The 72,089-nt window shown below is 45.9% G+C and overlaps 2 protein-coding genes across 5 annotated transcripts in view; one reads left to right on the top strand and one right to left on the bottom strand.

Moving 5' to 3' along the window:
• LOC114799927 (E3 ubiquitin-protein ligase znrf3) overlaps positions 1 to 30,513 on the bottom strand; it is a 48,000-nt gene extending 17,487 nt beyond the window's left edge. For 2 of the 4 annotated variants that reach the window (XM_028996903.1, XM_028996904.1), the window contains exons 1-2: positions 29,958 to 30,513; positions 3,382 to 3,504 (exon numbers count right to left, since the gene is read on the bottom strand). In XM_028996903.1, the coding sequence (XP_028852736.1) occupies positions 3,382 to 3,504; positions 29,958 to 30,191 (357 nt within the window). In that variant the 5' untranslated portion in view covers positions 30,192 to 30,513. Of the gene's footprint in view, positions 1 to 3,381; positions 3,505 to 5,802; positions 6,210 to 24,772; positions 26,281 to 29,957 lie in introns of those variants that run through there. The other 2 variants (XM_028996906.1, XM_028996905.1) reach the window with 2 other exon arrangements.
• Positions 30,514 to 51,998: 21,485 nt separating this feature from the next.
• Positions 51,999 to 54,241, top strand: xbp1 (X-box binding protein 1). The gene is given in 6 exon segments (XM_028996321.1): positions 51,999 to 52,353; positions 52,612 to 52,708; positions 52,789 to 52,905; positions 53,022 to 53,102; positions 53,105 to 53,188; positions 53,269 to 54,241. Coding segments are annotated over 6 exon segments (1,134 nt in total). The 5' UTR covers positions 51,999 to 52,120; the 3' UTR covers positions 53,791 to 54,241.
• The last annotated feature ends 17,848 nt before the right edge of the window (positions 54,242 to 72,089 follow it).

Below are 72,089 nucleotides of genomic sequence, written 5' to 3'. Positions count from 1 at the left end.
GGCATGGGCATGATGGTGGTGGTCTTGAGACGCGTTAGAACAACTGCGGTGCTCAGTGAGATTTTGAAGATGTCGGTAAGAACATCTACCAGCTGGTCTGCACATTCTCTGACCATTTCAGAGGTATGTTGTAGGGGTGGTAGTAGCCTAGTGGGTAACACACTCGCCTATGAACCAGAAGACCCGGGATCGAATCCCATTTACTACCCTTGTGTCCCTGAGCAAGACACTTAACCCTGAGTTGCTCCTAGGGGGGACTGTCCCTGCAACTACTGATTGTAAGTCGCTCTGGATAAGGGCGTCTGATAAATGCTGTAAATGTAAATGTAATGTTGTCTGGTCCAGCAGCCTTTCATGAGTTCACTCTGAGGACAGTTTTCCTCATGTCTGCTCAGTTTTCCTCGTGTCATGTCTCCTACAGTCCTGTTGTTCTGTGTGTCGAATCTCGTGTAGAAGTTATTTAGCGCATCCGATACGGAGGCATCACTGTCACAGGCAGAGGTTGTGGTCCAAACCTGTCCAACCAACCCTCCCCCCCAACTCCTCATTTTAATTAAGATGGGGCTGAAATCACAAGCTGCCCTCCCAGCCCCCCCCCCCCCTCTTTTACAAAACAAAGCCCCTCACACAGACAAGGCAGGTGGGTGGAGGGGTCCACCAGCCAGAGCCACTACAGCAGACCCCATCAAAGGGGACCAACAGATCGCCGCATCAAAGCGCAGTTTAATCTCTCTGGCTTTTCATTAATCTCATCCGCACTGGATAAACAGCAGATGATGGGGTGAAAAGAAAACTGAATAAATAAATTAGGACAGTCGGGAGGTAAAGAGGGACTAAGGTCAGAACAAACGTGCCAGCAGGATCTCATCCTGGGTGCACCGTTCATCTCTCAGAAAGACTCAGCGTTCAGAAAACAAATTGTTTATAGTCACACACACACAAATTAAGATACATTTAAGTCAAAGGCCAGTTTGAAGCTGCATGATGTGAGATGACAGGTTCTCTCACAGTTTCTTTACTCCAGGGACGTTTTCTTTGCTGCTGTTGCCTCTGGCATTTTAGGCAGATTATCAATAAACAATGCAAAGTCGTCCCCCCCCCCACAACCTCAAAACCAATGTCTACATGTCAGTAACCTGTTGCATTAACAATGCAGAGTCTGATGAGATTCTGTGAGCACAAAGTGAGCACAAAGCAATGATGAACTGTGGGACTTGGCTGGGAGATTTATATGAATGCAAGTGTTGTGTTGGAAACCTTCAACAGCACTGACAAAAAAGGAAGGAAGTAAACAGGAAAAAACAGCCCAGCCCCACATTATATGATTACTTTATGACAAATGAACTAAAGTTGAGTTCTTCATGAGAACACACCTTGCTTTGGAAGCTGAATTTGTTCTCGTGAAGACGAGCACAACAGAGTCTTCAACAAACTGCTAGAAAACCAGACAACCCAGAACCTACTTTGGTCTTATCTAGAACCTGTATACTGCACATAGCAAACCTCAGTTTGAACGGAACCAATCTGAAGAACCAAAAACTCCATCTCCAAAGTAGAGGCCCTATGGAGGCAGATGGCGCTCTCAGGCTAAAAAGGGCCGTTTACTTCACAATAGCTTCCCAAAACCCCATGCTGTACCTCTTCACAACACCCTGAACAAGCCATGCCCACCGCTCACCCCCCAACCACCCACAGCCAACCAGCTTGTGCCAGCCTGAGCTGGAGGGAGGGTGGCGTACCCGCAACCTGACGTGGCCCCTCTGCTCCAGCCCCATGTCTGATGTAATGTGTGAGGCTCAGTGTGTTGCCGAGATGAAAGCTTCGGCGCGTTTGTCTGCCTCCCCGTGTCAGAAGGACTGGCGCAGCCCTTGGAATAGGGGATATCACGCTGGCAGGGCAGCGTAGATGACAAGGCCACCAAGACCATGCCAAGGGACTGAATGTTCAACTAATGCAATTTCCCCCCACCTACCCAGCAAATTTTTTAAAATCTGTATTGCATTTCTTTTTTTGTCTTTTTGTCAGTAGGTACTCTACAGTGGGTCAGTAGTCCCAACCGCTCCAGCTCTCCAGGAATTGTGGCGGAAGCAGAGGAAAGAACTGTGGACACGTGTGTGTCACAGCAAGGCCATGGTGAATTAGAATGACCCCCGTGATCTCGCCCAAAACAAACACAAAAAAAAAAGCACCTCGCCCATTGTGTTGGTCCTCGGAGACTGCGCGAAAGGAACAGAAAGAAAAACGACACTTCCTTGTTTGTTTTTTCTATGGTTGCAGTTGGAAAATATGAGCAAGGAGGCGAAAGAAGAGCTGGGAACTCTTTGGGGAATAGTCCATTCATTCAGGTGTTTGAGTTGTTCCTCCTTCCCCAGCAATGAACCAAATCCAAATCCAAACCAAAAGTCACCTGCCTTTAGGGAAGCAGAAACCGGATGAATTTGAAATCCGCTGGCCATTGACCTCCATGACCTTCATTCGTTTCACAAGATATTGTCATTTCCTGACCTGGAGATCAATATCAAGCATCAATTCTTAAAATCACATTTTGAAAGACAAGATTCTCTTGTGATCAATCATACCGAACCAACCCTGGACCAACAGACTGAGAAGAAGAGACACAAAAGATGTGGTGTTATAAAAGGGGTGATGCCAGGACAGGGCTGGCAGGGGTACATTGGGTACAAGTGGCACACATGGCGGGGAAAGAGCCCCCCAGCTGTGCCAGTCCCAAGCCCCGGCCTGTAAAAAAGCAACAATGGGCTTTCCCCTCTAATTATAGCACTGGCCTCCTAAAAGGAGAACGCTGCCATAACAAGACAATAGTTACTAATCTATATCACTTTCAAACACAGCTTCTTATCAGGAATGGAGTGAACAGGGGATATAAGAAGGAAAGATATGCAGGTCACATAGGAACGACAACCTTTGCGGTCTCATTTGGACGTGGCATTAGGTCAGCTTTCCATCTCCAGAGGCTCTAAGCACACGAGACAATAGACAAGGGAGAGTGCTACATAAATTATGAATGGCCGCCCTCTTTCTGTCACGAGACGCGCTCAGGATAAATGAGCTGGTAGCACTGGAAGTCTCAGAGGACACACGAGCAGATTCCATTAAAGAGAACTCTTCATTTACAACAGCGTCCCTGGTCCATAAGTGTCTCGAAACAAACAACGGGGCAGTAAGCTAGGGATCATAGATGCAAGCGACCTGCTTTGTTACCTTGGCAACAAAAGAAGGTGCATCAATTATAAAGATTTAATGAATCTTAAGCTCTCTGTGCTGTTAGAGATCCACAATCTCCATTAGTAAAAGTCCAGGATGCCTAGTTTTGTACCAAGACTGTGGAACATGGAGGATAATTATTCAGTTCCTTCTTACCTTTCCGAGGACGGTCAGGCAGCTGGGGTCCAGTTCTGGCTGCTCCAGCTTGACAACACCCACCCAGCCATACTCGTATAGGTCCTCTTCATCGTTGTTGTTACACAGGCCCAATGGGTGCATCTGTCAAATAAACAGTAAAGAGACATAAGTTCATTGTTACAGCCCACAAAAACCTACTGTCCATCAGATGTCCAACCTTCAAACACAAAGGTGGTTCTAAAACATGGGCAGAGGTCAACATTGACCAATTATTTGTAGGAGGTAGCTGGATCAAAATTCCGGAACTGGCCCAATTACCCTTAACAGGACTTCCCAGCCCCAACAGTCCTTGCGTGCCCTGGAAAAAACGGTCAACGTCTGCAGAGTCGATTAGCCACAAGGACAGCAGACATGACACAGACTTGACTACTTAGGAGGTGGCAGACCTGTAATTAGGGTTAATACACATGCTCAATTTCAAAGCCTGTCTCTTTACTTCTTCCCATAATCCATAGATGATGCATGAAAAAGCCTCGGGTCCACTGCAACCTGATCTTTGGATGTGGCATTTTTTGACGTAAAAAAGGGGTCCCTTGCTTTAAAGATAGAGATCAGGCATTATTTATATATATTATAACTTCCTGTGTAGGGAATGGAAGGATGTTGATTCTCAGCGTATGAAACCTGCTGGGCACCAGTACAATACATTAGATATACAGTCTTTTAGAACCTCTCACAATCAAATCTTTCCATACTAAACTGGCCATTCAAAACTAAACACTCCACCTATTTGCATGAAGGGTTTCTAAAGTGACCTCATTGCTTTTATCCCATTAACCCTGTGACCAAACAATCTTCTTCCCCCAACCCCCAACACACCAGATTTGTGGCGCCAGTTCTTCTTTATTGGCCTTAGGGCCCTGTATCAACCTCAGATACCCTATTCATTGCCAGCCCAGGGCTCATCCTGTTAAGGTTACAGACATTGGCCTCTGTGCACAAGACAAGGGATTGAACTACAATGCAGCCAACTGACTTGAGGCGGTGGTGGATGTTAATTTTCAGAATGTACTAGAAGGAGCACAAAAATAACCATCTTTGTGACTGATTTCACAGGTTTGCTACAAATCAACCAAACAAACAGGAACATTGAAGCCTTAATAAACCGTGTTATTGATTATGTGTAAATGTATTAATTTCACTTGAAGGAAAATATTGCTCTTCGACAGCAATCCTACAGGCCATACAAATGTGAAAGTGAAGAAAGTGAAGTGAATGTCACATTGTGATACACAGAACAGCGTACGGTGCACACAACAAAATGTGTCCTATGCTTTTAACCAATCACCCTAGTTGAGCAGTATGCAGTAATGACAGGCGACCTGAGAGCAGTGAGTGGGAACAGTGCTTTACTCAGTGGCACATCGGTGGCACCTTGGAAGAACAGGATTTGAACCGGCAACCTTTTAATTATGGGGCCGCTTCCTTACCCGCTAGGCCACCACTACCCACTGTGATGTGGTGACAAAGCTCTGTATATCCTTAAATTCAGATCTTTACAGTTTAGCTCTTCAAAGGATTATCCATTAGGGAGACATGGCCTCTTTTGGAAACCTGGACACTGCGTCCAGCCGGGGTTTTAGAGCTGCCTCACTATTTGTTATGTCATGGGCATCGTACACGCCTAATCATCCCCTCTGCTTGCACTAGCCAAAGCATCGCCAACAAACATATCTGGTTATATGGTCTATTATCCATAAAGCGGAAGAAAAACATTGAAATATCTCAAGTTTGGGCTTAAAGTGTGACATGCATCATTTCAGTAATATGCTGATACGAACTTCCAATCCAACTCAGCAATGACACTCAGCATCTCCATGCTGCACATAGCGAAGGAGGCAAACTTCAGTCTTCCAACAATGCCAGCAGACACTCCACACACGGAATTTGCTTTAGAATTTTTCTGATGACTGTGACAAACTTTGAGCAATAGTTATGATCATGTGAATGAGAGAATGATACATTCACACCAACAGACTCATAACTGATGTAAAAAGAACTTCTTAATTATGATTTATGTTCATTTCAACATCTGCAAAGTCACCACATTAAAATGGATGACCATATGAACATTTCTAATTATAATGCAACGTACACAGATGTCATGACCCAGCCATAAAGTGTCAACGATCCCACTTTCTGCAGAAATATGAAAGCATCTATAACTTCCACAATCCTCTGGTGATAAACTGGATAAACATGGCCATTGTGCTCAGCGAACAGAAGAACACAGTGTCGGGCAGTATGAACTAGCTGACCGAATCAGTGCACACAGAGGGCTTGGCCATCATCGTTCCCCGGTGGGCCCCACGGGTGAATCTGCCGTTCCGCTTACACTACGCCTGCAGCCACTAGGGGTGTTCCAACTGCTGCCCTTACCTTGCTGCTCCTTTCCCAGTCAGCCTCAGGAGGATGGACTCTTCCTTTTGGGATCTCCTTACACATCTCCTTACACAGGCAATGCACTCAATGAAAAATCATGGCATCCCAGTTGTCAATCACCCTTCAATTCCCTGACTGTCAGTGCCACCATTCATCATAGAACCAAGCAGGCAAAACAAAAAAAAACAAAAATTGTCCCAACCCGTAAACTTGATAGCTGAATTATTATTATTATTTTTTTAAATAAAATCCCCGCCCCTCTAACTGAAAAAGACTGAACCCACAGGGGCCCGTAATGGGATCAAAACAGCCCAGTTTCTAGAGCCCTCCCACTCCAAAGGGGAATCAGAATGCGAGTCACACCATCCCAGCCATTCTGCTTTGTCAGTGGCACAATTCACAGCTCCTTTGATCATCCAACAACAACTACTTCAGTATCCCCCACCCAGAGCCTGCCCCCCACCCTGGTTACAGACCAGGCCCTCCCACAGACTCTCATTCAAACCCAGTACCACCTCCGCCCCACATTAATTTAAAAAAACTCCAGTCGCTCCCAAAAGTTTTTGTCTGTGGCACAGCATGGCACACAGGCCCAGTATATAAAAGACGTAGTCATACAAAAAGGGGACTATTGGAAGAGACAGGACCCCTAGACCCCCACCAAAATGCTTCTCTTCAGGGCCGGCGCTGTTTCCCGAAGACTTCACCAAACCTCCGTAAACTCTATTGTGAATTGATCTGACACGTGCAGACACCTTACAACAAACTAGGAAGACCCTCTTCGATCAATTTTCCATCTCCAGGGAGCAGGTTGGAGACAGAGCGGGGAAATGCACCCGAGACACCGCAGCCGCGACATCAGCCTCTGGAGCAACATGAAACAGCGCACTGCCATTTGAATTTGTGCAACACCAAAAAAAAAAAAAAAAAAAAAAAAAAAAAAAAACTGCACAGGAAAACAGAAAAGCCCCAGTTCTTTTTTTCAAAGCGCTTTTTGAAAGCCCCCCCCCCCGAAACCCCACCCCTTCCTCCTTCTCTGGGGGCTTTCAGCCCCCTCTTCCTCTGAAAAGAAGTGGGCCTATCTGTGATGGAAATGCGGAGATGCGGAGTTGCACACGCCAGCATCGTTTTAAACAGAACCCGAGAATCTGTCTCAGCCCATCCTGGGACCAGAAGATATGAAGCAGAACCTGTAGGCGGAAAAGTTGGCCCCTGGCGTGGTACAGACTCCGCTGTGGCACAGGTCCAGCCATGGAGGGCACAGAAAAGATACGACAAGAATGGCATCTAGGTCAACGGGGGGATCGCTTTCAGTGACAACAATCGAGGTACTCCTGTATGCCGTAGGGCAACACTCCGCCGTCACAAACTCCATAATGCTCAGAACGGTGTCCAGATTCATTACGCACATGCTGGACCCTCATTCATTCATCTAACACCTTTATTTGACTGTTAAAGAATTGTCCAAAATATAGCGTCATACAAAAGCATGATGTTTCTTAAAAACACAAGCATACGCGCAACACACACCTACCCATCCTACTCGTCCCCGACCCAGTGCCTCTGTCACCCACCCCCTGATGAGGGAGTGCAGAGGATTTCCTGGAATAACAAACTGGCCTGCCAAGAGAGGTGGGGGGAATATCTGATCAAAGCCGCCAGCCGGCCCCCCTGGGCCCTCGGCCACTTACAGAACTTGGGCCCCAGCCGCAACTCTCGGGGCAGCTTTTCAAACAAGGCCGAGAGCCTTTCAAACAAGCCCGAGTGCTGCACGCTCTCCACACCAGCTGCGCCGGGGGCCTCCTACCAAACATCCTGCGCTCCCATTCGCGCAGGACCCGGCCAGGTCACAGCCGGCCGAGGCTTCGAGTAAGGGGATGAATAGTCCTGAAGAACGAGGACCGTTTATACTGCAGGACGCATGACTCTCACGCCGCAATGTTGCCACTGTAACATCAAACTCATACATAAACAGTCATACAGCGTGGTTATTTTTTGCACCCGTGTAAAGCGCGCAGACCATTTCAAGCCATGCTCAGCGCATCGCATTAATAAAAGTACGACTTTAGCTCCTATAATGCAGAATCACAAAATCAATAAGAAAAAATAAGATTATTTAGTGACAAACATAGCCTCACACATGTTGTTAAGCATTCAACTTTACGTTTATACATAGTGGGAAGAACTTAATAATATGTTGACCTGGATTTCATGTAGTGAAATAAAACATTGTATTGCAACGTCATGTATTAATATTGTAGTGCATACACATTTTTCAACCTTAAAGTACTGAGAAGCAGATGCCTATAACAACCATTAGAGGAGGTTCTGTGGACAGAGACACATGCTGGTGAAATAGTTGGTACCAAAGTAGTGTGAAACAACACTTTACACAAAAATGCAAATTGACATCAACCAGGGTACTTGACATTGTCACAATATCTTCAGACATTTCATAACTTGGAAATTTCATTCATGTCATGTATACAAGTCTGAATGAAACATACAGGAACATAAAAACAGACAAACAGATTGAAAAATCGACACCATACAGGGTTTTTTTTTTTTTTTTATGGAGATTGGTGCCTCCATTATTCATGAGGCACATACACGTATACACACACGTAAACTCAGAAATCAACGTAGGAGCATTTGAAAATGACAAATGCGGTCCACCACCGTCGCCTTACCCCAGCCCCCCTAGCCCCTCCAGCTGCCACATACTTCCTGGAATACCTCATCGCCCACAATAACATGCCCTCACATAGTGTGGAGAACTTGATCAACTACACACGTTACGCTGTGCCAGTGTCCTTTTGCCGTTTGAACTCCCACCCACAAGCCAAACAGGAAGAATGCCGAGCCCCCCGCCTCCCTCATGGGCCTACATGACGGCATATTTCGGATGGTTTGTGTACAAAGAAGCCGACGCGCCGTTAGGGGCCAACTGCGATGGACAGAGGGATACACTTTCACTCGGACTGATTTCTCCGAGCTTCAGAAAACCTCTAATTGCTGGGTAGGTTAAACGGCGGAGACTGTTTTGAGGGCGGAACGACACTCTTCTCAACAGACCTATCAAATGTGAGAAAAAAAAAAAGAGATGGAAAGAAGAGACGAAGTGAAGGAGAGGAGCCGGCAGTACTGCCTGGCCAAGTCTCTCCTTCGTTTCCCAAGCACTAGAAATAACTTCAAAGAGGATGGTAGCCTTGAAGAGAGAAGAGATAGAGTTACAGTGGAGCAGCTGGGAGAGCCTTGCAGGTGGGGCCAACCCGGACGGTGTAATATTATCTCATAAAAGGATCCCAGGGCTTTTTCAGTACACAAGACTTCCTCTCCTTTGTTCGCCGTCACAAAAAAGATGGAACTACAGTTGCAAACGCTGTCCTGAAGCCAAGAACGTCCAAACAAAGCTTCCCCGTTCCCATTTACTCCACAGCGGTTTGAGAGGGTCCAGAGTACGGCAATTAAAAGCAAAAAAATTCAATAAAAGCCAAACAATAAAAGTGTTACAGTGTACGTCAAAACGAAAAAGTCGGGAGGCATCAATGGACAGAAGACGTGACTCATCGCACAGCTAAAAAATAAAAAAATTCATAAGGGAAGTAAACATTAGAAAGTTGTTTATGTGCAGCCAGCTCTTTTGTGAGATTTCAAGGACGGGATCAAAAGACTCTTGGCAGTTGCTGTGTGTGTGTGTGTGTGTGTGAGAGAGAGAAGGCTGATACATGGATGGCAAGGAGACCACCCCCACCCCACGACTACCATGAAATAATCTCTGCACGCTGTCCCCACAGCAACGGCGCAAGCAAACAAGTGTTGCAATTTCAGAATTAGAGCAGAGCGCTCTTAGCAGACACCTAATATCATGTAAATATTCAAATATGCGAGGCAGAGCCCGGCGGCTGACAGCTTTAAAGCCTGCGAGGCTGCAGGAAGGCGACTCTATTAGCTGCCTGGGCAGAGGGACTGAAGCCATTCGCACGCCCCGGTCCAGCTCTTCATCGCCTACGGGAAGGAGAGATGACTGCAGAGCAGGGGAATCTAAAAACTCAACATTGAGACTCTCGCTTCTTAAAATAATGCAAAGGCAAAACCTGATCAAAAGGGATAAATGCAAAGGGCCAGCTTGATCAAAAAAGGCAAGAGTGTGCAAGCAGTCCTTTTTTTTTTTTTTCTGTTAAAGTGAACCACGTCAAAAGATAACATTGCAAAGAAAAAGAGGCTTCATGGCGACCGCATGTCCCCCGGTGTAAAAGACACAAGTGAACATCGGTTGTTAAAAGGTGATGATTTATCCCAAAGGCAGCCCAAAGACGCGTGCACAAAATCTCCAGAACCGCTCTTGAAGTTCAGGGAGGCGGCTAAATCCATACCCAGGAGGACTGCAGTCATCAACACCTAGGCAGAGCGAAGGCTTTGAAGTCCCTCTCCGGCTTTGAAGGCCCCGGCTGCGAGGAATGCGCCCCCTCGCCTCTTGGAAAGCCCCCAGAGTTGTGGAATGCACCGCAAGCTGCTGCCCGGCCCGTTGGAATGTGATTAGAACTCGGGCCCACACCAGGGCTCCCGGCGCTGAGCCACAACGGACATGGTGGAGTCCGAGTCGCAGATAGACGGATGCCCGGATCAAAGAAGGAGTAACGGAAAGACGCATGCATGCATGAGGACCAAGCAGTAAAACTGGTTTGTCATAAACAGCCACCACGGGGTCTGTGGATTAAAAGTATTAGCCTCAAATCTCTAATGGTCTCATATGACGACTAAAAACAGCTAAGCGCCTCTTTAAGCAACTCAACCAGCACTGTTTAAAAAAAACACTAAAGGACCCCAAGGCTGCATTATCTCAGTCTTTCGAAACGACATAGTTGAAGTGATGACTGGTGTCACTATGGCAACGTTAGAACTGAGGGCTCGGATGCAAGCCAAGGTTCCCTTCAAGAGATCAATTAAAAGCTGCCAATACCCATCCCCAAACCTCACACTGATCCTTAGGTGCAAATAACAGAAAACCCACCGAAGGAACTTGTCCTTCCAGCGACTCCCGGAGCATCCAGTGGGAGCCTGCTGGTGATTTGTCGGACTGTGCGGGTAAAAGCTAAGGATGTCTGCTCTAATCCTCTCTTTAAAGGTCATCTCCATACAGCACAGGCATGTCCACAGCCTCAGCGAAATGACCTTTTCCCCCAGCAACTGCACAAACAGCAGGCCACATGAGTTACATGCATGAACACCATGCCCTGATATGGAGACTGGGTGGGCACGGACCAGCACACCAGAAGGACACTCGGTGGTCCCAGCAAACTCATGCTCCTACACAAAAGCCAAACGGTCCTATGATCCCAGCTAAAGCCCGTGAGTAACACCCAGGCCTAGGTGTGGAGACTGGGGGGACTAAACTCCCACAGAGGAAGTCAGATAAAAAAAAGCTCGGCGCACAATAACAGCGGCTCCAGAGCGCGTGGTCATGGAAAATTAATTAGTCAGGAGAGGAGCGCCGCAGTTCCTCCACGACTCGCTCAGGGACGGTATTTTTTTTTTCCCCGGCATGCAAGCTGGTCTACTATATCTGCAGTTTCCACAGGACCACATAGCTGGGGAAGGGAAGGTTGTGAGAGGGGAGGGGGGGCTGGAATTATCGGAGGGCTCGGGTTACGCCCGCCTCGGTGGTGTTTTCGTAAGGAAACACTAACTGCCGCTGGTGCTGCGCCGAGATCCGTGCACCACTTCCGGGTGACGGGGGTAAGGTCATGCTATGCAGGAGCAAACGAGGGAAATGAAATGGTGTCTAGGGAACGCTGGAAGCATATGGAGTAAATTTAAGTGTCAGGACTAATTTAGCTTCCTCCTTGTTTCCAAATGTGTAGAAGTGAAAAAGAAAACTTTAACAGGTACTGAAACCATGTGATGGAACGTTGACTCCACTTCATCATGCCGGCACGACTGTTTTTGGATTGGATCCCATTGGCTGCCGCTTCCCCACGTTTTCCCTTTCCTCTCCCCACACATGTGCTCATTCATTCACTGAGTGTAAGAGTCATCACCTTCCAGGATAACCAAGAGGAAACTGATCCAGGGAGCACAGAGATCTCCTGGCGAACCATCTTTCAGAGGAAATGAGTATTTGAATAAACAAAAAGAAGCCATTTCCTGGAACGAACGTGAACATGCATGGAAGACAGGAGGCTGTTTGGGGTGGGTTAGGCATCCAGTTATATTCCTTGAGGGAGGACCTTGGAGGACACACAGGAGCACCGGAAGCTATTTGGAAGCACTTCAAACCTGGAATTGCTGTATCCATGCCACGACAGGAACAGGAGACAAAGGGGGAATGGGGGGAGTGGAAGAGCAACGGAGGCCATACTTCCAACTCAGAGGCTTGGCTCAGAGGGCCAATGAAGCTTTTTGCTTCAGTCTAATCTTCAGAAATGTATAACATCTACTTTTTTTTAATGGTAGACTATACTGAAGCAAATGTTGCTCCATCAAATAAACTGATATCAGAGTGCTATTAACGCAGAAATTAGGCTTTCAGGATTACCAAAAATAAACAGTTTACTAAATGTTTCATGACCTTTATTCATTAGTTGCTGGTGGGCCATATCCTATTGTCCACAACCATACCAGTAAATGTCTTTTGGCCCGAAAAAAATATATATATTGTGACGTGCCAATTTCATAGTGCAACGACGTCACAACATTACGCAGAAGATAAGTGAAAGCCCACGCAACAGACGTACTCTTTTTGAGACTTGCAATCTGCATCCGGTCGGGTTTGTTGCTAGTGCAACATTGAAGGAAATCATGGCTGCATTATTAAAAAAAGATCACCAAACATATGGGGGCAATTAACAAAGCGAAAAAGCCTGGATTCAAAAATTGACCAAAAGTGTGAACCGCCTGCTCACAAAGTTTTTAGTGATAAAAGCTACCGAAATTGAACATTTGAGAGGCAGATTTTTTTGGGGGGGCAAGGTGCCACTGAACAAAGCACCGTCCCCACACACTGCTCCCCGGGCGCCTGTCACGGCTGCCCACTGCTCTCCTAGGGTGATGGGTTAAAAGCAGAGAACACATTCCGTTGTGTCACCGTGTGCTGTGCCGCAGTGTTTCACAATGACAATCACTTCTCCTTCACCTTTTTTTTCGACAAGTGCAACTGCTGTTTTATGGAATGAATGTCTGAATTTAGCATTTATATAAAGACTTAGATCAGTTGATTCATTTTATTTATTAATTATTATGAGAGATTTTTGAAAATGGATGCTGACGAAGTGAGACGAAGGCAAGAGCTCGCAGGGTCGTGGCTATATGGAAATGCACAGTAAAAACAGACTGTGTGACTGTCATTTATTTAAATGCACGATACAGCGTAACAGTGGAATTGGGTCTATTACAGGACGATTACAGCCATAACATAGACTCTATATAGCCGACAGTATAAAACAAATAATTTAAACAGGTAATTCATCATTTTGTTCTGTTAATGTGTGTATGCAGGAAGGAATTGAATTTGAGGGGTCCTGGCTTGTCTTGGACACAGGGGCTTTGGGGGAAAAAAGGTTGGGCACCACTGATTTAGAAGAAATTTCAAGACATATTATGTTTATCGAGATATAGTTGCCATAGTTGCTGGTAATAGTGTGTACTTCGTTTTGCTATACAAACTACTATGAGTGACCGAAAAATATAAATAAGGAAACAGTAGAGCATTTATCTCTGTAGTGTGATTATGTCTTACGCTTTTATATTGCTGCAAATACACCTCACCCACCCTAGGGCTGCAAATCGGGGCTCATGCCCTGAAAAGCTTTATCACGATGGTGAGGTTAGACAAGTTTCTCTTTTCACAGCAACACCGATATGCCTTCATAAATAGGGGGGAAGGGGGGTGAAATCAGAAAAGATCGCATCTAAGGGATTAACTCTCAGAGCCTGAACACGCCTGTTCTGGGTTCACTGCTCCTCACCCCTCCTCTTACCCAGTGGTCTCTTGTTCTAAAGCAAAGCATGTCTTTGATACTTGACTAGAAGGAATCTGAAGGTGTTACACGTTCCTTTTGTACTTTGCGCCACACAGAAAACCCATGTGTAAGTGCCAAGTCCGGGCTTTCTCTCTTTTTTTTTTTTTTTTGCCCCCACCCTACCTCCTTTGCTTCTTCTGCCTTTTTTTCCTTTTATTCTCCCCGCCCCCTTCCTTTATCCTCCTCCTACTCTCATCAATTCGTCCCCTTCTCCCCTCAGCAAATACAAACCAGGAACTGTTGTTGATTTTCCCGTGTTTTCCCCCAAGAATTCGACTAGCATGTTGTATGAGTGGTGGAGTGCGGCACATGGCTTTATTCATATTTAAGGAAATCCATGTTGTAGATGCAAGTGGACTCAGAGTGACTGCAGTGTTGGGGTGGGGTCATTGACTCCCCTTGGTGATTTTCTTAAACCCATTACATCAGCCTTTTTCTGTCCACAGACTGGCAGGCCTGGTGCTTTTGTGATTACCGAAAATGACCTAAACCAACTACCAGTACACTTGTTGCTTTGAAACAAAGTTGTCAAGTTTTCCTGCAGGGGTGAATCCAAAATCTTCTTTTTCAAATCAATGAAGAAACATACATATTTCTTCATAGGCCACAAAACATAATTAATTTAAATTTCATTTAAAATAGACCCAGGACTGACATAAACAACCCAAACAATGTCTCTACTGATTCAGGCCTGGAGGGTGAATTCCATTCCAAAAAGGACACGTTACCATCAATTCTTAAAAAAAGAAGGAGGGAGGAGCTATTACAACCACGGATGGCACAGCTTTGATGTCTGGTGACTGACCTCTCTTCCACCATGAAGCCAGCATGCCACATCAAACCAGCCAGAGCAGCCAAATTAGCTGTGGCATTACGGCTAATCCCAACATGAATTTACTCAGCCGTGTAAAGCGGTTGCATTACGGCTGTTTTTTCCCCCCCTTTTCAAGTAGGGGGTCTCAAACAAAGGCAACTTACCCCATGACTAGGCTAAACTAGTGTGTGTGCAGGAACCTGAACAGTGTCCGAAGCATGCAAACTCATGCAAAAACTCAAAAGCCTACTTGTAGGAAAAGGCAGAAATCCATACTGTAGACTTTTTCTCACTGCCTGCCAGCTAGTCGACAAAAGATGCCATTTGCATCAAGAGGGGAAAATGTTCAAACACAAGCGCTATTCAAAGGGGACTAGAAAGAAGGTTAGAAAAGGCTGAGGGGATGATAAGAGAGGCTAGAACAGCCTCGGAAATCAAAAAGGCCCACAACGGCCAGGGCCGAGGCTGTTCCCAGGGAGCCGGATGGACGAACCGGTGCCAAACTGACCATATCAAAAGCCCCCAGGGCGGTCATCTATCACCCCACAGCGATCAAACAGAGAGGCACTCCCCAGAGAACCGGGCAGGGAGGGAGGGGGAGAGGAGGAAAGGATCTTGGCTGGAAAGACACCATTAAACACAAAAACTCTGCATCCTTGGCTCCTCCCCTTTTTTCACACACACACACACACACACACACACACACACACAGCCGGAGAGACAGGGAGAGTCAGACCCCGTGTAAACAGCGAAACAGTGAGTGGCGAAGGGGGAAAAAAAGGCCCGGTTGCCAGGGAGAGATGGAGCTGTGGAGGCAACAATGTCCACATTTAAGCAGCTAGACATCCCCAGCAGAGGTGAGCGTCCAGTATGACTAAAGGTCAGTCTCCAAACAACGTAGCAGCGGCCGGCAAAGCCGCTGGCAGGAGTGGGAATAAAGAGAAGACCAATAAAGTGGAACTGGGCATGAAAATCAAACAAACTTGGTACTGTATCAAGTGGCTACTATTGTGTAGCCCCAGTGTGGAGAAGCCATATCAGGTGTTCACAGACAGGTGAAGATAGCAGAAGCTCCGCCTACTAATTACAATGTAACCACCAATAGGCAGCCTGCTGGAAGGAACCTTCAACCATTTTACATTTACAGCATTTATCAGACGCCCTTATCAAGAGCGACTTGCAATCAGTAGTGACAGGGACAGTCTTCCCCTGGAGACACACAGGGTTAAGTGTCTTGCTCATGGACACAATGGTAGAAAGTGGGATTTGAACCTGGGTCTTCTGGTTCATAGGTAGCCTAGTTACCCACTAGGCTACCACCACCCATATCAACCAGTATAATCCACAGTCATGATTATATGGAGCCTGATCCTTGAGTTTGACTTGCCAAAGCAAGTTTCTGCTAATCAGCAAAAAAAACTGCATTGCCCCCCCCCCACCACCCCACTGAAAGTTCAAAATGAGGTCGTGTGAAAACGCACACAAGGTAACCCACACAAGGAGTCTCACCAACGTCATCTTTGCATTATAAGCAGTGGCATCCCACGACTACACTACAAGCAGTGGAAAAAGATGTAAATGTCGACAGTAGATGCATACTCTCACTATCATGGTGGGGGTTCACCAGCATTGGCATGAAAATGGGGCAAAGGCAAAAAAGATAAAACCGGAGGACAAGGGTAAAACTTTAATTGGTGTGGAAATGATTCCATTACAGTCTCGTAACCCATAAAGGCGTTTTTGTTCTTTTGATGGTGGCGGTGTTTATGGGCCTGCTGTGGGACCGGCCCGTCCAGGGGCACAGCCTCTCGGCAGAATTCTTCCAAACATTTGCGGAGTGACCGGCCGAGCCGAGCGGGCAGCAATGGCCACACAAACGCGCCATTGTTCGCCGCCGCCGGACAAGCTTGCCAAAGGTAAGCAGAGGTCCTGCAAACACATCGCACTGAGAAGTCTGGACGGTTGTGTGTCTGAGGTGAAGGGGGGGTCTTATGTACCAAACGCAGAGGAGTTAAACATCAATCCACACCCAGACGCATCCGCGCAGTCGGACAGGATACGGGGCAGACCGCTGCGTTCCGCGTTTATGGTGAGAAGTGGTTAACTCCAGGCCGGGTTCGTGACTCTTTGCGGCCCTCTAAAATGGCTCAGGGACCTTCTTTATTTGATTTGTGCTTCTACTGAAACAAGGAAGCACTTAGTGAGCAATAACCTCCTGGGCATCTGGCTCAAGATAAGAGAAAACAGTTTTTTTTTGTAAAGCCCTTTGAAGGGGACAGTTATGGCTAGCAAACGGGAGAGAGAGAGCGTGCGAGAGAGAGAGGGGGAAGAAACAGGCATTTATGATCTAATTTTCTGAAGGCATCCCATTCAATACGGGTTTCCATTGGAGTTTTTTTACGCAAAACAGAAATGAATGCAGTAGTCTCAAACAGCGCAATAAGGAGGGGGACACAAAGAAAGTTGATATGAAAATGAAGGAAGGTCATAAGAAAACATGATTAATTGTTCATTGAAAGACAAGTTAATCGGTGCCACAGGACCATTGTATGCAAAATATATAAAAGGAGACATATATGGGTATATATTTATGAATTTAGGGATTGGACTTGAGCAAGCCCTTATTTACGCAGCTTGCAGTTAGGGCATGACGGATAATATGTAACACAAGCTAAACCCCAAAAACCTTTAACTTTGTGAACTAGATGAACTACTAATCTATAAATGTTTGTCTAATTGTAAAACAAAAATATGTGAAGTCTATCTTTGCATCTTTAGCACAGTCAGAACCCAAAGACGCAACCTGACTGGTAGCTCTGGCATTGCGTGCAGGCGCAGCTCTTAACACGTCTTTTCTACCCGATGTTGCATTAATATTTAATCAGCCAGAAAGCATTAGACTCAGTCACCGGTGCAACTCCCTTAGGGGAGGCCTTAAGCTACACACACACACACACACACACACATGCATGACTTTACAGCCAACCAGAAGCAAAAACACTCTCTCTCCACCATCCTTCCATAAGAGATTGTGTCCACACTTGGGAAGGTGAATGTAGATGCAGGATGATGCAATGCCCCTCAGCCCAATGTCCCCCAGCACCAAAGCACAAACACCTCCAATGGCCTGGTGCAAAGCGAGGCCGGGCGAGCTCCCGTGGGGGCGGGTGTTCTTTCCGCACCCGTCTCAGAGGAGCCCTGCATCTAAACAACGTGACATGGAGCTGGAAACCCATGCACCATGCAGAAGGCCGGTAGGTCTGCAACAACTCTATTATACTAAATCATAATACATATTGTGCCATTTCCTGGATGTATGTCTCAAGATAATCCAGGACTGACCAAAGGAGGATGGGTTCCCCTTTCTGAGACTTGGTTCCTCTTCCAGGGATGTGCCAATGTACATTGTAAAAAGTGCTCTACAAATAAAAAATGATTGATTGAACATGGTCACATCTGCAATTTAAGTCTACAAAACTATTGTTATCCAAAATAACTCAACACTGAATCAGTGTGATTGTTGTATATTTACTTCACCTTCCAAATCATTTTATGACTCACTCTCTCTCTCTCTCTCATATATATGTGTGTGAGATAACTTAGAGACACACAAACCAACCTCCAGGCAGCCTAGAAACCTGAACCCAGAAGAGCTTGGCACAGGTTAGCTGCTACCTGCACTTGTGAGAACAGGGACTCTTTTGTGGCCGTGCCGCCATCTCGGCCTCCAGAAACCCCTATGAGGGCGCAGCGTGAACACACGCCATCTCCACAGCCCAGCCCCAATACCCCTGTCCTCACTCCCACAGAGCACCCTATTCATCCAGCCCCCCCCCCCCAAAAAACAAAAAAACAAAAAGAAAAACAAAGAGCAAAGTGTACAGCAGCCATCCCAAGCACGTCTGGCATCCAGATATTACGTGCCGATATGTTTCTTTCCCCCTTTCTTTCTTTTTCTTTCGTTCTCCCTGTGTATCTGCTGTCTGTGGAAGGTTTCAACACTCAAAGCACCCCTCCCACTTCCAGCTGTATTGTTGGCTTCAGTCATGCCTGAGAGCAGACAGACACTATACACAGTGGGGGAGATGGAAAGAATTTGCCGGATTGGGGGGGGTGTCTCTCGACTGTTCCTTGTCTTCTCGGCCCTCCCTCCATCTGATCCATGGCCATCCCAAGGCCCGTCCAGCTGTCAGAGCCTCATCTGCCATGATGTCAAGCAGGATCGCCACCACACACTCCAGCCAATCCCGCCGTGGCCCTGCCCGGCTGCCCGGGCCTTTGATGTGCTGTGAGCTCAGTGGCAGATTCTCCATCTGCAGATAGCAACGGCTCACGCTCTCGTGGGCATGTGTGCAGTGCCGCGATAAAGGACGCGCAGATAAGAGGAAACATAAGCGGTGATGAGGAACACATTTCAGTCAGAATAAAAAAAATAAAAATCAGAAAGGTCGAGAAAAAGAATGAAAAACACACACCAACAGCTGGCAAGAATAGAAATGGACAGTGTTTGAGAAGCTTGCAAAGATTAGACCGAAAATGAGACGAAACAGGTGGTCAGACTGAAGGGACAGGTCCACGTCAAAGCATCCACTTCAAATGTAGAACTGACAGACATTAGAACAGGTGATGATGAAGAGGATTGCAAAATTTTGAAACCTTATAAACCAAAGTCCCAGGTTCAAACCCCACTTACTACCATTGTGTCCCTGAGCAAGACACTTAACCCTGAGTGTCTCCAGGAATGACTGTCCCTGTAACTACTGGTTGTAAGACACGCTGGATAAGGGCTTCTGGTAAATACAGAATTGACATGGATTTTCTTGAAAATGAAAAACCTGACAGATGCTAAGCCATAGTCTTAAAATGAGCAAGAAAAGGCAGCGATAAAGACAAAGACATTGAAGGAAGTAGGGAACAAGAGGAACGGTGTCTTTTCCCGTTGTACACATCATCGGAAGCAGTCTGCAAAACAACACAAGATTCAAGTTTCAAACTTGTCCTTTTTTCAGAAGGCTGCAATCATTGGGCCATCATGTCTTCTGTGGACATTTCCCACGACACTGATACACATACAAAAAAAACCCACAGACATGGAAACCTCCAGGCAGAACGGTTTCTTATTATATTTCAGGTCAGAGCACCATAAACACAAAATTAAGGCATCAACTAAAGTGGCCTGAGACTTTATAGAAGCGGTTTCGAAATGTCACGCAAAGATGATCTGGGAACGATTGAGAGGACCAGGGCGTTGGATGCAGCTGGAGAGTTGAATTGGCAGTACGTCTCCGCGCTGCAGGTTCGAAGCACGTACGGAGTACAGCGCACCGAAGCCCAGTGGAAACGCTGCCGACTGCCACGTAATCATTTCTCCAAACGCGAAAATGCCACTTTCATCCGTTTTAAAAGGCAAACGCTGACAGATGCCACTGGGTGGAACGGGCAGCCGTGGGGGAAGAACAGGCCGGCAAGCGTTGTGACGTGTGATGGAGGCTCCACGAGTGAATGGCGGTGGCTCGATTTAAGTGTTTGCCTTCCCCTCCTTGCGCCTTCACGTCGTCATCCTCACGCAGCCAGCAATCCATCACGGTGAAAGGAAACCATCCATCTCAACAAGGGATCTGTTAAGCCTTGAAGCGCCGTTAAGTGCAGGGCCTCTTCAACAAGCCCCGGATCGCTCGGCGAAGGCCTTTTGTGCGCGCCTTTCCCCCTCTCCTCCGGGGAATTCGGGTTGCCGCACTTCTGATGTTATTGGGCTTATTGTCTCTAATTATTCCAGCAAACATTGACACGACATGTGTGGTCCGAGGCCGAAGCCGTCATGCCTGGAAGAGCGTAAACACACACGGCACAGCAGATTCTCTGAAATCCGAAGCCCGGGGAGCCTTTTTTTTTTTTTTAAACTCAGGAGCCTGTTTTAAAAAAGGAAGGGGGGGGGGGAAGGATAACTCTGCCAATGTAAGCTGTTATAGTGGTTAAATATATATACACACACACGGTCACAGACTCAAGAAGGAAATACGAACAGGGTTTTCATAACCTTGGGAAGCAGTTCCATCAGCAAACACAAGAAGGTTTTTTTTTTTTCTCCACATAACCTACCTCTTTATCTGCCCAGCATGTTCATCGCTAAACTGTTAACATTCATGAGCCCACAAGCATGTTCGCGTGTAGCAGTCAAAGCGCTATTTTTAGCAGAGACATCATATGCGACAAAATGACCTGGCCACAGCCCTTGTCATCGGGCTGGTTGACGAGCAGAAGCCATCGGTCCTCAATGCCAACCGCCAAGAAGCAAATTACCAGACGAATTTGAAACAACATCACAAAGTATTATATGCTTTTTGAGATTGGCGTAAAATTGTTGTTTAAACGTAATATATGAATATTTAAATTGCCTCTGTCGAGAAATATTGTCAGTTGTTTATGAGAATGGCCGTGTCTTCGCTTCTCTCCGCATGTAATTGCACAATATTATGCAAAAATATTCTTCATTCAGTAAAAAAAAAAAAAAAAAAAAAAAAGTATTAAAGTTCCTGTGTTATGTTTCTCCCCCTGCAGAAAAAAAAATTCTATAAAGTATCTTATACCGTCCTTAGATGCCCATTTCGTTCTGTGCACCGTGTGGAGTCACAATGACAATCACTTCACTTATCTTCACTAATATCGGTGTAGAGTTTCAATATTATGACAATCAAACTCATTTAAGCAAAATATACAACACACGTGACAGTCGTATTACAATCAGTAGACAACAGATCAGTAGAAAACAGTATTGGGGCACTATTTTCAAACTGACAGCATCTGAGATCATGACGTATTGTTTAACAGAAATGATGCCATCAACACCATTCAACAGCAACAACGTTTGGCGCAGACAGGTCATGTCATTGCCTTATCCAAAAAAAAATGTATTAACACGTTTCTTCAGAGTCTCGCATGACGGAATTATAGTCTCTGGGCAGAAACAGCATAAGAAACGGGAGGTAACCTTTCCCCTTATGACATCATAAGGGGACAAATTCCAGATCTGGCTGTCTGACCTGCAGCTCTCTGAATGGCAAAGCAGAATAATCAAAGCACCTTTACATATATCACCATTTCTAACCACTACAGGACCACCGACAGGCTATAGGACCTAGTATTAATGTTAAATAATCTCACAAAGTGAAATTTTCATAATAGGGGACCTTTAAGAATGCATCATAGCAAAAATATATTATCATGGCACACAGACACCTGCACTTCAGACAAAATTCTACATAGATCAGTAACGCTCTGCTGAGGTGGTGAGTGGGATGAGCTCGAAAATCCCATCCCTGCAAACCCGGCATCTGCAGAGAATTGGGAGAAATATCAAATGCTCCTTAGAAAAGGCAATCTGTGCGTGTGGGAGGGATCCAGTCAAGTGCGCTGAAGGAAGACATCACAGGAAGACATGTACATCTGGGAGCCAAGATGCCGCTTTCGGAGGAATTGCACAACAAGTCATGGTGTCAGATTTTGGAAACGGGGCCCGAAAACCATTACAGGGGTCAGATTTCTCGGAATTTGGGAGGAATTCCTGTGGCATGAAAGCGCATTTAACTTCTATTCAGAAGCATCAAAGCTTCCCACGCAGACCATGGCACAACCGCCACTAAAGTCCAATACCTGTTTTTTTTTTGGCCAGACATCTGGGTACAATGGCACCACAAAAGTGAAATTAAAGGGTTCATTTCCCAAACAACCAAAATAACCGTGACAGAACATACCCAATCAGACCAATGAAATAAAATTAACACAAATGCTTGGACGACCCAACCCAGCGTTTTCTCAATCAGAGAAAATGTCATGGTTGTCATTTCATTGGCACGTTCATCTCCACATCCCCACGCCCCATCTCCACCTCCCCTATCGGGACTTCCACTTGAGCATCAACCAACCATCCAGCATGCGTCGGCAGGTTGGCATGGCCCTGCACCCCCAAACTTGTCATCTGTATCTCGAAGGGCATCTCCTGTCATGAAGGTCTGACGGATTACAGCTGAAAAGGTCGACACAGATCACTGCCAAGAGAGGAGGACCACCGCATCCAAGTGACCTCTCAAATGCCCCGCGAACCTTTCCCGTCCCAATGACATACTGTCCTCTGACCATTACATTTAACAGAATCAAAATATATCGAAATTCCATAAAATGTAAAGACACAGGCAATCCCAGCCTAGTTATTCAGATCAAGGAAGAACCCCATCCACTAAAACAAAGTTCTATACATTGTGGGGGGCATTTTACATTTAGGGGGCAGTGGTGTCCTAGCGGTTAAGGAAGCGGCCCCGTAATCAGAAGGTTGATGGTCCCCACACACACTGCTCCCCGGGCGCCTGTCATGGCTGCCCACTGCTAACTCGCTCACTCACTCACTCAGGGTGATGGGTTAAATGCACTGTGTGCACCATGTGCTGTGCTGCTGTGTATCACATGTGACAATCACTTCACCTTAAACTTTGGAGCTCGTTGGCTGAGAAGCCCAAACAAATTCAACTGCTAAATGCTGATTCTATATCCCAATATCCCATCATATCAAATATGTACGTTCTTTCATCGTCTGGTTTAAAACACTACTTGGAATTTGGGGACAAATGCAAGACAAGAAACCAAGAAAACAAGCAACAAAAATCTCACTTGATCTTGCATCTAGATACAGACCCAGTCAAGTCAGTTTTTCTTAAAATAAGAACAAATCTAGTTGTGATTTTCAGGCTTGACCGAAAAAACAAAAAAACAAAAAAACAAAAACCTCCACATGAACAACGAGATTTACACCATGATGATTTTTGAGTAGATCTGCACGCACACAGTTTTTTTTTTTTTTTTTTTTTTAAAGGGGAGCGCTGTCTAAACTTTACAAAGGAACCATCATCCTCCATTTTTCACCTGTTGTGTACTTTAGGAACGGCCACGGATTAATCTGCCTCTAACCAAATCAGATGGATCTAGTCTTCAACGTATGTCCCGTATATAATAACACACACGATCTTCTGCTCAGGAGCCAGAGCACCTACACCTTTATTTGTACGGCGGCGTGTTTGGCTAGAGGGCCGCGATTACATCACGCGCCGCTCGCAGCCGGCCTATCAGGGGAGGAGTGACTCAGGCAGGATCCGAAGTGCCGGCGGAGCGGCGCGTTTGATGCGGCCCCGCCGCTCCTGCGATCCTATCTCTAGCGCAGGCTGTGCGGTTTTCACCCGTGGCAGTGTTCCACGCCCCCACCCAAACACTGCCTCTGCAGGCCCAACACACGCGCACACACACACACACACACACACACACTACATACGCGTAGATCCAAATACAGCAGAAATGATCCCCTGTCAGTTGCATTGCATGGTACAGACAGGCTTCGTGACTTTGTTTCATTACATTTTATTTTGTACAGTGAATGTATATATCACACACAAACAAACCACTCATGGCATACCCAGGGGAAAGACATTTTTTAAAATCCTCTGAGAGGAATTCACTATAATAAAGATGAAATAACGTGATTTTAAACCCTTACTCAGACAAAAAAAAAAAAACAAAAAAAAACCCACACACACCCACATAACCAAAAACCTGTCCGCCCGACTGAAGAGCTCTTTGCAGAAAACGCAGGGTCTGGTTTTAAACGAACAAACGCGGAAGAGGCGGGAAAGAAATGCCCACACGAGCGTCTCCAAAACTCCAAATCCGAAGGATCTGGGACACACTCCCTAAAATGAAGTCTTTAGAGAGCCGGCCCTCCCGCCTCCTACCGACCACCCTAATCCATCAACCACGGCAGCCATTGTCCCCCCCAGCCCAGGTTCTTCTCATTAGAAAAGCCTGCAGACAGTCATCAGACACCGTGGTTCGGGATTCGTCCTCGCAGACGGACGCGGCGGCGGCGGCTCTGCAGGGGGAGGGCCGGATCGGGGGAACGGGGATTTTCTGCACATCTGGCAGCTGAGTGAAAAGATCTGGAGTTTGCTGGTCTTCTTCACAGAGAACAATGAAGAACATTTTTTTTCTTTTTTTTAACCATTTTGACCACTGTAATAAAAAGATTATTATCTTTAGCTGCTAACTTTCTACAATGCTAATACCAAAAATAAAGTACAAATGTGTTGGGTACCGTATGTGTGCTGGAGTGGGACACGCAACAACGCCACCGCCGCCATCATCTGCCACGCCCGACGAGCCGCTGTTTTTCTCCTGTTGGGAGTTCTTCAGCTGTCAGGAGACGTGACCCGTTGGCGAACCGCGCCGTGGCGTTGTGGCCGAGCTGGCTTTGTCTCCGTCCACCATCGTCCAATGTCCCTCTCGTCCTTACTACTGTGTTACTAGTGTCCAGTGCTTGCACACTCCCACGCTTCCTTGTAAGTAGTACACAAAGTTTCTAGTACGAGTTTCATATGCATGAAAGTTTTGCCGTATCAGACAGCTTGATGATGTAGCACATTTTCGGACCTCAGCTAATGGCACCATAACATCACATCGGCGTTTAAAATAACCGCGTACGTATTTTTCCCCATTCATTCATTTCATTTCATTCAAAGCAAAGCAGGACTGGGGTCTTATGGCTCCATTTTCACCAGGAGTTTGGAACGTTGCCCTATTAAAGATCACCTCAGCTCTTTTATCTCGTCCTCACATTAGGGATGCAGATAACATTATAATAAATAAAATTAAAAGACAGACCCCCCCCCCAGCATTTCTCACACTTGTTCCTCAACACACAAATCACAATGGCTTCAATGATTAAGTAAAGCCATTCACAAAGGGACACTTTGACCCCAGTGTTCTAGAAGCCCACAGGACGGGTGTGTGATAAGGGCCCGAAGCGCTGCAACGCGAGGTCGCTCACGCCGAGAGGAGGGACCATAAAAACAGAGGGGTCCGCGTTCCGGACCGCCGTCGTTGGTCAGCACATTCCGGGCCTGGCCGTGGACGGAGGGCATTTTGGCTTCATAACGCCCGCTCCCCTTGGCTTTGTCTGCCCGCTCGTGCTGCAGCTGGGGTCAGAGACTGGGCGTCGGCACGCTTTCATTGCGCTCGGCTCGGCGCTACTTCACAGGCGGAGATAAGAGCCTTTCAAGGGCGTTCCGAGCGGCCATGGGCAACTCTTCACCAGTTTTTTATAAAAAAAAAACGCCGCATTTCTGGGATTTAACTGGACGACATGCAGCTCATACGAATCAGCTCCGACCGGTAATCAAAGAGAGCTCGAGAAAGCACTGGAAATCCCAAGACGTCGGCTGAATCAGAACGGTTCCCACGCTCGCGGTCATCACTTCTCTTTTCGTGGCCCGGGTCCGGGAGATCGGCGGGCATCAGGGAAACCGTGTGATCGCCAATCGGCGCCTAATTGCTGCTGGCAGGGAAGAACAATGAAAAATTCCCGCATTCATTTACAGCATTTATCAGACGCCCTTATCCAGAGCGACTTACAGTCAGTAGTTACAGGGACAGTCCCCCCCTGGAGCAACTTAGGGTTAAGTGTCTTGCTCGGGGACACAATGGTAGTAAGTGGGATTCGAACCCGGGTCTTCTGGTTCACAGGCGAGTGTGTTACCCGCTAGGCTACTACCACCCTTCCATTTCAGGGGAGGAGAGGCGATATTATTACACTTTTATCGATCCCGTTTTTTTTTTTTTTTTTTTTTTTTGCTGAATTTCATTTCGAGAGGAAAGAAAAGACGTCCACCCGCTGGAATATAGGACCCGGGCAGAGAGAAACGGCGTCGTCTGTTCTATTCCCATAAAGGAGGAGCGCAGCCTGAAACGACTTTGGCCGGAGTACGAAAGTGGAAGGGCTCGGCGGCTTGAGCAGATAGCACTTAAAATGCAGCTGCCGCCGCAAAGCCGACGGCTGGAGGCCAGCCGTCACGCAGCACGTTTAAGGGACTCCGCTACCGTCTGCTGCTCCTGTACCTCCCGCCTCAAACCGCGACAACAGAAACAGAGAAGTGGTATATCTGCCCCACGTCTATTCGCCACTCCCCCGACTCTTACTCTCCCCAGGCCGCGGTCCCGGTGACGGGAAACCAGAGGCAGATGTGGCGATGCCGCGTCCGTTCCACAGGAAATTACAGACGGCAGGATAATAACCAAAAAAATGATCCGTGGTTTCACAACTGCCCTGTGGTTCCACATACGAGGTCCAGTTTGTCACGTCTTTACGGCATATTAAAATCGAGCCCGGCTAGTTCCCCTGGACAACTTCCGCCGTTCCGCTAAGGAGCTCCGCCCGCTTCTGTTCAGCTATCCTGGTAAAAAGCATCAAACCCGGTTTAAAGCTCTGGGGTCACGGGAGAGAAACGCCCCTGAACTTAAACACTTTGGGGGGGGGGTGTCCAGCTTACAGCTCACATGCTGCCAACCAAAAAATTTGGTGTCCAGGTCTGACGCCAAATGTTGCCATGGCAACCCGGCATCTACTCTGGCCTCCAAGGTACCAAAGACCTGCTGGTGTGACATCAGAGTGCACAGAAATGAAACCGCGGTGACGTAGTAATAATAACTAAACGGCAGAGCCGAACGGGCATGGCGGGGTGCCAAGAAGACACCCGCAGCGAGGGATCTGCGGGACAATGGCTCATTACACCAACCTGATGTCATAATGGACGCCATTGTCAGAGCGCGCTGATTACGATCTTTGTTTTCCTTTCGCCGCGAAGAAGAAGCGGCGCTCGGCGAGTCATTAGACGTTCACATGTCCGCATCCTGTGGGCACATCAAACTCTCGGCCGATAACGACTCGGGACAAAGGCGGCCGGGGACACAGTTCCCTCCAAAAAAAGCCCCCCGCTCGTTTCATTTTTATTGCGTCGCGAGTAGGCCCGAACACACCGGATTTAAAGGGACACCGATTACGTCGGCCATCTTCACCCACAGATTCCCACTCTCGCGCGGAACGGGGGGGAAAGTGCGCGCCCACGGGACTGCAGCCAAGGCCTCGGTGTCCCAGAAGCCCCCACCCACTGAGGGGTGCCGCAACGCTCAGATTATAGTCAGACTAAACACGCGGAGTCGCGACACGCCCCAGGCCACCGAAGCAACGCCGGGCCCAAACCGGAGCGGAGCGGAGCAGGGTTCTTCCGGTTCTGCCACGTCGCGGCCACATCGAAGGAGCCTCCGCGCCCCAAAACAAGTCATCAACCATGCTGTGACCGGTGTGTCAGATATGTTGGAAACTCAAGCACCCGTCCACCGGTCGGCCAGCAGACCCCCCCCACCACCGTAGCAGGGCGCATTTAAAACGACCTGCAAGCAGGAAAATTACATCTTTTATACTTTTATTTCGCAAACGTCTCGGACGGAGCACCGCCGGAAAATGAGCGGTGGCCCAAATAGATGCGGTTCGCATAAACGCAAAGCAGACGCCAGCAAGCTCGGCTCCAGCAATCCACGCAGAATACATAATCAGGATCAGTTTTCCCCGCTATATGCTTAAGACAAAAAAAAAAAAAATGCATATTACATATTTTTAAAAAATGCCCGCCGTCTATTTCTTACCAGTGGGGAGTCACCGCACCCCGGCATGTGATGAAATGTGGCCGGGACAATTTAACAAGGACTCGGTCCTGGATGTTTGATGCACTGACATCCTAAAAGGTTTTTTTTTTTTTTTTTTTTTTTTTTAAAAACCCACATACACACAAAAAGCACGACCTAAAAATACAGCCACCGTTTTTACACCCATACATTCCAGTTTCCTTTCTACCGCGTGTGCACAGAGCCGAGGTAACGGGGGAATGTGGCATTAAGTCCACAAGTGCTCAGAAAGTATGGGTTGTGCGAGTCTGAGACGGTTCTGACCACTTGCGGCGCAAACTTGACGACCAATGCGCCCAGAAGCCCGCCAGACAGCGGCATTCACCTTCAGACAAATTAGTACGATTTAACCTCACAATCACAGCATGGCATTTCAATTTTCATACCGCACACTGCGTGGAATCAAATGAGGGTGGGAATTATCATTCCACGCTGCAAATCAAATAATAAGTGCACTGGTGCGAAAGGTTGACAAGGGTCATTGTGGCTTCCTGTTCAACGTGGGCCGAGGGGGCGCATTCCCAGCATTCCCTGTTAACTCACATGCACGGGGAAACGGCCTTGACCACTGCGGATAACAAGCGGATCTCCGCCGTTTCTGTCCCCCATGTCGAGTGAGCGGACTGTTGCTCTTGGCCGCGGGCTCCCAGCGCGCCGCGCCGACGTGAGGAAGAGGGTGTAGGTGAGGGTGTAGCAGAGTCTCCAACTCACACTGCACACCTGGGCTGAGGATGCCAGGTGCGCGCTTTCTCCCCCCCCCCACATCCTTTTCTCGGCAAATAAATGGTTTATATAGCAACATCTAAAGAGAAATATAGACCAATCCTTAAATCCAGGAAGGCCCACAGACCACCAGTACGAGAATAAATCACTCCCCAAAACTGAATTCCGCTCCAAACACCATTTGTCAATTTAAGTGATCTAGCAATTAACCTGCTGTTTTTTTATATTTCGATTTCGTCACACGCACACACAAAATACAGTCTATAACACTGCACAATGCAATAAACACGGTATTGTATTTGTAACGTTATATATACAAAGAGTTTTATTCAAGTATTGTGTCGTCACTCAGACCTGGCAACGCCGACCCTGACCCTCCAGTAAACTTTCTCAAGAGCAATAAAACACACAAATGAACCTGAAGAGGAGCAAAACGCCAAACAAACCAAAACCAAGAACTATTTACCACGGTCAACACTTAATCCAGACTATATCATCTGTATTATATATATATATATATATGCAAACTTCAGAGGTTCGTAAAGAGTCCTGTTTTCTGGATAATAAAAATCCGCAGCGACCTGTCGCATCATTCTGAAGACGAATCACCGTTGCGGGATTCATATTTAAGGGCGGTAGGGAAGGTGAGGGGAGGGGAGGGGGGCAAAGTTCGAAAAGTTTCCGGGGTGCAGGGTGCAGGGGCACCCCAGAGACCCGGAGCATCCCGGCGCCCTGCTCTGCCACGAAGAGCCCGGGCCGGGTGGGGTGGCAGGGGGGGTTCCGCCGCGAGCCGAGAGGCCATCTTGTGACCGCACAGCTCGTTAGCTCGCTGGCTAAAGCCCCATCGTCACGTAGCGCCGGCCCCCTCCTCCTCCTCCTCCTCCTCCTCCTCCTCCTGCTGCTCCGAAGAGGAGAAGAGAAGGAGGGAGGGGGGCAAAAAAAAAAAAAAGTTGTGTCGAACAGCTCCAGAAGTAGCGCGCGGCGGCGCGGCATGCCTCCCCCTCCCCCGACGGACGCGCAGCGCGAACAGCGGTACGTACTTGCACGATCTCGCCCTCCGCGCTGATCGTGGCCCCGGCTCTGGAGAAGCGTCCCTGCAGACCCGTGGTGTAGGTGGTGTAATCTCCATTGGGACTCGACTCGAACAGCACAACTTCCACAAAAGCCGTATCCTTCGCCAGGACGCTCGTCCCCAAACACCCGGCCACCAGCAGGACCAGCCAGACCCCCGAGTCGGCGACAAGACCCGACCCGCTCCTCGCTAAAGTCATCATCTTGCCGGCTGGATCAGCGCCGATCGGAACATAATTTCCAGCGTGTCCTCGAAGCGGAGCGATCGACAAGTCCGGCGGGGGGGGGGGGGGGGGGGGGAGCAAGCAAACAAACAAACAAACAAAAATCGGATCGATTCTCGCGACGGGGGGAGACGCGCTGCGTGTTTATTTCACCATCGCCGCCCCGACTGTCAGTCGCCGTCGCGCACCAACTCGTTCCCAGTGTGCGCTGGATCCCTCTGACTCCCCCTCTCTCTCTCTCTCTCTCTCTCTCTTCCCAACTCTACAAAGCGGATCCCCTTTGATCTCCGGACACGTGATCCTTTCTCTCTCTCTCTCTCTCTCTCTCTCTCTCTCTCTCTCCCCCACCCACCAGCCTTCGTGACCCTCCGCTTTCCACTCCCCGCTCTCCGCGGCCGGCGCCCAGTTAAGGTGGATCGGGATCCTTCTTTCCTCCGGAAACCACCCCCGCACCTCCCCCGACGTCGTCCCCGCGACGCGACGCGCGACCACGCGCCTCTGTGAGAACTCGGCCGACCGCGACGGCCCACGGCGACCGGCGCGCGTCGCTCCGGCGACACGGCACGCCGCGCGGTGCCACCTTAAGGGCAACAGAACCCGCGTCGAAAACTCCACAACTCACCCGGACTCGTTCTTTCGATCTCATTTCGGGGGGCGCGTTGGCTCGGTTTCCAATCGGAACAGGCAACTCATTTTTAAATTGTACATTTAATCTCTTAATCACGTTAAAAGCGGGGATTAACGCAGCCGTCTTTAATCCACGATACCAAACACTTTATGCAAATTTACTTTCAGGCCTGAAATCTCCGTGACACGGGCTACGGATAGATAAGATGGGACAAAGAGTTTATGATATATGATCAAAAAGTTACGTTTTGCACGTTTTAATACAAATATGACATAATGAAACTTACGAATGTTCACATTTTTATTTATTCACTCATCTTAATTGATTAAATCACAATAATAGGCTGCGATTAATCAAGATTAGTCACAAGTTCAGCAACTAATTTTGGAAGCATGTGTTCTTTTGGAAGTTGATAAATGTTTTTTTTTTTTATTCTCGTGTGTCACGACAGTCTTTTTTTTGGGGGGGGAGGTCCCCCCTTTCCAGTACACATCACAACCATCAAAGCTTCTCGACACTCATTCCAGCTAAGGTGAAGTGACAGGCTAATTGCAGATAATGTCCAACAATTCTCAGTGGCAGAAGTGTTTAAAAGACTTCTCCCTCTGCCCGAGTTATGACATTAAAGGGCCTAATGGTTTATAATGGCGTTCTAGGGTTTGGTGCCTGCACATGCAGCCCAAGTAAAAATATTTAAAGATTTTGGAATAAACTATTTATTTATTTATAAATAAAATATTTTTTCCAAAATGGATTACATGCATTTTCCCCCTCAGAATTCTACACAAAACACCCCATAGAGACAAAGTGAAAAAAGTTTACTGTGGGTTTTTGGCTAATTTATTAAAATGAATTTTTAAAAAAAAGTATTCTCAGCCTTTGCCATGAAACTCAATATTAAGCTCAGGTGCCTCCTGTTTCACCTGATCATCCTTGAGATGTTTCTGCAGCTTAATTTGGGGGCAGTGGTGACCAAGCGGTTAAGGAAGCGGCTCCATAATCAGAACGTTGCTGGTTCGAATCCCGATCCGCAAAGGTGCCACTAAGGTGCCACTGAGCAAAGCACCGTCCCCACACACTGCTCCCCGGGCTCCTGTCATGGCTGCCCACTGCTCACTCAGGGTGATGGGTTAAATGCAGAGGGCAAATTTCACTGTGTGCACTGTGCTACTGTGTATCACAAGTGACAATCGCTTCACTTCATCACTTCACTTTAACTGGAGTCAACATGTGGAAAAAACAGTTGATCGGACATGATTTGGAAAGGCACACACCAGTCTGTACAAGGTCCCACAGTCGGCAGTTCATTTCAGAGCACAAACCAAGCATGAAGTCAACGGAATTGTCTGTAGACCTCTGAGACAGGATTGTTTCAAAGAAGAAATCCGGGGAAGATTACAGAAAAATCTCTGCTGTTTTTAAGGTCCCAATGAGCACAGTAGCCTCTATCATCTGAATGTGGAAGAAGTTCCAAAACCATCAGGACTCTGCCTAAAGGGGAGAAGGGCATTAGTCCGGGAGATGACCAAGGACACGTCGGTCACTCTGTGGACAGAGGAGAACCTATTAGGGCAACCATCTCTGCAGCAATCCCCAATCAGGCCTGTATGGTAGAGTAGCCAGACGAAAGCCACTCCTTAGTAAAAGGCACATAGCATCCCGCCTGGAGTTTGCCAAAAGCCACCTGAAGGACTCAGACCATGAGAAACGAAATTCTCTGGTCTGATGAGACAATGGTTGAACGTTTGGAGGAAACTGGGCACTGTTCATTACCAGACCAGTACAATCCCTACAGGGAAGCATGGTGGTGGCAGCATCATGCTATGGGGATGTTTTTCAGCTGGGAGACTAGTCAGGATAGAGGGGAAGGTGTCTGCAGCAATGTACAGAGACATCCTGGATGAAAACCTGCTCCGGAGCGATCCTGAACTCAGACTGGGGTTCATCTTTCAGTAGAGCAACGACCCTAAGCAGACAGCCATGATATCAGGAGTGGCTTCAGGACAACTCTGTGAATTAAAGCCAGAGCCCAGACTTGAATCTGATTGAACATCTCTGGAGAGATCTTACAATGGCTGCACCGATGCTTCCCATCCAACCTGATGGAGCTTGAGAGGTGCTACAAAGAGGAATGGCTAAGATGGCCCAGGATAGGCCAAGCTTAATGGCATCATATTCAAAATTACTTGAGGCTGTAATTGCTGCCAAAGGTGCTTTGAAAAAGTATTAAGCAAAAGGCTGTGAATACTTATGTACATGTGATTTCTCAGTTTTTTCATTTTTAATAAATTTGCCAAAACCTCAAGTAAACTTTTTTTCACATCGGCATTATGGGGTGCTGTGTGTAGAATTCGAAAAAAAAAAATCATTTTAATACATTTTGGAATAAGGCTGTAACATGACAAAACGTGGAAAAAGTGATGCGCTGTGAATACTTTCCGGATGCACTGTATATGTACCCTACTATTAAAAATAAAAACAGTGTGCACCGCCACAGCTTGACCCCAGTAATATCGACATAATGCAGTGCCAGTGTTGCGTATGTTGTGTTTTGGTGCTGGTGGACTATGCTGCTGGACCAGCCTGGCTCAGTCAGGCTCGTCCACCAGCTAAAACCATGGAATTTGTTTTCTAGTAGAGCAGCTTGTAGCTGCTGTAGAAATGGCTTCTGCTGCTAATTGCAGCACACACGATTGCAAACGGAAGGTTTTTTTTTTATATGTATACCATTGAAGGTCTTTCAATTGCACGGTAACCTTTGCATTTCATTGGTATGGACAATATATGCAGAGTGGAAAGGCAAACGCAGCATGTCTGTGTGCCACGACAGAAAGACGGGGGATTTGAGGTTGTACTGATGAAAACGATAGGGCATAAAAAGCGCATAATCACAGGTCACTGTGAGTATTTAAAAACGCATGGGGCAGATCCATCCTGAGCTGTGAAGCTGTGTGATTATGAAAACCAACTGTGAGGCCTTTTTAGGTCAGGAATGCAAGTCTTTGGAGGGGAGAAAGAAAGAAAGAAAGAAAGAAAGAAAGAAAGAAAGAAAGAAAGAAAAAATATCTTGAAATGGTCCACATGTGCTTGAGAGCACAGCAACTCACAGACTTTGATGTGACAAAGACCAAATTAAACGTGCAAGGATTCATTCAACAATATGACAGAAAATATCAGATTCCTTTTGAGGATTTCAGATTAGGATGGCCAAATAATTTTACTAAAAGTTATGGATTATGTCGTGCACTACAGTCGTGGCCAAAGGTTTTGAAAATTACTATATTATTGCAATTTGCATATACTCCAGAATGTTATGAAGAGCGATCAGATGAATTGCAAAGTCTCTCTATGCCATGAAAATAAACTTAATCTCCAAAAACCCATTTCTACTGCATTTCAGCCCTGCCACAAAAGGACCTGCTGAGATCATTTCAGTGATCCCCTCAATAACACAAGGCTGGAGATCTTTCTGTCATGCTGATTGAGTTAGAATAGCAGACTGGATGCTTTAGAAGGAGGGTGATGCTTGAAATCATTGTTCTTCCTCTGTCAACCATGGCTACCTGCAAGGAAACATGCGCAGTCGTCATTGTGTTGCATAAAAAGGGGCTTAACAGGGAAGATTATTGCTGCTACTAAGATTCCACTGAAATGAACCATTTATCAGATCATCAAAAACTTCAAGGAAAGACATTCAAGTGTTGTGAAGAAGGCTTCAGGGTGCAAGCGAGTCCTTCAATTGCCAGGACGCCTCCTTAAGATGCTTTAAGATGCAGGATCGGGGTGCCACCAGTGTAGATCTTGCTCAGGAATGGCAGCAGGCAAGTGTGAGGGAGTCTTCTGGAGGTTGACCTGGTGTCAAGAAGGGCAGCAAAGAAGACACTTCTTTCCAAGAAAAACATCAAGGACAGACTGATAATCTGCAAAAAGTACAGGGATTGGACACCTGAGTCATTTTCCCTGATGAAGCCCCTTTCTGGCATCTGGAGAAATGATTGTCTGGAGAAGAAAAGGTGAGCGCTACCATTATGTGTGGCCCTGCTTTCCATCCAAGGGAGGGGGCTCACTCACAATTTTGCCTGGGAACACAGCCATGAATGAAGAAGTGTACCAAAACATTCTCCAACTTCTCCCAACCAGCCAAAAACAGTTTGGTGAAGAACAATGCCTTTTCCAGCATGATGGAGCACCGTGCCTTAAGGCCAAAGTGAGACCTGGGGCAGTGGTGGCCTAGCGTTTAAGGAAATCAGAAGGTTGCCGGTTCGAATCCCCAGCCGCCAAGGTGCCACTTGTGTAACTGTGACAGGAACTAAGACTCATCAAAGAGAAGCTGTCCTCCTCCGGTTACCACTGGTTGATGCCGAATAATTTACGTCTAGACACAAAGTCCGATTAATTCACTGGGTGAGAGGATAAGTTGTGAGCGGGCTGAATGTAAGTCTTGCTCGTGTGCCAAGGTGACAGGTCCTGCTCAGTCATCACCAACGTTCCTTGCCACACTTCATGCATGAATCAGGATCAGACTCGCTCAGAATGTGATGCTGACTGTTAGCGCTAAAATCAAAGTGACAATTACTCACAGGTATTGAATAACACCACCACGCAATTTATGCACAGCGAAGGTAGACACACAGATTCAGTGCTGATTCCGCAACAAATGAACCTTCAAATGGTATAAGGTAGCGTCCCCGTAATAAGAAGGTTGCCGATTCCAATCCCAAGTCGCCAAGGTGCCACTGAGGTGCCCCTGAGCAAAGCACCGTCCCCACACACTGCTCCCCGGGCGCCTGTCATGGCTGCCCACTGCTCACCAAGGGTGCTGGTTAAAAGCAGAGGACACATTTCGTTGTGCGCCTGTGTGCTGTGTTGCAGTGTGTCACAATGACAATCACTTCACTTTCACTTTATTGCAAAACTGGCCTTTGTGACGTATTCAGGAGTGTTATAACCTCTCAATAACATGGCACAAAAACACAGTTGGAGCAAATTTCCACTAGTCCAGCATCCCGGGAAATGAACATTTACTCTTCAAAAAGAAAACAGCTCCAGAAGCACTTCCTAAATGAGGATACACTTATTCTTAGAAGTCAGCGGGAATTCCCAAACGAAGGGTGCTAAAGAGGATTAAAGGGAAAATAAAACATGAATTCAGAAAAGAAATACGCACGAAGATTCAGCCTGTCACAGAGCAACACGCCAGGGCCGTGACCCATCCCAAAATCGATTTGACATGCGCAGGTACGAGGGCTGAATGCGGAGGCGGCCTTGTAATTCGTTTCCGTCTCTTGACAAGGATTTCCGCTCTCTGCATGACGGGATTCCGACCGAGTCCCTGGAGGGGCCGATGGCACTCCCGCCTATTTGTTCAGCAGCTGATCGGTGGATCAGTTCTGATCCAGTCATCTGCTTTGGGCTAATGAGCAATCAAGAGCTTAAGTGTGTTTGCTATTCTGCCAAACTTGAAATCTCTGGATCTTTACACGACTCTTTACTTTTTTATTTTTCTTACGAACAAGATAGGTACCAGAAAGGTACTAAAATCTAGCAACGCTATTGTGAGATTAAAAATTGTTCTTACAATTGTTTTTGCTGGCCAGATTTAGATTAGATTAGTATTCTTACACATCTTGACATCTTGACAAGACCAATGTTCGTAAAATAATAATAATAATGAAAAACGTCTGGTTCTGGTTTGTTTTAATGCGGTACTGAGAGAAACGACATTTGGCGGAATTGCAAGCACATCATATATTCAAACTTAACCACGAATGACCGACGTGATCATACCAACAATGGTGAATGGTGAACCTCACAGCATAGTCATACTGCAGCACAAACATCTGATGCCGGAGGACATTCTGTGGTCTTACTTAATGTTTGTGTTTACCTCAAAGTTTAAACCGAATTAAGGTAGGAATATTCAGCAGCTGTTTTCTGTTTCCGTCCATTTTCTGCTGCTTTTTAATGGAGTAATTTTAATGTCTGATATTATGTGTGCAGTCCGCATTGTCCCCAGATTTGACGTGATGGACGTGTTTACGGCCTGTTTTCCCCTGTGAAGTGTCTGTAAGTTGAGTCTGGCGATTATGAGCGCCACAGATCCTCCAAGTATTCATTACTGCACGTTTATCATCGTGGCTGGCCATCCTGGAATCTCAGGCCGGGGCAGTATAAACAGTCAGAGAGTCCCATAAACTTTCCTCAAGAGGGTACCGGAGTGGTGCGCCACGGAGCCTGCAGAGTCAATAAACACTCGGAGGAGACACCTCCAGCACCGAGCAGATGGTTTCTGTATCCCGGCGCGTTACATCACCGCCTGACATGTGCAAGTGATCAATAACTCAGCAGCTATTGCCCGAGACGCATTCAATTTGCATTTGTGTGTGTGTGTGTGTGTGTGTGTGTTTGCGTGGGTGTGCCGTGCGCACAAAGCACTTGGAGCATTATGTAGCCTGTCCCCTGTTGGTGAAGGAGAGAAGTGCAGGAGCAGGGAACACTGACAGATGCCTGGAAAAACTGCTCCCCCATGCCGTCTCAAGACAACGCAAACTGAATCAACATCAGCCATGAAACGAGTCCCCCAGATCTCCCCTTTAGCGAGACACTATGCTCCAAGCGCTTTGTGCAGGAAGCGGCCCCGTAATCAGAAGGTTGCCGGTTCGAAACCCGATCTGCCAAGGTGCCACCGAGGTGCCACTGAACAAAGCACCATCCCCACACACTGCTCCCCGGGCGCCTGTCATGGCTGCCCACTGCTCACCAAGGGTGATGGTTAAAAGCAGAGGACACGTTTCACTGTGTGCACTGTGTGCTGTGCTGTTGTGTGTCACAATGACAATCACTTCACTTTCTTCTTCACTTTTGTGAAACCAACATGGAAGCATCCAGAATATCGTGACCCCTCATGCAGCGTGGAGTTTAGCAGGAGCATTTTTTTTTTTGACACGCAGGGTCTAACTCAATTTGTGTCAAAAGAATGCATTTTCAACAGAGAGTAAAGAAACGCGGGGACAAGGAGCTCTGGCCAGGCTGCAAAATGGGACTCGTGGGGGTTTAGAAGGCGCAGGGAGAGAACGCGGGTTAAACAAGCCCTCACTTCCCCCCCGGGACAGCGGGGTGTGGACGCAGCCGCAGAGTCGGTCGAACTCGACGAGCAGGGAGGACTGGTGTCGGCTCAAGGTACACCCTCGTCTCAGCCCCTGGGCCGCCTCCGAGGGAAGAACGTGCGGCTGCACCTCACAAAATTCCTCTTTCGGACAGCTCTGACGGTCCTGATTTTTCCCCTTTGCTCACACGCAGCCAGCGCCGGGTGCTCGATCGGCCCAAGTCATCCGGCAGGCGGACACTCTTTCAAGGGGGAAAACATTTCCAGAGGGGGGGTGCGTGGGCCCCCTAATTGCTTTATGTAATAATCCGCCGCAGTGTTGCACTCTGCTGGGAGCCGCGAATGCGAGCGCTGGCTTCCTCATCATCTCCTTTCTTCATTAAAGCATAACGTCAGCGGCGCGGCAACAAAGGCCCAATTCACGGAGGGGGCTCCTAATTTATGCGCCGTGCGCGGTAATGCGCCGATCGCACACGTTCACATGGCTCCTCTCTGTATTTATAGTAACCCAAACCTGCATTGTGTTCCCCTTCCCTTGGCGAGAAGCAGGAACACTGAGCTGGGAGAGGGAAGGAGGGAGCGAGTGAGAGCGCGAACCAGACAAAGAAAAGTGCGCCTTTGATCATGCCCCCCCCCTTTTCCCCTTAAACAAATGGACACTGAGCTCCCTGAGCTCACATGCTGCTACAATCTGCATTACCGGCAGCCTGACGTAATGCAGGAGAAGCTCTAAGCTTCCCTTTCTCTCTCTCTCTCTCTCTCTCTCTCTGTTTTTTTTTTCTAATAATAATTTTTTCTCTTTCAAACAGTTCATAACATGGGATTTCACTTTCTGAAGTATTAAGATGTCAGGAGGCGCTCCGCCCGTTGGTGGATGGATTTGGCCCCGGGCGAGAGTCGACTTTGAAGTGTAGATTACAGGGAGTTATTTTAATGGGCCTTAATTCACTCAGGGAACATGTCAGCAGGCGTCTCTGGGGAGAACACGCGGCCGGGGGAAGAAGGGCCCTTTTGCTCGCGCCACCTGGAGCTCTGTTGATAGTGCAGGGACTTTAAAGAAGACCACGCCGTGTGTGACGGTCCACCCTCACCTGGTAAAAGTGCAGACTGTGCTCACCTCATGCACGGCAAAGTCGTTTAGGTCGAAGTACTTGACCATTTTAAAGCACTCAGGGTCTGCCTGCATGGCTATTATCTCAAACCCCAGGCATGTTCCGCTCAATAGTACTGCATCTGAATATGGAACCATGTTAAAACCACTTTAATGGTTAGAGGAGGACCCGAACAGCGGTAGCATTAGGAATGGTAATTGAGGGGAAGATATGTAAGTATCTTGTAAGTAAAAATGTATTACATAATATGTGACACTGTTATTCTGATGCCTATGAGAGGTGAATGTGAAGAAGTAACAGGCCATCCTGTATTGTAATATATATCCCATAATTTTAACAAAAGATTGTTGCCACCAAGGAAATGTTGTCTGAGGAAAACACGTTTAAATAGTATGAACATTAGATGAGACAAATGAAATAGAAGAAAATGTTTATTTGATGCTTTATTTAAACATTTATCTTAACGACCTCTAGCAGAAGTTTAAGGGGTGGGGTTTCATTACATAAAAGTTACAGCTTTAGATTGTAATTGTCCGTGGATAAACCTTCTCATTTAGCAAAGCACAGTAGCTGCAGCCTTCAATCACTGCGATTCACAACGACTAGACCATAAAATGTACCGTACCTTTTCCAGGGACAGACACGCCAGCATTCTGGTGAAATACTGCCCCCTATGTGATAGAGTACGAATGAACAAGGTGGTCAAATGTTACGCATTGCACCTCTAAACATATTTAATTTCTCAATGAACTTTAGAGTAATTTTTTATTATTGTCATTAAACCACCAGTCATCAGCTTGAATGAGATCAGAGAGATGAGTAAGGTGTGAACACCTATAGCAGGATCAAGTTGTATTGGCCTGGGTGTGTTTAGTTACAGCAAGATAAAAAACAGAGGTGTGGAGTTACAGGTGAGGACTTTATCCCAAACCATTTTATTCTAATCCCATTTATAAAACAGGTTTTTAAACCCTATGGCTTGTAGTGATGCATAGCAGTTTGGCCCTTTAATGGTATGTCATTGGCTAGTGCCAATGGTTCTTAGCAAGCAAGCTGCACCTAATGCCACAAGCAGCCCTGCTTGCCAATGCATACAACAATAAATGAAAGGCCATGGAAAATGTAGCCAGGTGTAGTTTGACAGTCTTCAGCCTTCATGAGCGACACAATATTTGAATTGGAAATGTGATTTTTTTTCTTTTTTTTTCGAAGAAGCCCCTCATTCAAGCATTCAAAAGCGAATTTAGGTTTTGCATAATGTTTAAATACTGATGCGGTGCAGGACTGCACTGACAACAACTTTAGATCCAGAACTGTATATCTTTGAGGCAAAAAGTTATTCACATCAAAAAGTGTTTTTACGATTCCTTTTTTTAATAAACTATCAAAAATATATATATTTCTGGATTCTGTCCAAATGCATGCTCACTATATGAAATTGGCTGTAGGTGTGAGTGTATGTTGTGTCTGGACAAAAGCTATTCAGCATCAACCACATATTAATTTTTGATAAGGCATGAAACGTTTATACTTGAAACAATTGTCTTCTTTCAGTTATAGTGCAAGCTATGATCCATAACTTTCAGTAGAACAATTTAGCCATCCTAGTCAGAAATCCTAAAAGGTATTTGACATTTTCAGCTATTTAGAATAAATCTGTGAATATTGTGAATGTTGGTTTGGTGGGCTGAGTACCGGGAAGGGCTTCAGCAGCTACGACCCAGCAGTTATGGATATCGAGTGAGCTCTTTAATGAGAGACGCAGAAAGAGACCACCCAAATTCAAGAGCAGCGATCACAGACTGGCTTTAATGGGAGAAATAAATCCTCACAGGCTGCTGCACCTACAGTTACACCTGGAAAAGGCTAAAACAAGAGCCGCCCCGGGGGTAGAGCTGAAAAAATGTGTGAGTGTAAGTGATCTCATGGAAAAAGATATATCCTATAGATCCGCCTCTGTCTGCAGGGCAGACTGGCGTGTAACAAACCCTACTTCAACACGATTCTGGGAGAAGCCTTCGACTGGAGGAGAAGCGTTGGGGTGAAAAGTTGAATCATTGTGGTTCTTCTAGACAGGTTTATGATGAAACGTATAACATATGAAATGCAAAAAAAAAAAAAAAAAGCACTTTAATTGCGTTTAACTCATGCAAACAAGCAATGAGAGTTTCAGTGAATTTAGATTAAAATATATGCCACCAGTGAGTTCTCCTTTCCTCATTCAGAGGACTTTGATGTTGCTTGAAGCTCCTGAGAGTGTAGAGTTATTCAGTGAAATCAGAGCAAACAGCACCAAGCAGGAATCTCATTCATCCTTCACTAATGACCCTGAGGTTGCAGCAGGCCATGGTCTGAACATGTCCCAGTACCGCAACCTCAGCAGCTGAGGACACACAATCCTACCAATTAAAGCATGTGTTGTAAATAGATCATTTCAATACTACATGTAATATTTTCATAGCAATATTGCGCTTATACCATTTAAAGCACTGGTATGAATAGTATAGTATATACACTGTTGAGGACTCTAAAAACATACAGCAAGAATTGGTTTTAAAAATAAGAGTGAAATTGGAGAAACTACAAGACTAGCATTTGGTTTGCTTTAGTTTTGATGACACATGAACTCAATGAACTCCACATGTTTGTGCCACACCTGATCATCCATGTGGTCTCAGAATATTTCAGATTTCAGAACACAAAGAAGAGTGACGCCACAGAATTCTTTTATTTAGTTTCCTACCAAGGTGTTATCATGGATAAGAATTACACCCCTAAAAGAATGTTCATTTCCAGGCACCAAAAGGCAGTGAAGACATGTCTTTGTTCAGTTAAATCTAAAAGAAAATGGAACTATTACAATTGTATCATGTGACATCTAACACTTCATCCCCCTTTTTACTTTTAAAGCAGAACTCAGATTTGCTCCGCATGAATGGAAGTTGTTGACCAAATGTGCTGGAACTTTCTGCTGAGACCTCCTTAGGCCAGACGAGGCCAGCACACTGTGTGCTCAAGATGTCCCAGCGAAATGTCCCCAGAGTATCGTTACAAGATCTGCCACTCTGCTAACCATTGTTTGCTCGGTGGAAGAGTTTCCCTGGCCGCAGAATCACAAACCGTCTACCAACTCTCGCATACTTATGGTTAAAAAAATATCAGTGAGGGCCATTACTGTAATTTGATGGGCAGGCAATAAAGCCCATATGGTAAAGGGGTTTAAATGAATGAACTAAAAAAGAAAAGATCACGCGTGAAGCATGATGTTGGCTCACTTCTTCCTATCTGCCAGCAGGAAGCCACTGGTCAGTGAAGGTAGGCTTCTGTTTTATTTATGGCAAGCCAGTTCGCGGTTGCATACCACCTTTAATTTCCCTTCTCGTATCTTCTTTGCATTTTGGATGCGCGAGTGTGGTCGGGCCGACCGGAGGGCGAGCGAGACAGGAAAGGGCCTGCCGGGCTGCCAGAACAAACACTCAATTAAACTGACCAACAATGACCAACAACTGAGACACTCTGATGTAGTGGCAGGTTTTTTTTTTTGTGTGTGTGTGTGTGTGTGTGCGTGTAATCATAGGGAGTGGTGAGAAGCTGTGTAGTTAGAAGCTCAAAGCAAGTATGAATGGAACTGGGGGGTGGGAAAAAAAAGAAGATTCTGAAAATACTGACAGTGGCTGCAAGGTCTAAGCAGATGTCTAGGGCCACATTTTCCTGATGCAAACCACATTTATTCACCTTGCCTTGCATGGCGCAAATGGATTCGCAACTTTCTAGAGGCACGCTGTTGATTTTCTTGCCATGAGCCTGTGTCTCCAAAATAACAAATGGTTTTTAGCACTAGTATGAGTGGTATTTTTAAAAAAAGGTGTAGCTGGGTGCATTGATGGTGTGTTGCTGTTAAAGATAATAGAAGTCCAACTAGTCCTGTCACATAATCATGCTGTTTAATGAAACACCAAAAAAAAAAAAAGTTCTTGTTCCGTGTTGTCCTACCCTCTTAGGCCGGACATGGATCCTCTGTCTGTAGAGCAAAAAGGAAATTGTTAATTGCTCCACAAGCAAACTAATCTGCTCCCCTACCAACGAAAGTGGCTAACACACTCCCCTATGAACCAGAAGACCACGAAGTCACAGGTTCAATCCCCACTTACTACCATTGTGTCCCTGAGCAAGACACTCAACCCTGAGTGTCTCCTGGGGGACTGTCCCTGTAACTACTGGTTGTAAGTCACTCTTGATAAGGGTGTCTGATAAAGACCATAAAAACTTTGAAGGTGACATGCTTCGCTGATTGGTTTATTGCACGTTACACCAAAACACGCCTTTGAAAAATGAAGAGCATTTGCACTCTTTGCACTTTCTGTTGGTGTGAGGTCTGTTCTGCAGTAGACTGAGGCACAGAAAGTGGGATGGGAAGCATCTGTGTAGTACAGGGTCAGCCGTTCTGGAGGTTTAGCCTCTTTTTCTCATTGTTGCTCCCTTCCTCTTTCCTCACCCCCTACCGAGTTGTCGCTATGACCTTGGGGTACAGTGGAAATAAGCAGAGAACGAAGAAGGTTTTTTTTTGTTTTTGTGCTGAAGCCTTTTTGTGACACTAGTAATGTATTTGCACTCAATGCTCAAATGCTGATTTTGGATAATTAAAAAAAAAACCACAGCATGACATTGCGCTCATGTCAATCAGAGAAGTTATGTCTGATGTTTTAAGAATTGAGTAAGACTGTCAGCAACTCACTTATGATAGTTTCCTTGACACGTGAACAAGTCTTTTGTTTGAGCAAACTGAGTAGTGTTGCTTGTCGTCTGACCCAGGATTAGGGTAAGCAACATGACCTCACATCTCCCAGGTTAGGAGTTTGATTCCCGGCTGCGACCTTGTGAGCGCTTATGGAAAGTGAGTGAGTGATGTGTGTATGTTCTGACATGATCTACAACTGGGATTGTCTGAATATCGTCTGATGCTGGTATTTAGCTTTTTAATGAACTTCCTCTTTTTCGTCTGGCATTCCTTGAATTGTTGTTGGGTCCGTGCCATGGCACAGCATCCTCCATCATTGTGAACATGGCGAGTTCAAGCGCTCTCATCCTGCTGATTCATCCCTCCTTCATCTTAACTCAGAACTGAACGGGTAGACCACTGGATCAATGATGGGCAACGAACCTGGACAATTTCTCAGCCAGGATGACTTGGAGAGGTCAGTTTCCTAAATGACGATGCAGCTCTGACTTAAATAGAAAACAAGCCACCAAAAAAAATCCTGAGGGCAACGTGAGAAGCACAGTTAAGACATCAAGGACTTTATGACGCAGAAACAGTGACAGCTACATTATTACTTCAGCATGGTTGACAGATTTTATCCCCATTTCATGGAACAACAGAACTAAACCGCACTGACAGAACATCAAGCGAGGACAACGGACAGAGAAACTCTGGCGGTAATGTTCCCTGGTGCGCATTTATTTCTGTTGCTTCGCAAAAGCAGCTTGTAAATTTCACCCTTTTTTTAATGCGCTGCCAAGGACACGCTGGTTTTCAAAGAGGATCTAGTTGGGCAGCGCTCCACACCATATGATGACTGGTCTTGGCAGGCCGCTTCACTGCGCATATTTCAGCCCCAGCCACTCGGCCCAGGCCTCTCCGGAGGACTTGTCCTCGCAATAACAAGCCTCCCCGTTCTGTCCTGTGATCCAGAGCCAGGCTTTGCGCTGTTAAATGTCCCATAAAAAGAAAAAAACTGCTCTCAAACAACAATATACATAAAAACCATCCTTTTTTGTGTTGGTTCTTGGGGCTCTGTAGCTATTAATTTGTTCAAAATTAGTCCGAATTTGAGGCCGAAGATTTAGTCAGCTTGTTCTCATGTGCTTTCTTGTTAATTATAGACCGTCTCTGGCTCTGAATGGAGTAAGAGTAGGGAGGTTATGTTTGGACTCAAATGACATCATTTAAAAAGTCAAAAGACAAGGCGGTGCTGTCTAGTTTTTGCTTCCCAGAGAGAAAATGTTGACCTCATCGCTTAACAAAGTAAAAAAAAAAACCATAAACAGCCCGATCAAAGAGAACACAAATTACAGCCTTACACTCAGCTTGACTGCATTTGTCTAATTACTTGTGTCAAATATATTGATGTAAGAACTTTTATTATATTACATTATCGAAACTACTGTTATTGAATTATGTAAATGTCACATTTGGCGACATTAGAAAAGTTAATAATGTCATCTCTGCCATGGTCAGTGCTTTGTTTAAATAATGTACCATACATTTCCTGCCAGCAGGTGGCGGAATTTCTAACCTTTGTTTTTAAAGTAGGGACAATCAACACTATAAAAAAATTTGAACTGTAGATTTTATTTTTGATTTCTAGTTCCCTCCTTGCAGTATCTATTGGCCGAAGGGAGGAAGTAACTGATTACCTTTATTACAAAGCTCCTCTCAACCAGAACCCAACAATGACTCTTCGTGGGCGATGTCACCTGGAACTTTATGACATTTAAGGGGTGAGCTGGGGGTCAGGAAGGGCGGGGGGTGTTTTTCACCCGCTGTTTACCTTGCAGGCCTTTTGTAATGAGCCTCTTTTTTGTTGCCGCGGATTGTAAATTGGCTGACTGGCGGCTGGACAATGAGCTGGTTTCTCAACCAAGGGCTGCTGGAGTCACGAGAATCCCAAATACAGTGTGGCCATCTAGTGACTTTAATGACGCATACTGAGGTGCAATGTTGACACGCTCATTAATTATGCATGCTTTTATTATTATCACGGTGGCCGTGATGACTTTATTGGCGTGTGAAATAAATAGTCAGTGAGGAAACTGCATCTGTTTAAAGTCCATGTGAGTGTTCTGAGGCCTCATGCTGCGGATACTATTAGCGTGAGGGTAGCAACATGAACAGTTTATGGCTTCCTTCTATGCTCCTCAGGCACTGCTTGTTATTTAAATACTGACAAACGGGAAGCTCTCCTACAAAGCACATCTTCATATTTCCTGGTGTTTTACGTCACAGCATGAAAGCTTTGCAACATCATTGCTTTTAAAAAGGTACAGGTAAAATCGAACATATTTTTTTCATGACAAACATTTGTATTATGCAGTCTTTTGGGGGAAATCTTTAATTTAGAAAACAGTACACCAGTAAATCCAGACCAGTCATGACCTGACCTCATTCACAATGTGGTGAGTTGCAATGAACAACAATGACCACCAGGGGGCACTACTGGTCAACTAGAGTAGAGTTCTGTCTGTGTAGATCACCATACTCTGGATAAGCAGGCTGTATATCATCATAAATGGCCTTTATGCAGCACATATGTCTTGCAGTCATGAGGGGAGGTCTTGCGACAACCGCAGAACCAAGAAGGACCAAAAAAGAAAGAAAGACGAAAAGAAATAAAAACAGACAGAGGATGTCCTAATATTGGCATGGGCGTTGCACAAGACCACACAATTAGACAAGCTTTAGTTTCGCAAGGAGCCGAGATCAACTGCCACCTGTCAGCTAAACATTTTTTTTCTCAACATCTCAGCACGCCACAGCGCTCACTTCTGATATCATCTGAAGCTTATCATAGGATGTGGTTACATGCACAACACACCAGGATGCACGAAACCAGAGTGCAAATCCAGCGCACAAACTCAAACACACTGTGCACACAGAAGCGACACCAGCGAGGTAAAGTACATTACTGAAAGGTTGAGCAGAGCAAACAGGCCCCAGGCTGGGCCAGATCTTGGAGGGGCTTCGCGTGCATGTTTGTTGCTTGTTGTTGTTTTTGCGGCAGACGGCACAGAGGGGTCCGGGATAAAACGTGACGCCCACCAAAACAAGGCGCAAATCGCCCCGTCAGCTCTTCAGCACACAAAGCGCAGCTTATCCCGCTAACAACGTGCTGGCAAAGGCTCTAAGACAATTACGGGGTTTTACCATATGCAGCAGTCCACCCGTGTATTTAGGTCAATTTACACAGCAGATTGTTTTGGATCTTGACCAACGATATGCAATTATCTGTTGAGAAAAAAAAACGTTACCAATGAATTGCATGCAAAAACACTGTATGATCCCCATTTATGAAGAACAGTTAAACATCAACATGTAAAATATGGGTTCTTAAAATCAATTCTGATCAGTATTGGTTTTTTACTTCTCATAATTTTTTACTTACATTTAATTTAATGATACTTGGTGAACATTTGATGAACACATCAAATAAATCATAGAATAAAGGGGGGAAATAATTAATTTACACATATATTCAACACCCCTGGTCAATTTGGCTGTAAATGCTATTTATTATGAGTGGTAGTAGCCTAGAGGGTAACACACTCACCTATGAACCAGAAGACCCGGGTTCGAATCCCACTTACTACCATTGTGTCCCTGAGCAAGACACTTAACCCTAAGTTGCTCCAGGGAGACTGTCCCTGTAACTACTGATTGTAAGTCGCTCTGGATAAGGGCGTCTGATAAATGCTGTAAATGTAAATGTAAATGTTATGAAAATTTGTCATTTTTATCCAGAGAGCTGTGGTGTATCTGGTTTGCAATTGAACAAAAAGGGCGAAGGTCACCCTGCCGTTCATCAACCCCCACTGGCAACCGACTCAAATTAAGAGCCACACATGCTCATCTGCAGTGTGGGTTCGAGCTCTGCACCCATCTACCTGAACTCAGTTCTCCAGACCGCTGTGCCCTGCCCGAAGGCCACATGCTGGACCAGTGCTTCCCAATCCAGGTCCTGGCGAAATGTCTGGCAGTAGGTTTTCGTTCCAACCTGCCACACTCTTTATTTAAGGTAGGGCTGGAGAGAAGGTTTTTTGGCAGATGTTCCTCCAGGACAATGGTTGGGAAATGCTGGTCTAGGCTGTTCATGTACATGGCTCCCAAATGGAGATTCCAATTCAGAAAGAGTTATTTACTGCAATAAATTCACATGTCCCAATCTTTTCCTAAACCTGCTCTTATTTGTTGAGCTCATGCACTTTTATATGCACATCATTTCAAAGTGGCCTTTCTGTTCCGTCATACCCAAGATTAGCCGTTAGCCCTCGTCTGTTATTTGTTTTGAATTAATGCATCTGCCAAATGAATAAATTGAACATAATGGCTGCTACTAGAGTAAATACATTCATTGCCAGAAAGGCATCTTGCGGGTGGGGTAAGGTTGCACTGAGGAGTAAATATAGTGCAGTCAGTGGGCGCCAGCCAAAACGGGGCTTTCATTCAGAGAAAGTCCCCCCCCTGGACTAAATCAAGCCTGGAGAGAGGTGGGAGGGGAAGGAGGGGAACTTCTGCTCAACTAAAAATATCGCTCAGTTTCTGCTGAGATCACGTAGGGCTCCCTGCTGGACGTTACAGCGGATTCGTTAAGAGCCAAACACCCTTCGGTTTCAAACGTCTGTCTCTCAGGAATTGAAGCACATGCAACATCTGATAAGGCCATTTTTGTTCTTATCTTCAGTGACCTCGGCCGCGGCTTGTAGACTTTAGGGCGGACCTTGAACATGAGCACAACTGAGCACAATGTAATGTAAACAGCATTGGGCGTGAAGGACTAATGGGTATATAATCTGTTTTTCAGCAGCTCGCCGGTTGGAAGCGGCCCGCTGGGGACACCTCCTGTATTTTCACACACACACTAAACGGGCGGGAAAGGTGCAGACAGAACAAACACACACATACACATACGGAGAGTAGGGCGGAGTGCGAACACGACTTTGGCAAACAGTGCCTGAGGCCTGGGACCCTCACAGCTGGACGGTGTGCCCGGGTGTGGCCTTTCTCAGACCTCATTGTCCGGGTAACAGTCACACTGCCCCGTAGAAAACCTCGTTGACGTGCCCGCCCGCCTGCATACACGGTGAGGGACGCGTCCAGGCCACACGTGGAATAAGCGTCTGCCGCCGAAGGCCTTTTCAGACCCTCAGGGTGTGTCACTCATTAACCAAACTGGGCTCTGAAAAAGACACTCAGTGGACTCTCAGCTACAATGTTGGAGAGCATTTACAACTCCACTGCCATACAGCAAAACATGCTGGGAACTGTTTTATGTGCAGCTCACTTGCAGTTTACATTTACTTTTATGGCATTTGTCAGGTGCCCTTATCTAGAGCAACTTAAAATCAGTAGTTACAGGGACAGTCCCCCCCTGGAGACACAATGGTAGTACAGGCTAAATGTTTCGACACACCTTCTCATTCAATGTGTTTTCTTTATTTTCATGACCATTCACGTTGGTAGATTCTCACTGAAGGCATCAAAACTATGAATGAACACATGTGGAGTTATGTAACAAAAAGTGGAGACCTGGCCTCCACAGTCACCGGACCTGAACCCAATCCAGATGGTTTGGGGTGAGCTGGACCAACAAGTGCTAAACACCTCTGGGGACTGTTGGAAAATCATTTCAGGTGACGACCTCTTGAAGCTCATCGAGAGAATGCCAAGAGTGTGCAAAGCAGTAATCAGAGCAAAGGGCGGCTATTATGAAGAAACTAGAATATAAAACATGTTTTCAGTAATTTCACCACTTTTTGTTAAGTACATAACTCCACATGTGTTCATTCATAGTTTTGATGCCTTCAGTGAGAAACTACCAACGTAAATGGTCGTGAAAATAAAGAAAACACAAGGTGTGTCCAAACTTTTGACTTGTACTTTATATACACACTAAACTAAACTATACCAACTAAAACGAAAACGTAAATACTGTACAGGTCTCTATAAGAAAAAAAATTCTGTACAATGAACAGGACATAACTGGACATCATGTAGTTGGATGTTTCAAACAGGACACATAAGACAAGACAAACATGTGCAAAACATGCAGGAAAGTGCAAAAAGTAGAGCAAAGTATGTTGAGATGTGCAAAAATCAGGTGCATAAGGCTGGAGGTGTATTGTTGTTGAGTTTACCAGTTTTTGGTGATGAGTCCACTTGCTAACCCGCCAAGCTGCCACTATCCAGCAGGGTTTAGGTTTAGGCCGGGTATGCTGTTCCAGGGAAAGCCAGATGAATAGCAATATGGGGATATCAGAGAAACAGCCCTTAATTAATAACCTCATCCAATTAATGTTCAAAATCAGGTCCTGTAGAAATGACTTTAACAGCTTGGTACCGTACTGAGTGACAACACGTCTACATTTTTACTTTCTTTGTGCTCAGTGTGACATGTGGGTGTCCCTGCAGTGTCCCTGACCTTGTAGGGGATTGTGTTTAACAGAAGACAAGGTTCGCTGTAGCACGCAGCTACAGAGAAAGCCCCTTTCTAGCGACAGTGTTATAGCTGGTGACCATGACATCCGTCCCACAGTCCACTCAGGGACATGCCGAGTCGCAGCTCTTGTCCCATTGTGAGGAGAAAACCAGGGGCATGCCGATGCCCTCTCAGCTCCCTTTCGACATTTTCTGCCAACTCCCCCTCCCTGTGTGTCATAAACTATGTTTATGATGCACATTCTGTTTGTCCACGGTGACCTTTCCTGAATAACAAAAATCTAAATACCATTTTAGAACAAGAGAAAGTAATACTACAGCATAAAAAATATCCACACATCCATACAATGTTAGCGAAAACATGGAGGCAGTGTTTGGCCTAGCGTTTAAAGAAGCGGCCCCGTAATCAGAAGGTTGCCAGTTCGAATCCCGTTCGTGAAGGTGCCACTGAGGTGCTACTAAGCAAAGCCCCGTCCCCACACACTGCTCCCTGGGTGCCTGTCATGGCAGCCCGCTGCTCACCAAGGGTGATGGTTAAACGCAGAGGACACATTTTGTTGTGTCACCGTGTGCTGTGCAGACAATCACTTCACTTTCGTCCCTGCTGTCGTCCCTGCGGTCCTGCCGCTGTGTCGATCAACGTGTTTGAAATGACAGTACACCCCCCACCCCCACCCCGCTACGTGTGTATGCAAACCAGGTGATTACTCACTTCAGATCAGGCTTTCGTATGGGTTAGAGTTCAATTTACATAAGAGCAGTTCCTCTCTGAAGAAACATTCTGTCTCATTATTTTAAGCAGGTGAAAAGTGTGAACAGCAACAGCAACGTCCCGCATGGAATCACAATGCAAATATTTTATCGTCGTGGTCAGCGTGTCCTGGAATTCTGTCTCTGAATGTTATTCATTTGTTAATATTAGATCTGAGTCTCTAATCATGTTTATTGGACATCTTTTTTTCCTCATCAGAAATGCAAAATGAGTAAAAAGTGCAGTACTGTGTTAACCTTTTAGGCAGTGGTGTATCTAATTAAAGGTTTTTGCATCTTCCAAACAATAAACACAAATATTAATGGATAAGGAAAATTCATTTCATTTGAAAGACAATGGACTATCTGCTACAAGAACTGGGGGTTGGTCTCTCACAACTCTGTAAAATAGTGACAGATCTCCTACAAGGAAAAGTCTACAGACAAGAATGTTTTTATGCTCAGAGGGCAAAAGCATAACTTTTGCTATATACATGATGTTGTCGTTTAATGAAAAATATGAAATTCTGCAATAAACTGTTCAGATCAATCCATACTTGATCAATGTTTTTCACAGTAACAAAAATGCTAGGATAAGCAGTGGTGTGTATTTGGGTTTTAAAAAGGGGTTGAACTATATTTGATGGGGTTTGTGCTGCGCTGTAAGAAGTGATGGCGTTTGGGAGACTTGTGGCTTGTTTTGCAGCATTGCAGCCTGCTGTGGGTGTATTTCAGCAGGAACATGTCCACTTCTGATGCAATCACTGGAAATGGCCCAATCATCTGAAGTTGAAGGACCCCGAATAATAATATTCTCCACGGCACGACCCCCCCAGAGCAGCCCGAGTCTGAGCATGCCCCCACCTTCCAGTCTGCCCCTGGACAGCAGCGTTGAATGTAAATTTCATCAGCAGCTCGCAGCCAAGCGGCGCAGCTCTCCTGGTGACGTCACGCCCCCTCTCGTCCAATCGCGGAGCACCACGACGCGTAGAAATAGCTGGCAGGCGGAACCTGCGCGTATTCACGGGCGCGGACGGGGACCGACGGAACCGACCCCGAAACATCACTCTCATCTCCCAACTCCACAGCACCGCGGCCGCCATGGTTGTCGTCTCGGCCGGGACGGGGGGCGCCCACAAGCTCCTCCTGATATCGGGGGACCAGGGCGCCTCGTCCGCCGCCAGCCAGGGCGGGTTCGGTCGCTCCATATCGGTGGTTCTGCCCTCGTCGGCGAACCAGGCCTCCTCGGATTCCGACTCGAACGTGTCCGGACCGCCGCTCCGCAAGCGACAGAGACTCACGCACTTGAGTCCCGAGGAGAAAGCCCTCAGGAGGTGAGTAGCGCGGCGTCCGTGGATTGGACGCGTCGTGACGCAGGTTTTTCATGAAACGATTGGTGATTTGGGAGGAGAACGTGATCGATACGTGTGCCGAAACCGGCGGCGCGCCTTCGGGGACGCGCAGGCCCACCCGGTTAAAGATCCCGAGGTGCCGTCGTGGCAGAGAATGTGGGCGGAGACTTGCGCAGTGACGTCAATGGGCTGGTGGCAGAGTTTTGAAAATGTATCGATTAATCGCCCCTCCCCGCGCAGGAAATTGAAGAACAGAGTCGCTGCCCAGACAGCAAGAGACAGAAAAAAAGCCAAAATGGGAGAACTAGAGCAGCAAGTACTGGAGTTGGAGCTGGAGGTATTTTGCATATTTAGTGCTCTGTTATTGTTATTTATTATGTATGATGTGTTTTACTAAATGTAAATTTAATCTTCCAGAATCAGAAACTGAGTCTTGAGAACACACTGTTACGGGAAAAGACAAGCGACCTCTTGACTGAAAATGAGGAACTGAGACAGAGACTGGGGTTGGACACCCTGGACACGCGAGAGAAGGTGCAGAAATGGTTCATCTTCAGGACGGTGGGGGTGGGGTGGACGAGCCATCTGGCTGTGGAGTGGGAAGCCGGGCTGGAGCTTATTATTATTATTCCCTGTCGTCTCCGCTGCAGGTTCAGGCGCTGGAGTCCGCGGTGAACGAGGTGGGTTTGGGGATCGGGTCTTCTGAGTCCGCAGCACTCAGGCTACGTGTGCCTCCGCAGCAGGTGCAGACCCAGTTGTCCTCAAAACCGAGGAGTTCGCCATGGATCCTGGCAGCCCTGACTCTTCAGACTCTGAGGTGAACTTTGACCTCCATAATAAGCCTGCCGCAACCTGCACGTTTTGGTACACAAATTGAACTTCTGCCTCTCTCCACAGTCTGATCTCTTGCTGGGCATTCTGGACATCCTTGACCCAGAGCTCTTCAAAGGCGACCTGCCAGAAGCCCAGGAGCCCCAGGTGGTGCTGGTTGGAGAGGAGGAAGTTCCAGTACCCGCCCCCTCACCTGCAGCTCTGGGGTCCACACCAGCCAAGCTGGAAGCCCTTAATGAACTGATCCACTTTGACCACATCTACACCAAGAGCAGCGAGCAGGAAGTGAAGCTGGAGGAAGACCAGCCGGCCTTCTCGCCGGCCGCCGAGGTGGAGATGGTGACGGTGATCGTCAAAGACGAGCCCGAAGAAGCCCTAGTCCCTGAGACGAACGTGGCGGACGACTTCCTGTCCCCTTCTACCCCGTCCCTCGGCGACAAGGCCAACTACCTGATGGATGCATACAGTGACTCTGGATACGAGCGGTCCCCCTCGCCTTTCAGCAACATGTCCTCTCCCCTGTGCTCCGAGAGCTCCTGGGAGGATGTGTTCGCCAACGAACTCTTCCCCCAGTTGATCAGTGTCTGAACTCTGACCCAGTAAATCCCCTCCTCCCTCTGTAGTCCATAGACCGCCATCGCGCTTCATAGTAATGTAAGCAAAGTGGAACCCTCGCCGGCTTCTGTCCAAAATAACCAATCCGCAGTACTAATCCTATAGAGCAGGTCTCTGCGGCAGGACACCCTGTCGGTGGGCTGCTTTTTTATCGTTTTTTTTTTTACTTTGGTGAAACTGTCATGCGAGACACCGTGATTTTTGTAGATCTGTAAATCTTCAGGGGTGTATGTTTACCTCCTAACCTAATCCTCGTGTCGTGTTGGGAATGAGGGGGGACGCTAACTGTAACCGCTATTTATTTGTGTATTTAGTTGAGTCTTCTGTATGTAATCCTGACGGCTACGTAAAAGCGTTTCATATACAACATATTTTATGATCTGCTCCGCTTCATTTCCTGCATTAAAAATCATGCATTGCATGACTCTGTTGTTGAAGCTTCCCTTTTTTTTTTTTTTTTTTTTTTTTCTTTTTTTTTTTTTAATTCACTGCTTTTCATCCTTTATATGAACAGTTACTCTATCATGTGACATTATGGATAAGTCTTTGGGACTCTGGCCATTTGCACCGTCCTCAGACATGAGATAAGGGTTGGGAGGTGCAGAATCAGATCACTGATCAATTTCTTTAGCTTTTTTTTTGTTTTTGGTCCCAAATGATTAACAATGACCATCATTGTAACAAATCTTCTTGAACTTTATTCCATTCTTTTAAAAAGGGGTCACATGAGCTTGAACTCCGTGTACCTGCCTGTTGGTGGAGTTTCAGATGTAATTTGAGGAGCATTGAACCGAGGAGGCAAAACCCAGTTCTATACAAAAGTCGAGCCGTGTGACGCATGTACACGTGGTACATCTGGTCAAGAAGGAACAATAGAATTCAACACCGAGGAGCATTGACTACCGCTCGGGTTTCTGAAAACTAAATCGCCGCCAATTAGTGTGTTCTCTGCTGAAGGAACGTTTCGAATTCACAGAACGCTGACGAAAGTGTGAGGTGTGCACGAAATCCTTTTGAAGAAAAGGGTGTGTGATGTGGGCCTTGTTGGATGACGCCACAATGCGGTCGATGTGGCAACGTCTGCAGTGACTGGACTTCCCGGACTCCCTGCCCCGTTGGCCGGATAGAGGCTTGTGTTGCTGCGCTCGGCAGCGGGCCTTAAGAAGGCCCCGGAGCGCGCTGGGGGAGGGCTTCGGAGAACGGCACAGCTGCAGGAAGCCGGCCCGGCTTCGCTCTTTTCTCGCTTCTCGGGGCGAGGGTTTCAGTGAGAACCTGCAGCGAGAAGGCGACGGGAAAAAGAAGAACTGCTGCTGCGCAGCTGCGTCAACAGGGGAATTTTCCCACAAGCGGGTCACCTACTTGAGAAAAAAAGGAACAAAAAGAACGATAAATGCCAACATGTGACCCTCCCGGTGACCCTTTGTCCTTTGTCGCTTATTTGCTGCTTGACGGCTGTTGACCAGGCGCATGTCTTAATCCCCATGCGCTATTCAGGGCAGATTGTGAATAATTCGGAATGGAAACTGCATCACAGTCGCCCACAGCTCATGGAAATAGATGGACGGAGGGAGCTTTAAAAAAAAAAGACAGTCGCATTTAGATTAATGAGTTGAATTAAACGAATCCACATGAGCCAAACTCATGTGGAAGTGTGATGTTACAGAGCACACTTTAAATGGATGTGAAAATGGACAAGTTTCATCAAAATATCCTCCCCACCCCTTTATCACAGCAGAACTGATTCACTACATTCTTTCCAGCAATTTCCAGGAAATGTCCAAGCCCTTACCTCACTTTTCAAGCATGCATGAGCGTAAACTGGTACAACAGTAAGGACAGGTTTATGACAAAGGCCTGGGTGAACAGAGAAGGAAATAGTGACCGAAAAAGTGACACAGATTCCTGTAACACTGGGAAGCTATTATGTTGCCGGTACATGATAACTTGTTATGCCACATTGTGCATCAAATGAAACAATTGTGCAAGGCTGTTGGAACATTGTTGGTGCTCCATCTTCAAAGGTCAGACTGTGGTTGCGCTGTAAGAACCTGGTCTTAAACAGGGATCGTACCCTCCCAAACCACACTTGTCTCCGGTTGGTCAATAAAAGCCCCAAAGCACCATGGGAAAGGAGCATGGCCGAGGGTAGAAGCATCAAAAGACATCTTCATTGTTCTGTGGCAGTGCTTGTAGGTGATTAAAGTTCTACAGTGTCATGTGCTCACTTTCTTTCACCCTCCCCCTCTTCTAAATGATTACCCTTCACCATCTGACTATACCTTACTTTAATCACATGGTCCCTTATTCCTTTCTCTGTTTTTTATTCCGATAAATACAAAAAAAAGTCAATTTAATTCTGAGATAGAAAAAAACACAATGAAAGCCTACCCATCAGAGCAGCAAAAACAGGAGAGGAGAGAACAGACAGGCTGGGGACAGGCGTCACAAATTACCCCGACGTGACATCACCATGGTTTCCCTTCCTGCCCATGTGGCAGGTCTGCAACGCACCCTGCCATTTAGAGAGGAGGGAGAAAAACAAGCTCTTCCCAGACTCCCTACCCTGTAATACCCTGTTCCCTGTAATTAATTCAGCTGCTGCACAATTAACATCTACACTCTCTCATTAATTCATAAACCCGCTTGGAACTTTTAGATTGGTAAGATTAGCAGGGAGCAGTATGTTTAATCTAACGAAACAAAACTGATCCGTTCATTCTGCCCACATGTGGCGTAATAAAATCCAAGGCCCTTCAGGGAGGAGGAAATGTTTACGCAAGCAGACAGCAGAGGAGCCACAACTGTCTACACAAGTGGGGTCACTGTGTTCGATCGCAGTGAAACAGACACTACCAGTCAAAAGTTTGGACACCCATACATCATGGAGAATGTGATGAACTTCTGGAAGAAAAACACACACACACACGCACACACACACACACACACACACACACACACAGTCATATTTATGTGTTTGTGTGACATGTGACATATATATATAGACATGAGTCAGATTCCACAGTCACCTCACCTCTTATAAGCGTCATGAGATGATCATTAACACGAGTAAACACTTGTCATCACTGTAATTGTTTATTTCCAGTGTTGGGAAAATTATCTTGTAAAAGTAGTTTGTTACAATCACAAGCTAGCCTATTTAAAACGCAATAGTAGTGTAACTGTTTCAATTATATAGTTACATATGAATTAAATAGTTAGATATGATCAACTATGTGAAAGTCACCATCATCCTTCGGCTGCTCCCAAAATTGGCCACCACAGTGCTTCAATGATTCTGGTTGTCTGCATAATTGGTTTGTCGGCTGCCCTTCCTGGTAGACTGTACCAGGCCTGTACCGGGCAGGTGACTGTACACTGTCACCTGCATGCCCAGTGGCTGGGTTCAGTTACTCTATGAAATGTAGCATTTGATAACTTTTTTATTACTTTTGTAACGTATCAATGCATTTTTGGATGCTGGTAGTTTTTACCTTACAGCAGTATTAAACATCGACTACTATCAAACTCAATACAAGAATTAACATCACTATAACTGATCTATTTAATAAAGATAATATAATAACAGCCACCACAAGTTCAGACTTGTAAGATCATGCAGTTATAAACCCTGTTAAATCAAAAATGTAACATTCAAAAGCACTGAATAATGTGAGAAACGGTTATGGCTGGTTGAGGGTTTGCTGCTCTTCTCACCTCCATCTTGGTATACCAGCATGTGGTCACTGTCAAAACACACCTGACAGGCCTGTTTCTCCAGTATTTTAATTCTGCATGACATGACTGAATTAAATCGATATAATGAACTTATTATCATTTTGGTTTCAAAGCATTACATTTATATTTACATTTATGGCATTTGGCAGACGCCCTTATCCAGAGCAACTTACAACGTGCTTTCAAGTTACCATCGATGAAGAGATCAATTCCGGTTCATTAGGTTCATTCCGGTTCATATTCAACTATGAATACAAATCTTGTTGTAGATTCTGTATGTAAGTCAGACAATTAGAAAGTTACAATTTAATCTAAATATTCTCTAAAGAGGAAGGTCTTGAGCTGCCGTTTGAAAATACTCCGTGACTGAGCTGTTCTGACCTCGAGGGGAAGTTCATTCCACCACCGAGGGGCCAAGACGGAGAAGAGTCTAGATGAATGTCTTCCTTTTACCTTCAGAGATGGAGGGACCAGGCGAGCAGTACTGGAGGCTCGGAGTATACGAGGTGCAGTGCGAGATGTAATAAGGGCTGTGAGGTAGGATGGTGCTACTCCATGTTTGGCTTTGTAGGCCAACATCAGTATTTTGAATCTGATGTGTGCAGCTACCGGGAGCCAGTGGAGGGAACGTAGCAGAGGGAAGAATTTGGGAAGGTTGAAGATCAGTCGTGCTGCTTCATTTTGTATGAGTTGTAGAGGTCGGATGGTACATAGAGGTAGACCAGCTAGAAGGGAGTTACAGTAATCCAGTCGTGACATTACTAAGGACTGAACCAGTATCTGTGTCTCCTGTGTTGACAGATAAGGACGGATTTGTCTGATATTGTAGAGAAGGTCTCTACATGGGCGGGAAATTTTTGTTGTTGTGAGTCGAGAAGGAGAGTTGGTTCTCTCGAAACATTTTTCTTTTGGTCATGTGACAATGCATGACAGGTCAAAGTTGAATTTGGCCTGTTGTGGTATGCACAGAAACTCTATAAATGAAATCATAGTGGCGAACACAGACTAGCTATAGAATTACTGTCACCTGTCCCTTTACTTTATAATAGCCCCGGCTGACTTTCGGTCGCAGCATACAGCACACAGGATACATTCTATATTTTTCTATACCATATTAAATTGTAATTAAAATTGTATCTTTCAATGACTCTGCTTTAATTGGCCTTTTCCTCTGGTAGCTGTAAAAAATTAAAGTTCTTTGTAATTAAATTACATAATGCTGTATTACATAATGCACTTAACTCATTACTCCCAAACACTGTTTACTACATAACCTAATGTGGTGTTTTAGGGCAGTCAATTGATGAAATATTTTTAACTATTTAATTGGATATTTTGCAAACAATTTACCATGATTTATCAAGATGAATATGTATGACGAAAGCTTGATATTAGGCATTTTGAAGTGGACAGACTATGACAGAAAATGAAAGGAAATACAATTTTGCATTTTTATTTTTTTATGTGTCAAATATTTAAATGCACAATTTCATATGCGCTGAGGTTACCAAAATTATATTTGTAAACATTAAATGAATAAAATACCAATAGCACACCCAATAAGATTGGGTGGTCGTAGCCTAGTGGGTAACACACTCGCCTATGAACCAGAAGACCCAGGTTCAAATCCCACTTACTACCATTGTGTTCCTGAGCAAGCATTTTTAAGTTCTCGTCTATGCCACAACTACATGGGCATGAGTTTAGGTAACTTAAAAAAAAAAGTTCTCTTGTTTTCGCCATGACAAGCTCTGTTTTGAAGCAACAGTTTATGAATCCCCCTTGATCTTCATTTCATTTCAGTCAGCAGTTCCAAGCAGAGTGCTGTACTGTACAGCTATTTTGGTCTTCAGTGACAGATAACACGCTGGGGAAGGTTGCCCAATTGGCAAAATGTCACTACGAACAAGTAACGGTGACACTGATGACATGTCACGGGGGGTGCACACTATCTTAGATGATTGTGTAAGCAAAATGCTTTGACCAGTTCCCCTGAAAGGCCTTCTGGGAAAAGTGAAAAAAAAAAAACACTCAGCAGACCAGCGCACACAAAATACAAAACTCAATTAAAAATGTCATTCAGTTCAAATACCACAGAACTGCAACTTTTGGAAACCGAAACGGAACGCTTCATTCAAACATGCATATTCATTGGTTTCCCTGGAATGTGAAGGTGCAGACAGTAAATCACTCCTCGTACGGTGCCAAGATGCCTTTCACAACTCCACAGGGACGCAGCAGCCTGCCGGTAAGTGAACAGTAAATATTGGACTTTCCGCAGGAGGCTGAGAGGAGAACAAGGACAAACTCGATTTTCCAGAGTGGTGAGGTGCCTCTCTGCCAGAATTAAAATTCGAATAAGAAAATCTTTAACAAACCCGACCAGTAACCCTGTTCCCTGTTGCTGACCAACTATTGGCTTTACGCTGGAATAAAAGGCTAATTCCACCCACATTCCTCTTCAGTACTGGACATCTTAAATGGACATATTTAATACACTATTTCTGTTTTATAAAAGCAATAATACAAACATTTTCACGTCCTGACATGTTGTGCACTTTGGCAGATATATTGAGAGGACCCTCTACAGTTTGGTAGAAGTTATCTGTGTGACTTTTGTCCTGGAGCTTCCAGGACTCCACGGTCCTGTCTGTCCCCCCCCCGGGCCAAATATACATCTTATCATGTGGCAGATAAGAAACCCGAGACTGGCAATGAACATATTTGACTAATAACAGGCACCTACAAGTACATAACATAGCAATCCCGAGACCTTGGCATACACTGCACTAGCAACCAAAATGTGTTTCTACACCTACTCTATGATGGGGGTAGTTTTTTACGACTCTTTTCATGACCTCTATTACTTTTAGGTTTTACTGCTGGGTGTAGTTCGAAAAAAGAACAAAACATCACAAAAAAACACGTAGCTTAAATAAGTGCACAACACCTTGCTTCATGGTACAGGAAAGGCGGTTCAGCCCCGTCATCTTGTGCAAGCACACAATCTTGAATCACAATCTTTAAAAAAGTCATCAGCAGGTTGAGATTATTTTAACAAAAAGCAAATTACTGTGGCGTGAGATGTATCTTAGTAGTTTTGGGGCTCAGTTAATGTCTTATGGTGCTTTTGTGTACCTTATGTATATGACATGAACGAGAAGCCAGAAGGTAATGATTAAAGAGGACCAGGACCAGGGTGTGAAGGTAGGCTTTATCTTTGTGATGTTTTGGACGTTGTGGCTACAGCCAAAAGTGGAGTGCTGAGCCACACCCTCCTCCCTCACCACCTGGACACCATCAACACCCACCCAAAAGCCGTCATTGCCCCTTTATGCTCTTTATCGTCCCAGATGTTACCGCACCCTCCATCTGAAGACAGTCGACCAACGCACTGTTCCCACGCACCCAGCGGGCCGGGGGTGAGACGCACCCCCACCTCGCTCTCTTATTGCGCAACCTCCATGGCTGCAGGCTGAGGCCCCGCCGAAAACTCGACTTCGCTAATGTCCGTATTCCCCCACCCCCCCGCCTAGTTATTAAGATACTACAGGGGATCAAGCAGTTCTTCGTGCTAATTGCAATGTTCCTGCTAACTGTTGTCAGACATTTAAAAGCTATTAAGCACACACCCTTGTGCATAATAGCATTTAAACCAATAGCGCAATTAAGTATTTATGTATGGAACTATATATGCTAATTTGTACTTCAGATATGCAAAGTGTTCTGTTCAGCTGCTATTACTCTGCTAGCACATAAATCTTAATGCTTGAAGTGTTCTGTTCATAATTTAAGTACAATATAGTTTTGAGGTGCTTTAAATATCAATATCTTCCTAGCTTTCAACAAGTAAGCATACTGACATTAATGTCTAAATAGCTAACTAAATAAGATGAGGTGGTTAGTGACGTGGCTTCAAGGTTGTGAGTTCGAATCCCGGCCTGTGTGTATGCGGAATTGGCATGCTGTCCCTCAGTTCTCCGGGTTCTCCCGCCATCTACAGGCATGTACGCTAAGTGGACTCTGAATTGACCGTAAATGTGAGTGTGTGAGTGAATGGTGTGTGTGTGTGTGTATATGCCCCGCCCTGGGGGAGTCCCTTCCCTGCGCCCAGTGTCCCAGGATTGGGCTACAGTAGCCGTGACCTTAGGTAAGGATAGTGTGTGAAAGAGAGAGTGAGTGTAATTTTAGAAATTGCGTCTTTTTGACAGTAGTAAGCGTTTGTGCAGAGCTGTATCCCCAAAAGCCCTCTGATTCTCCTGCTTCACTGCTCCTGTTTTACACATAAGAATACTCCTGTCTTGGTGGTGTAGCCCCAGGGTCTTTACACCATTTATCAGACATTTACAGCACTTGCCCAGAGAGACCTACAATCAGTAGTTACAGGGACAGTCCCCCTGGAGACACTCAGGGTTAAGTGTCTTGCTCAGGGACACAGTAGTACTAAGTGGGGTCTGAACCTGAGACTGTTTATGTCACGTCCATGCGGGCATGACGCGGCGGGTGAACGGAGAGGAGGACGAAGAGTGACGAGGAGACGAGGAATGAAGGACGCTTTCACCTGACATCACGGAACAGGGGTTTAATTAGTGAATCACAGGACAGGTGAGACATCCGAGACGTAGACACTGGTGAACACGGAACATAACTTCAAAGACCTGACAGCGGACAGAAACGAACAGGGCAGCTTTATACAATTAAACACAGGTGAAAACGATTAGGGAACATTACACAGGACAACAATTAAACTCCGGTCCGGATCCTGATCCTGATCCGGACCGGAGTAACCCCATTTCGGACCGGATCCTGACATTTTAGGCTACTACCATCCTATTAAAAGGTAGGCACCGCTGGGTTTTGAACACTTGGATTAAACCAAAGTGTCTTCACAACTGTTCCACTGTTTACTTCCTGCAAATGGAGTAAAGGGGGACAGAAAAACCAGCAGTCCACAGGCGTTCATCTACACAGAGTGTGGCATGAAAATCATGGAGATTCTCCATTAGACTGTGGTTCCATTTACTGCTAACTTGCTATTACTCGCTATACTATTATTAAAGACAACAATCTGCTGATGCCCAGAAAGTTCTACATGTTCCTCAGGCAGTAGCACCTGCATAATGTCACACACTCAGCAATGCTGAAACGAGCGTGTTTTTATCAGCTTGTCACCGGTAAAGTGCAACAGACTCCGAGCGGTGCCTAAAGCCAAGCAACTCGCAAACAGACTTGTCTGGCATGAGATCACTTGGTCTTAAATTCTGCACCTAAATCAGTTCCTCAGACATCACGGAGTTCCTCCTGTCAGGGAAATGAATTAGAGTCGCCTTGAACAAAGAAGTGTAGCGTTTATGCGAGTAACCTTTGACTGGTTGCTCATGTGAGAATTGTGATGACAGCATCATAAAACTAAGCGCAGCTCCATGATAAATGAGGAACTGCAAGCCACACACACACAGACACACACCACTGTTTCCAAAAAGAATTTACAACACATACGCGTCCCAGATCTTTTCAGCTTTACTGTCAAAGTAAAGTCAGTTCACCTTAACCCCTGTTGCAGGTTCATGAAGGTGGTAGTAGCCTAGTGGGTAACACACTCGACTATGAACCAGAAGACCCGGGTTCGAATCCCGCTTACTACCATTGTGTCCCTGAGCAAGACCCCTAAGCTACTCCAACTACTGATTGTAAGTCGCTCTGGATAAGGGCGTCTGATAAATGCTGTAAATGTAAATGTAAATGTTGCTGAGGTGGGGCCTGTGCTGAGGTCATTGAGTCTATTATATGACTTTATCGATGTGAAGTAAAAGTGCACGACAAGCACAGCCCACGGCGACACAACAAAATGTGTCCTCTGCTTTTAACCATCACCCTTGGTGAGCAGTGGGCAGCCATGACAGGCGCCCGGGGAGCAGTGTGTGGGGACGGTGCTTCGCTTAGTGGCTCCTCGGCGGCACCTTGGCGGTTTGGGATTCGAACCGACAAACCTCAGATTACGTGTCAAAATAAGAAATAACGCCACTCTCAAATACAATAACAAAATCACCTCCATCAAACACTTCAGAAAAGGTAGAGACTGATACCTTTATTGGGCCTTACAGCATTCATCACAAATTTTGAAATCACTTTATGAATGCCAGTGATGACAACCGTTGTGTTTGGACATGTATATGAAATGATATGGAGCAGTTCTGGCAAATGCTCAATAAAAGAAGAGAAAAGGTTACAACGCAATCGTAATGCAAAAGTTACAAACGGCAAATTCAGTTGGCAATTCAAACACTTGCACTCTGGAATCCAGAATCCAGTTTTTTGTATGATTGACTCCCTGGCAATACTAGGAACATTATGTGTTCGTATCGAAAGGCATCCGAATCTCTGCATTTCACTTCATCCAACAGCTTTGATGTGATGTGTCAGGCAGGTAAGTTTCCACCGTATTTATCTGCGAACGTGAGCCAACGTAAGCCGCAACACCCCACGGATGTTGACGTTGGCGTCCAGGACAGGATCGGGGAAGGGACAGGACGAAAGGATGCGTAAATAGATGAGGATTCAGATAAGGACAATTTTACATAGCTGAGGAGAAATAGAGCCGAGTCGAGTTGACTAATGCCAATTAATGACTGAGCGACTGGCAGTGGCCATCTTGCCGGGTCATGGGAGTCGCGTTGCCTGGTTTCCACGGTGCCACGGTTCCACAGGGGTCACGTGACAGGAACCTCATCATCACGAGGTTGAGAGATGCCTGGTGGGGATCAGATGTGTGGAAACTGTGACATGCATTCATACACTCAGCTATGCCGTGAGCTTTACGCCAGGCCGCTAACATCCCACTCCGTGTTGTTACTGCCATCTGCTGGATCAGCGAAGACGAGACAGTAGGCCAGAATCTGACATGCTAGAAGAATTAAAGTCATGTGCTCATTATAACCCAGACGGAGAGTTTAAATGTAAACGATAAAAATATAAAAAAATTAGCAATGTCCACCATCAGGACTTGCAGACGGTCCGGTCCCATTCGCAAAGACCCTCCAAACAGATAAATAAACCAATGGCCCCCTCTGGTGGCCACAACCACGAATGAACTGTTTCTCCTTGGTTTTCTCTGCACCAAACTGGATTTGTAGGTCTGCTTCTCTTTCTTTGGAAAAAGACAAACCGTAATTAGTATCCATTTTCTCTATTATTGTGAGGACAATATCCTCACTAATCGCGCTACATTAAACAGAGCCTAAATAGACCATATGTTGCAGAATGAAAACATTTATTCTAAAATATTGAGCTTCTGCTGGCAAACTCATAGGAAAACGCCTTTGGTAATTAAAACGTTAATGTCTCAAGCAAATCAGCTGACTTTAAGCGAAATAAATAAACTCCACAATGATCCCATTTCCAAAGCCGTGGCTTTAATATCTATTACAATTTATAAACCACATTCAGCTGAGGACAAATCCCATTAAAGGAGCTGCCGTGAAAATAACGACGTTGCTGTAAAATTTCTGTTCCTTCAATGGTTTGCTCAGTCTTATTTTAATTAAACCTCCCATTTCACCCCTTTCACATATCCTACAAGTAACAATGGAGCTGGAGGAGAGACGGATACCTGCCGCGCCCAGTCAGATGTCTGCAATGGCCGATACTTGGGTTTCGTGCATAACTGGGGAGATTAGCAGCCTTGCCCATTAAACGGGCTGCTGCTGTCTAGACTGAATCACCCTTTTGATACTCGTGGCCATTTTCAGCGCCAGGGAAATAAGCTCAGATGAGTGAGTGAAACAAAGCAGCCTCTGCAGCTCCTTCCGTCTCTCATCAACGTGCCATAATGGCCTCAGATCTCCGCACTGAGGATTTCTAAGGATCGTGTGACTAAAATTACTCTGACAGGAGGCAGGGCACCTTCAGGGGTCCATCGAATGCCAGTGCCTGTGGCCTGCCAGCAGACCTGGCCTGACCCTTAAAGAAGTTGCCTCAAGAAGTGGCATTATTGGGACAGGAAGTTAAAGAGGCTTTGGTTTTTCTGCAATTACATCCACTGCAATGTCACACATGCAGATAAACACACAAACAAATCTCTTCCAGACACCAAATTTATGTTTTATGCTGAATCTAACACTGACAACACTAGATAACACTGATTAATAACTCCTCAACCTCCTCAATCATAAAGCAGCTTTTCTGACCATAATGCAACATTTTGAGCTGTAACATTAGTGCTATGTCCATCATTTATATTTCAATAGCTTAGCAGTTTTATAATTAATTACATACTATTGAATCACGTGTTAAGGATAGTTTTGGTACTTTACATGTTTGAAGTTGCTTGGGTTCAGAGTGCATTTACATGGAAGAGCCTCTCTGAGCACACAGTCGGGGTGTCAGGAGGCTGTCATCCTGTGGCCAAGGGGATCTTCATGGCCCAGCACAATGTGCCATTCTGCAGAACTAAATTTTGAACAAATTCATTAATGATTGATTGGTTTGTTTAGTCATCATTCAGGCAGTGGCCATCTGTACGTAAGTGAGCCATTTTATGAACGGGCACCATAAATCTGTCTTTACGAGTCAATGTTCAGTTTACACTGAGGAACCTGGTGACAAGGGGCAGTTACTATGACAACTGGCTGTGTTGGGCTCCACCCATCTGGACGCCCTGTGTCTTTTTTGTGTGTACCTGCATGCAATGCCCTGCTATTGCCATACAAACAAATACACACACACCAATACAGAGATGTGTGTCACAATCCTTGACACACACAACTGATCACACACACAATTTCCAAGAGAGTGTGAAGAGAGGTGAAGCCGTCTGTAGCAGCAACAGCCATGTTGGGGAGCTGCTTAAGCTCTGATCACACATGGCACTCCCATCAGGGCCCAAAGCTGATTCTGTTTGCTGTGCTCAGTAATGCACTCATCGGTGGATAGTTATCACTGTGTGTTTGTGTGTCTGCGCATGAGCAGATGTGTGTGACAGAGAAGCAAAAAGAAGGCCGGAGATTTATCTGCACTAATCGGCCGCAACACTATGACCACTTGTTTTTTTGTGTGTGTATGGGGCTGCGCGGCTGCAGACACATCAGGGTGCCCAGGCTGACATGTCCACTGCCAAAAGCTCCTACGCTGGGAATGAGAGCATCTTGGGAGAAATACTCTACCAATCAGGAGTCTGGATCTTGTTTTTTTTTTGCATTACAGAACAAAAAAACTTAAGATACAGGACTATGAAATGACACACAAAATTGCAAACAAAATTGCAAACAAGACAAAACAAGGACAGTGGTGGTGTAGCGATTAAGAAAGCGGCCCTTGTAATCAATGGCGGTTCGAATCCCGATCCGCCAAGGTGCCACTGAGGTGCCACTGAGCAAAGCACCGTCCCCACACACTGCTCCCCGGGCGCCTGTCATGGCTGCCCACTGCTCACCAAGGGTGATGGGTAAAAGCAGAGGACACATTTCGTTGTTTAACCATGTGCTGTGCAGCAGTGTTTCACAATGACAACCACTTCACTTTCACTTTCACAAAATCTCCTTCAATGGGCATGTGAGCATTAGAAATGGACCATGGAAGGTGACCTATTCTGATGAATGACGTGGTACCATGTGTCAGCAGAGGTAATTCAATGTTTTGAGCACGGTTCTGCTGGGATCTTGGGTCCTGAATTCATGAGGATGATAGTTTGACATCCATTGGTCTTTTTAATTTGACCCGGCATAGATTTGTACCAAATTGCCCATAATTAAAACTGCATTAGCTTGACCTTTTCCTGTAATGCCTGGCATTACACCAGGTGGCGCATTAGGCGCAGATGGAGCTGAAGCCGACGGGTTTTTACACTGGCTTGTGCAGTAAATGAGTGGTCATGTATGGCAGGGCCAATAACCTTGGGGTTCATGACATGTTTTTTATGGGTCGCAACAGAATGGCATCAAAAACACAGTTTTTTAAGCCACTTAAAAGTAAAATGCTGTCAGTGTAAAAGCACAGTAAAAAGCACAGTTTTCTTGTATTCTAATGATCTGTCCTGTGACATGCTTAATATGTGATGGAAAGAGGCTGTTTTTCTTACTTGCTTTTTTCAAACCTTTAAACGTGCACACCTCGAATACACAAAATGCCCATTTCTCAAACAATTTATTCCAGTTGGATCATGAAGTACAAATGGATGATTTCTTGGGTGCAGTCGTTTGCAGCGTAGGAGCTCTGCCATTCACTTTCTGCGTTACTGATTGTGTAAATATGAACACTGTAGTGTCTTTTTTATGTTTATGTCTGACATGTATGCATATGGTGACGGGCCCGGCCGTATGTCAAATATTAAAAGTCAATGTGGCCCCTGAGCTAAAAGGTTTGCCCACCCCGGAGCCAGAGCCTGTAATTTTTGACCACAATCTCTAACTCTAAATACTAGGTGTTCTTAATAAAGTGGTCGGTGAGTTAATGTACATGCGTCCAGAAATGGGCGCACCGCACCTTCATTGTTGCTGGGCTCCAGCAGGAGCGAGAACAACAAGGGCGAAATTGAGATATTCATCACACCTCTGACCTCCTCTAATGCGCCCCCTCACAGCCTGGATATTATCAAAATCATACGTCACCCTGACTAATAAGAGAGGAGGGAGAGGAGACGCCGAGCAGCTGCCAGCGGGCCCGCGGCGGCCCAGGGCTCGCCTTGATAAAGTTTCATCAACCGCAGCAATATTTCAGCGCGGCTCTCGCTGCTCCCATAAAGCGTTAAGTTTACTGGAAATTGGACTGTGGACCGACGGAGGCCCGGAGGCTCTCCTCCATTTCCAGCCTTAATCCAGTCCCGTGTCTCTCTCGCTCTCCCTCTCACCCCCTCACTCTCTGCACCTCACGCCAGCGCCTCAGCGGTGAGTTTGGCACCTAAAGGACGGTGTGTTAAAAAAAGGCGGTGAGATTTACGGCAGTCCGAATGGAAGATTAGATTTTTTTTTTTTTACGCGTTCTCAAGATGGACTAAATTTCAGGGCCGGACCTGAGGGGATGCAATCTCCCGTCTGTTTACCTCATCTTATACTACCTGTCGCCCGGCAGCTCCGTCCTCTACGGCAACCGTGTGTCCGCGGAGGCCTTGTGCGATCGGAATCAGGGTCAGAAAACAAGCTGCCGGTACAGATTCTCGTGCACCATGCCGAAATTCTGCTGAATGGGTTCTATAGCCAATCCCAACACAGGCAATGAGAAGCCTGGTGGGGTTTTTTTTGTGTGTGTGTGTGTGTGTGTTTTAAGGTTTCCCACCTGTCAGTTTGTCCGGTTGGGAATACCATGCGTCAATAAACTGGTCAGCACAAAAATTTGTCAAGAACACTTCAGCTGCTTCAAATATCAAGAAAACTAATTAATGAATGACTGTTATCAACAAAAGCATTATGTCTTGTTCATAAATGGCACCTTTTTGAGTTGATTGGAGTGTGTAGAAACTGTCGAGCTGTAATCCATGACTTCATCAGGGTGCAAATATGAGGAGGAAAAATATACCAGCCGTGCATCCTGAACAAGACAAAAATTCTCACTGAAGCCGTAGCCTTCTGCCATGACCTTCTCAGTACCCTGACCTGAACTCCATTGAAAACTTTAGAGAAGGACTCTAGTCTGGATTCTCCAGAGAGGAATGGTCTTGGAAGTCCTGCTCTCTTTTCTCCAACCTTTTTCTTTTTAGTGATACTTAATAATAAATATAATAATAGTAACTTTAATGTCATATTAATTCTTGTGAGTGATTTGTTAATGTCAGAATGCAATTATTTCCATAGAAGTTTTTTTTTTAGTGATTCTCCACCAAAAGCCTGTCTTTTCTAATCCTTTTTTCAAGCAGTGCCGACGATTGTGGAGGACACTATAATTCAAGTTCCAAAAGGTCATTTTCTTGTGAGTCATCTACCGCTCTTCTTTCGATACGAGGTCGTGGCCTGTGCTGTCTGGGCTGAATTGTGAGGACGCATTCGTGGAAGATAAAAGCCAGGCCTTCGAAGGGCTGGCTGGCTACACAGAGGGACACAAAAGAGTCCGAAACAATCCAGCTATCACTCCCTGTGCCCGCTGTAAAAGCACTCCAACAGAGTGGGACGACATGGGTGAAAAACGAGCATTTGTGCAATTACAGCTAAATCGCTCATTCACAAAAAAAGGGCTCTTTCCCTTTCACTGCAGAGGTGAATGACCTTCTCGGCTTTCAGCCACAGCCACTGTTACGGCCACACTGAAAAAAGGGAACACTGAGTAAACTTTAAAAAAATGGACGTAATCTCTCACGGCTAATATTTTGGCATTGCGGTAATGTAAATAAATCGGGTTACAGCAGGTTTGATTGGAATTTTTACATTGCGGCAATGCTAAAATATTAGGTGTGACAGATTACATACTTTTTTTTTTAAAGTTTAGCCAGAGTTCACTTTTTACAGTGCAGCAGTTCACTCTTGTTTCATTGACAGATATTGTTGGAAATTCTCCATAACTCCACAACACAGGGTGGGTCATACAGGGTGCGGTTTTGTGTGTAGTGCTTGTGTTCTAATACATTTTAACAAGCCAGCTATCCACATGGGCCAATAATCAAGAAATATTGATTCTGAGAGATGGTTTAATAATAAAAAGCTGTGGTTTGCTCTGACTGCTACTGAAATGTTATCTTCTGTTTCTCAGCAAATGGAATTTCCCAATGTTTAGATTCAGTGAAACACTCAGGCAAAAACCATGAAAGCAGTAATTGTAGACTGTGTGCTACACAAGAGAGGATGCATCAATGGCTGTGTAAAACGCAGGAAGGAATGATAGAAACCTACACAACAATGGCAAGCGAGGGAATCTGGAGCCCAGACAATGGGAAGAGGGCCCACCAGTGTCCAAGCTGGGCCTGAATTTCTTTAGCAAACAGGAGCCTGGGTCATTACAGATCCGCTTATGCAGTCAACCAAGTTTTTCTGTGAAAACATTGTGCATGCAGGCATACATTCAGTATATGGACATCAAATTACAATGAAGATGAAATGGAATCGTGAAAAAAACATCAGCTCTCTTTCAAAAAAGAGAAAGGTGCGCCAATGTTGTAAAAATAATAAGCAGTCATCCATATATATGTTGTATATCTCTATAAAATGTGCAATACCTTTATATTTAATTTACAACATTTATCAGACGGCCTTATCCAGAACGACTTACAAACAGTAGTTACAGGGACAGTCCCCCCCCGGAGCAACTTAGGGTTAAGTGTCTTACTCAGGGACAGAATGGTAGTAAGTGGGGTTTGAACCTGGGTCTTCTGGTTCATAGGCGAGTGTGTTACCAATTAGGCTACTACTACCCAATACCACCTCACTATGTGCAGTAATGTGCAAAATCTTCACACAATGTGCAACAGTGCAATTTGTATTTGTTGTATATTTGTTGTACTTTTAACTTTTTTTTTCAGTGTAATTTGTATATATTATTTTTACTACTATTTTATTTTGAGACTTTCTTATTTCCTGTCTTAACTATATGCCTCACACTGAGTTGACTGCACCTTAAATTTTGCTGTTCCTTGAGAAGTGACAATGACAATAAAGATTAATCTTATCTTAAATTGCGCCCTGGCTCTTTGAGCTGAGGTCACAATGACTAAGTGCACAGGGTGGAAAAAACAGCCGGCTTCCAGCAAGTGAAACAGTACGTACTCTGTGGCCTGTCAGGGGTTGAAAGAGTTCCCGTGTCAAAAGGGATGAGACGAAGGAGGACATGCGAACAATGCCGTCACCTGGCATCAGACAGCCATCACGTGGTGGGGGACAACTTCAGCTCGGAGGCACGATGTCTACATTGTGACATCTCTTCTTCTCCCCAAACCGTCCAGCCATTCACGTGATAATTATCTCCTCCAGTTAGGCGGCGGCTCAAGCCGTTTACAGTCGCCCGTCTGGCCCCGACCAGGTACATCTTCATTAAGGCTGGAGGCAGCGGTACTTCGGGTGTAAGTGGGGTTGGAGCAGTGCAGTCACGGTAATGGACTGCAGACAGTCAGTAATGTCAGGATTACTGCCGTGCATGTAAAACCGCCCGTCCGGTTCATTAGAAGCTGGGAAGTGCACTGACACAGAGCTTCTTACCTCCGCGTTGTCTGGAAATGTTCACACACGACACTCATGAAAATGCAAGTGTAGTTGGGGTCCAACTGAACCGGAATTGATCTCTTCATCGACGGTAACTTGAAAGCACGTTGTAAGTCGCTCTGCCAAATGCCATAAATGTAAATGTAAATGCAAAGCAAGAGTTTAAATTTGACAAACAAATGAATAGGTGGGGAATGTAACTATGCACGCTGTATAGCTAAATAATCCCATTTCACACAAACACAGATGGTTTCATGCCCGGGGCAGCGTTCAGCGTTGTACTTTTATTTTTTTCCTGGGGTAATTACGTCTCTTCGGATTAATAAACGTTAATGCACCGTGCTACTGTATGCTGTCTGCACGGATACTGGCCAACAGCTTTTAGCAACAGTTAAAGAGATTAAGGCAGCTTGATGACGAGCT

Source organism: Denticeps clupeoides, chromosome 11, assembly GCF_900700375.1.
Source record: "Denticeps clupeoides chromosome 11, fDenClu1.1, whole genome shotgun sequence".
NCBI classification, from domain to species: Eukaryota; Metazoa; Chordata; class Actinopteri; order Clupeiformes; family Denticipitidae; genus Denticeps; species Denticeps clupeoides.
This window is presented reverse-complemented; position numbering and strand designations above follow the sequence as displayed.